At 32.0% G+C, this 72,089-nt stretch overlaps 1 protein-coding gene across 1 annotated transcript; it reads right to left on the bottom strand.

Moving 5' to 3' along the window:
- Positions 1-25,106: 25,106 nt before the first annotated feature.
- LOC143228354 (orexin receptor type 2-like) lies at positions 25,107-54,017 on the bottom strand. Its single transcript, XM_076459623.1, has 5 exons — positions 53,607-54,017; positions 30,835-31,234; positions 26,846-26,993; positions 26,485-26,597; positions 25,107-25,270 (listed from the first exon to the last, which is right to left on the bottom strand). The coding sequence occupies exons 1-5, from the start codon at positions 54,015-54,017 to the stop codon at positions 25,107-25,109; spliced, it is 1,236 nt and encodes a 411-aa protein (XP_076315738.1).
- Between the last annotated feature and the right edge of the window lie 18,072 nt (positions 54,018-72,089).

Below are 72,089 nucleotides of genomic sequence, written 5' to 3'. Positions count from 1 at the left end.
CGTACAGCTCACAATCATAGAATCCACCATGAATACTACTGTGTATCAGAGGGTGCTTGAGGATCATGTGAGACCATCAGTAAGAAAATTAAAGCTGAAGCGAAACCGGACCCTGCAACACGACAATGACCCAAAACATACCAAAATTCTTGGTAAATCCACCAAGAACTGGCTGAAAATTAAGAAATAAAGATTCCTGGGATGGCAGAGTCAAAGCCAAGATCTTAATCCCATTGAGATGATGTGGGGTGACTTGAAACGGACTGTACATGCAAGAAACCCCTCAAACATCTCACAGCTGAAAGAATTCTGCATTGAGGAGTGGGGCAAACTTTCTTCATACCGATGTCAGAGACTGGTAGATGGCTTCAAGAAGCGTCTCACTGCAATTATTTCAGCCAAAGGGGGTAACATTAGCTATTAGGGGGTAAGGTGTCCTAACTTTTTCCTGGGTTAGAATATGCATTTGTGTAGAATTACATTTACAGAAGATCTTGAAAAGTCTTTTCTTCAGTTTTAATTGTTTAGTTATATTTCTATAATCTCTCAGTGTTGTTGAAATTGATATTAAATATCTATATATCCAAACATGTTACAAAAATACTCATGTTTTCATAGGGTGTCCAAACTTATTCACATGACTGTAACTTACTATTAAACTATGAAACAATTTACAAAATCAAAGCGTGATAGAACGCAATAATTTAAGAGGCACAAGTATTATCATGTTATCATGGACGTTTAGTATCGTAAGTAAATTAGGTGTAAAGACACCAGATACCTGTTGTTTATTTGTTATGTAAAATACGCGTTATGCATACAAAATTTAATATTATGAGCAAATTATCGGTAAATACTCCACAAAACCGTTCTTTGTTTATGTAAAAGATACGTTATTAACGAAAAGTTTAATATTGTAAGTAAATTAAGGGTAATGGACATGTTTCGTACTTTTAATTATGAGCATGTTATAAAAATACAGTTAACGCTGTAATTCTACTTATATCAATTGTATCGGGAATGTGTATAATTTACTGTTTGTCTTTCTCACTTTTCGGCAGTATTTCTTTGAAGTCATAAATGAATGAAGGATAAAGACTACAAATACCCTGTGATAAAAGTCAAGTAGGGTAAACTTTTCAGGCATCTATATATTATATAAATTAGAAATAAAGGCTTCAAGCCATTGTTAGGGTATTCAAACAAGTTTTAGATTGAAATTATCGACGGGATGAGTAAACTAGTGGGTAAAAGTTTCAGATTATCGATACGATGTGCAGTCTAGGATAAACACTTTTTTTTCTACGTCCTTTACTGAAATATTAACCCTGATATTTATCTTATAATGTTATTTGATGTCAGTAACAAATCCTGGGCAGGCACGTATTTATAAACACTTTAGGAGACATAAATTTTGTACTATAATAGACTGAAATTTTTAATTTTTGACTTACATGGGTGTTAAACTTTGATAAATTTCTGTATTTCAACCCTGGTTGTAAAGGCTATTTATTTGTGGTTAAATGAACATGTGCTGCCCTCGTGTGATAACATCGTTTTTTAATGTGTAAAAAATATCGGTTGAATACAAAGAACTTTAAAAATCCGTACAAACAGAATTGTAAAACAACAATGCAAAACATATGTATATATAGATATCAACATGTGAAAAACACCATATTAGTTTGTCATGTCATAGTTGTTAGTTATTAGTTAAGTTATTTATTATTCTTAGTTCACAATGTTTAGACACTTGGTGTGGTAAAAAGCTAGCATGTCCTGACTGTAAAGCTAAATTGACAAGTAAAAGATCATTCTTTGAGAAAGAAACGTTCTGCACTTTTTCTAATCTATACAATTTATGTGTTTTTTTCTTATAGCAAAGTCATGTGTGGTTATTTGTGTGTGTCTACCGAGGGGAATCGAACGCCCGATTTTAGAATTGTAAATCCGAAGATTTTCGCTGTCCCACCGAGGGACTTTTGGATTTGTTACTCTTTTATTTATTTGTTGATATTACGTATTTCTGTATTATGTATGTTTGGATTGTCTTGGTTATTTTGACGCTTTAGAAATATATCATAAGAATGCTTAAACCTTAGCTTTTCTCTGTTATATTTCGTTGTTTAAATTAAATCATTATTATCTAAGAAAAACGTTTACTACAGTGCATTATCATGAACAAACGAAATACAATATTCCTAACTCACAGAATTATCTCATAGTCTGTGATAACCATAACTGTGAAATGTATTAACGAAGTTTTTTAAACATTTGATTACAAATGTAATGCAGTTTTCTTACAGTTGCATAGTTCCAACCTGTACTAGTTCGCTAACTTTGGACAATCGTACTGCATTATTATTTCACTTGTATTAGTTTTATACGTTGAAATACTTTCGCGGAAATGTTGAAAGGTGAATAATAACTTTTGGGATAAGTTACTGAAGTACGTTATTATGTGCTTCAACACACTGAACTCTTTGCTGAAGAGAAAGCAATAAACATATTCTTTATTCAAATGCGATAAATATCCTCACACCTTAATCTGAAGCATCTGGGACCGACTTGCTGGGTGACAAGCACTTTATCAATTTGTATGGCCTACTTTACAGCAGCGATGCTTTTTGGTTATACAACAACACAATATTTACATGCTGTTGTCAATATTGTACGAAAATTTCCACTACACGGTTTTTAATCTCTAGTTATATATGTGTAGTTATATATATTAAAAGGTATTAAAAAGTTCCTTTTAACAAGTTTTAGTACCAAAATTGGGAATTTCGGTGAGAAAGAAACGCGAGGCCCAATCTTATTATTAAGCTAGTATAAATTGGGGCAATTTAATCTCTTAGTAGTAAACCCAGATAAGATCAAATGTAGTAAAAATATATATAATTTTAAATTACTTGTAGTAATTAAAATACAACACAAATATTACGCAATAGTACTAAACTAATAAAGCTTTGCTAAAGTGTGACAATATAACAAATAGACAAATCCTTTTTTAAAATGTGAGAATGTATAAACAGACAAATGTATTTTCTAAAGATACACGAGCGTTGCAGTATACATAATAAATGCAAACAATAACCATAATAATGTTTGTTTGTTGTTTTAACGTCAAGAAATCAGCTCTCTATTCACAGCGAGGAATTGGACTTTGAAATTCAGCATTGTAAGTCTATTAACTTATTACCCCGAGTGGCACCGCTGTATATCTGCAGACTTACAATGTTAGAATCTAAGTTTTGAGCGCAGCCGAACTCAAAATGTACACATGTAAAAGCAATATTCTTATTAAAGGTAAGTTTGTATCTAGTCAGTGCAGTTGAATTTAAAGTATATAAATAGAAAGGTAACACAAGGGGCTATATGTGTTCTGTTCACTATGGGTATCGAAATCAGGTTTTGGCGGTGTGAGTTCAGACATACCGCTGCTCCAATGAGGAAGGGCAGTACTGTTGAAGTCAAGGTATATAAATGTAAAGGTAATTTTGTTATTAAAGGTCTTGTTGAAACTAGTAGAACAGTTCAAATAAAGACAAATACAGTAAATGACTGAATGTGCTAAAAGGCAGAAGCTGATCTGAATATTTTCTCCTGAATCTTCTCGACTTATTTTCAAATAACTTCTATAAATTGAATAACCTAAACACAGAATAAGCTTTACTTTTTTTGTTTTTACTATTTTTAAATATCAGTATCTAATACAAGACAGAGGAAAATGATTTTCGTTCTTTTAGGAGGTGGAAGGTAAGGCTGTTCTAAATTAAAATTATTTATATATTTTTCTATTTGATAACAATAATTTTTATCTTTTCTATAATTTCAAGTTTTTTATTAGATAATGTACAGATCTAATTGTTGTAATAAACATCAATGTACTTTCAATAAAGCATTTTATTCCATAATTTTATCAAAGCGCTTTGTACTACGTCTATCATAAGGAATCAAACCAAGGATGTTAGCATTATTAACCTCAAACTTTCCAACAAGACATCGTAAAACGAGTGAGCAATTTTGCTGTTTTTTCTTTACATGTCTACCACACCCTCTCTTGTTCAGAAACATATTGGGTATTTTTCTATCGGAAAAGTAATCCAACAAAACATTTAGCTGGTTTGAGATCTATTAAATCAGTATTGTATACAAACATATACAGATGCACCTCGAGTCCGATTGTTTCTACTGAAGAACTACAGTATACAGTATTTTATAACCTGATTTATACAAGTTATATAATTCGTGTTTGAATGAGAAGCCTTTGTAACTATTTGTATTTTAAAATAAATCCATGACAACGCACGACCGCATATTTTTATTTCTGAATTATCTTCGTCATGCGTAAGAATGCAGAAACTGGAGATGAAAAGGCTGCGGTATCATATTCTAACTTTATTAACATGTTTAAGAATAATAATAACAACTGAAAACACCATATACAGAATTTACCATTTTGTTCAATGGTTTTCAATACAACTGCTATAAAAAAATTACCAACTCCTCTGGACATGGGTATAAGTTAATATCGTCCAGCCTATAAAATTATATTTATCAAAAGTTTTATACATTTAAAACACCCATCAAAACAGCCCCAAATTGGAAAACAGACATCGTATAATAATCATTACCATGCTATGCACGTGTTACCTTATGCACTATAATAAAAATAATTTCATTTATAAGAAAATGGTACTTATAAATGGATAAAGCATTTTGGCATAAATGCTTACTTGTTAGTACAACGGTTGAATAAATCATGTTTAACGGTTTTGGAGCCATACCACGTCACTATGATGGCCGGCTTTCTTGCCAATAGCCCTCAAGTGTAGACTTAACCATAGAAGATTCTGTCATCTGCAAATCGCATCCCTTCTTTTCCACAAGCCTCTTAGGTTGCGAAAATGACGGTTCTAATCGTCTGTTTCGTAACTAACAGTTTAGAAATTCACATTTGGAGGAAAGTGCTGAATTCTTAAGTGGTGTCGGGATTATTTTCGGCAACTTGACTGTATACACTATATATATGAAAATAAAACATTTTTTTCTACTGCATACCGTGGCTTATGATTGATAACTTTAATAGTAAATTAGCCATTAAATCAAATTACTGAATTATTTATTTAATGTTGACTACCATTAGTGTGGTTCACAAAATAAAAATAAAAATATTTGATTGATTTATATTGCACCTTTGTCATAAAACGTCGAAAAAACTGCTGTATATAATTTAATACAAATATCCTATAGTCTGCGCTATATACTTCAGAAAGAGACAAAAATGAATACTTCAACATCCTGCCGTAAGTTGTTAACTTCAAAGTGCGTTGCAACCAAAGGTGCGCTGTGGCATTGACAACTAAGTTCCATAATTCGGTCAGAGAAGAGTTGATGTGGGTGACTTTGAGTAGCTGCTTTCACTCTATCCTGTCATTTTGAAATTAGGGATAATTATGTGCAGCTAATTCACAAAATGAGGTTTGAAAGGTTTGGTTTGAATTTCCCGCAAAGCTACTCGAGGGTTATCTGTGCTAGCCGTCCCTAATTTAGCAGTGTAAGACAAGGGTGAAGGCAGCTAGTCATCACTACTCACCGCCAACTCTTGGGATACTATTTTACCAACAGTCACATTATCTCACGGCTGAAAGGGCTTGAATCAAAGATTAACCCAAGTAAGTCGAGCTATAACAACCTGGTGTCCAAAGTGAGAGAGTAAGAAAAAAATCAGTGCTTTATTAACTTTGCACAGATTATTGAAAATCACACGTAAAATAGTTCATTTATTTATATATGTCATTTATAGTTTATTTTAGATCTAACAAAACCATATGAGACTATTTCTTGTGTAATCCGGGGAGAACTGAACCGCGTAGAATTAGTAGTTCGTAGAATTACCGCTGTCCCACCGGAGTTATAGATCAATGTAGTGATGTAAGTGAAAATGTTTCCATTTTATTTTCAGATCATTTAATTTTGTAATTCCTTCTTAACAGCTGATATCCATGCACAGTGATAAGTATGTATAAGTTGTGAAATATTATTAACGAAAGCTACATTATATGCTTAATATAACTTTTTATTTTAGTGATTTGTTGTTTAACAACTTAATACTTGTGGTTTAGTTTATTTCGAATTTTGTGCAAAGTCATATGAGGGTATCTACGCTGGAAGTCCATAATTTAGCAATACAAAACTAGAGGGAAGGCAGCTAGTTATCACCACCCACAACCAGCTCGTGAGATACTCGTTTATCAGAGAATAACGAGATTGACCGTCACAATATAACGCCTCCATGGTCTAAGGGGCAAGTATGTTTAGTGATACGTGGATTTGATCTCGCATCTTCTCAGATTGAGAGTCAAGCACCATAACCACCAAGTCCTGCCGGCCGTATCAATATTCTTAATATATCAATATTATCTATACTGATTGAAAATGTTTTTATCCTTCTCTAACAATTCATCCTATTGGGCTCTAACTAATCATATTTTCTTATGTTATTCCAAGTAAATATATTACAATCGTTATAAATCAGTCTCATTTGTATCTCGTAGCAGTTATACTGATTGAAAACGTTTATATCCTTCTCTAATATTTCTTCATTGGGCTCTAACCAAGCATATTTTCTTGTTTATATACATGTGCATGTAACGAAAGTTGGTTTGTTTTACAAAATAGGCGAGCCACGTCAACGTAAACAGACTGTATGACAAAATTATTCCTGACCTTACGTAACGGTGAGACGGATCAAACGAACCGTCATACAAATGGACAATTTCCGATGTTTTTCTTAAGTGATCGATCAGTCTTACATATCTGGAGCTTTTAAGAATGTTTAAACTTTGCAACCCCTTAAACGGTTTCTGAAATATAATTCAGTTTTTGATTTATCCAAATAAACACATAATTTTCACAAATAGTTGTAAATATAGACTCAGTTTGTTTTCACTTTCAAGTAGAATATATACAGTGAACTAAGGACGTTCCATTTTCTTTGCAGTAGAACCTAGTAGAAAATCAGGTTATTTCTTAATATTTTTAAATGGTTTCATTTTTACATGCAAGCATAATAAAAATGAAAGATGTTTTCACAACTTTTAATCACGTACAGATATTCACATGAAAATAACATTACAGGAGTAGCTAATGGCAGGAAAATCACTTTTTGGTAACAGCTAAAAAAGATACCATAGTAGCAGGTAAATAAACAAAAATAATTGTGTAGTATCAATCAGTGAAATAAAATGACATTATAATCGCATATAATGAAGCGAAAATGATGGTACATTAGGAGACAGTATCACAAAAACCGTTTAACACTAATAAACTACTGGCATGAAAAATATCTGATATGTAGTAGCTAGTGAATTGAAAAATGGCTAGTATGCAGCAGCTAGTGACTCAAAAAGTGGCAGATACGTACCAATTAGTTAGATTAAAATGGTTCTGTAGTAGCAAATATAGCGATATAGAAAATAGCTGCTTATAGATTTGGGTTTCTCATACAACTCGAAAAACTATCCAGTTCTGTAATATGAGGACATTGACGATGAATACATAGCTTCCGACAAGTCAGTGCAATATCTTAAATATTGTATTTCATTTAGAAAGCAGATAAAATACAAACTACTGTCTCGTAATGTTAATCATCTGCATTAACTTTCTAAAAAGTCATTCAAACATTTCCTATACCTTTGGAGGGGTATAAAACGCTGCCATTAAAACAGATTTTCCTGAATGATTATAATAATGATAAAGCAAACAAACAGAAACTCCTAAGCCAACATTTCTCTGATAACTGCATGACTTTGAAGTCTATGTATTATATAAATCCGTAAAAATATGTTCGTAACCTTTAACTGAGTAAAATCATCAACTAAAATTTATGTTGTTTGTCAAAATAAACAAAAACTACCGACATCATTCGAAATACACTTTACATATGGTTATTAATATGCAGTGCTAAACAAATAACATATATATATGTGTACCGTGGCTTATGATTGATACTTTAATAGTAAATTAGCCATTAAGTCAAATTACTGAATTATTTATTTAATGTTGACTACCATTAGTGTGGTTCACATATTGCATCATAAAACGTAAAAACTGTGTATAATTTAATACAAATATTCTGTTCTTTCACAAAACACAAATAATGTTCTTTCAGATCCAGACTTGTTTAAAAAGTAACAGCTTATGTGTCCTAAAAATATAATTTCCAATTGAAAATCACACGCATTTGCGTTGTGAGGTCACATTTTTATTATGTGTATTTTAAGATTAATACAATGAGAAGACAGACAGCATTCGCTCGTTTCAATGCAATATTATCAAATACAAAAAAATTACATAATTTTGTACCTAATTTTCTTATATTGATTTAAGCTGAAGAAAGCATGTTAAGTAAAAAAAAAGTAGGATATGGAACTCTTGAGTCCTTTTAACTTTTTAGAATAGTTTAAAAGGTTAATTAGGATTGTTGTTGTTTGTTGTTTTCGAATGGAGCACAAAGCTACACAATGGGCTATCTGTGTTCTGCCCACCACGGGTATCGAAACCCAGTTTTTTAGCGTTGTAAGTCCGCAGACATACTGCTGAGCTACTGGAGGGCAATTAATTAGGAAACTGTGCACAATGTAAAGCTATTTTACTTAAACTACAATCGTTTTCCTTTCTTTTTTTTATCTATTTGGCTTCACAAGTTCTCACGGAAACAGTGTTTCATTTCTCAGTACATATTAAGTAAATCTGAGTATCTTGTTTATGAAATATCCTAGGGACAGAGTATTAATAGTGAAAAGTAAAATCAAATAATAAAAAGGACCACGTTAAAAACAGCAAATCAAAATCTCTGATTAGTGTTAGTTAGTTATGAACAAAAACAAGCATAAACAAAAATAAAAAACGATGCACCAATTGAGAAAAAATACCCAAATACAGGTTAGAATATGAGATGCAAAATGAATCCTAGGTTTTGGAGGTGACTGCGGAAGTAGGACTCACATTGCGGTTGGAACACATGGTCTATTAGTCTTTACCTCCGTTCGCTAGTCTCACATAAATAAATAAAATAAAGGAATAGCAATTAATTAAAATGATAGAAATAAAAATTATGAGAGCGAGATGTGGGTGCCCAAGCCTACAACATTCTTTATTGCCTACAGACAGTTGTGAAAGATGACTGCTCTTCAAACTAAAGAACAAAAAATAAATAAAAAGACTGGACTATTTGGGGATAAGTAAGTTAAATAAACTTATCTCCTGAAATTAGGTCGTTATATTTTATGAAATACTAACCTCAGGAGGTAAATTCATTGAACTTACTTACCTCAAATGGTATTACCTTATTGTTATTACGAATAAAGTATTATTCGTATTAAAGAAAATTTTAATCTGAGTTTTCTCTTTTAGATTTTTTAATTTATTTTTATATATTATTTTAAAGACCCATGTGCAATTTAGTACAATAAAAAGCGAGTTTATATTCTGCAGTAAATTTACAGTCTTTTATTTGATGATAAATTTTCATGATGATGAAATATTGTTCACTTTTACACGTTTTCTAAAAGTAGAGTTATACAGTAATATCATTTTATAAAGTAACTGGTAACTTACACAAATAATGACGATTGTTAAAATACTATTTGTATTTATTATGTTTCATAGAAATATAAGTAAAAAACATTTGAGCATTTAAATCAAAACATTATTGAAGGATTCAATTTATCGGTAAGCTAAAAGTATTGTATTTAAAAACAATAATAGGAAAAATAAGAAAATCTATCCGCAGTGTAAGTCTTACCAAATTCACTGTTTGTATTTAAGCATAAATAGCCTCGTGTGTGGCTTTGTTTTTTTAATTTCGCGCAAAGCTACACGAGGGCCATCTGCGCTAGCCGTCCCTAATTTCGCAGTGCAAGGCTAGAGGGAAGGCAGCTAGTCATCACCACCCACCTTCAACTCTTGGGCTATTTTTTTACCAACGAATAGTAGGATTAACCGTCACATTATAACGCCCCTTCGGCTGAAACGAAGTTTCTAGAGTTGCAAATCCGCAGACGTACCGTTGTGCTACTGAGGAACTGAAGCTATGTATTGAAGTATAGCTTGAATTAGAAATATTTTAATGTTAAGATATGAATAACTAACTATCATAACCTTTTTTATATATAATGTCACCTAGTAATATGTATGAAAATTTATCATGATTAAATTGGATTGATTCATTTAGTGTATAGCAATATTTTGTAGCATAATTTTAACAGTTATTATCTCATTTGGTTATTTTAAGTAGTTATTAGAATTTATTGCACAGCATGGCCAGGTGGTTAAGGCGTTTTACTCGTAATCTAAGAGTCACGGGTTCGAATCCCTGTCACACCAAACATCCTCGCCCTTTTAGCCGTGGAAGCGTTATAATGTGACGGTCAATCCTACTATTCGTTGGTAAAATGGTAGCCCAAGAGTTGAAAATGGGTCGTTATGACTAGCTGCCTTCCCTCTAGCCTTGCACTGCTAAATTAGAGACGGCTAGCGCAGATAGCCAAAGCAGGTAGCTTTGAGCAAAGTAAAAAAAAACAAAAACAATTTATTGCCAAACAATTTTCAAAATTAAATGTTACTGTGTTTCTTCTTTGCAGGTGGTAGAGCTAATAGGTTATGCAAAACACTTAGATTCAAATGATCTGAAACAGAAAAGTGCTATTGAAAAAAAGAAAACAGCCAAAGTAATATTAACCATTTGTCAAAATTTCAGGTTTTCATAAATTGTTACATTTCTTAGTTGTGCTATCTATTATTGCTTAGCTTCTGCATTGCTAATGAAATAGCTATATATTATCTTTTACACTGTTATTAACTGAAGTCAATAATGTAGATAGTAGTAAATCTCTTTGTTCAAGATGCGAGAAATGTATGTGTTTACACTTCAACATATTACATTCTAATTTAGTTCTTTTATATCAACATAATTATTTTTACCATGCCAAGATTCATTAGGAGTTACTTAACATCTTTAGATTCTTGTGCTGAATAGATAGCAGGGTAAGAAACTTTACTCTGCATGTATGTGTCACTCATTAAAATTAACAGATCTTACTTGTTACCTTAGGATTTAATCTAACTCATTTTTACTTCAGAACCTAGGATCTATTCTATTGGTTTTACTCTTACTATCATTTATAATAAAATAATAATAATTGGTTTACTTACTTAGTTAAATAATTCTTAAAAAACACACGTTATTTTTGTTTGGTTTTTCTGTCATCTCATAACATATTTAAGCTGAAAACATCCACCAATCATATTAATAGTTTATAAATAAAGAAAGTGAAAATTCTGTCATTTTTTTTAATTAAGCATGAAGTTACACAATGGGCTATCTGTGTTCTGCCCACCACGAGTATCGAACCCAGGTTTTTAGCATTGTAAGTCCGCACACATACCGCTGAACCACTGAAGGCGTCATGCCATTAAAATATTTACTTAAAAGAAGCATTGTTTACTGTGTTACATTATAGTTTTATATATTTTTCTTTGTTTTGAATTTCGCGCAAAGCTACTTGGGGACTATCTGCGCTAGCCGTCCCTAATTTAGCAGTGGAAGATTAGAGGGAAGGCAGCTAGTCATCACCACCCACCGCCAACTCTTGAGCTACTCTTTTACCGACGAATAGTGGAATTAACTATCACATTATAATGCCCCTAAGGCTGAAAGGATGAGCATGTTTTGTGCGACCAGGATTCGAACCCGCGACTCTCGGATTACAAGTCGAACGCCTTAACATGCTTGGTCATGCCGGGCCATTTTTCTTTCTTTGTGCTGTATTATTAACGTAAGTTAAAACTGCTTGTTTTTCAATGTGAATACAACAAGGATTTGTCGAGAGAACTGCTTTGTTTTCAACACATGAAATATGACACCATGTTTACAATAAAGATACGTTGTGCGATCTCCTCAGAAAAATTGTTTTTAAACTGAGCTGACAACTCGAGTAAAATGTACTCATGTTGGACAACAAAATGTAGTACACTTAACTGTGATAATATTCATGGAATGATGACACTTATAAATATTTAACACATTCAAGGACGAAACAAAGATTATTCACTGCGGATAGGAAAATTCAAAACATAGGTTAACAAATACATGGCTGAACAGATAATCAGTCATGTTACGGAAAATAAATGATTTGCCTGGACAAAAAAATCAAAACAAACGGTAAGAATGTTTTGCATTCGATACATAGATCAAAGTGTGTCTGTGTACAAGGGAATACATTATGCAAGCTCTCAAAGGAGAATGTTTTACCTATTAACAAAGGACTTGTACAACTTTAGTAAAAGAATGACTCTTTCATTAGCTTTAAATATTTAGTTTACGTCAAAACGTAAATTTATTTTTCTAGTCAAAAAGAGAAGATAAAACACAAATTCCCATTTTTTAAAAATTTCTCAAATGTTAATTTCTCTGGTATGCAATCATGATGACGCATTCAATACATTGTTTGTTTGTTGAACAAAAAGGTACAGTGAGCTATCAGAGCTGTGCCATCCAGTGGTTTCGAAACTCAGTTTATGGTTTTACAAGCTTTTAGACATACTGATGAGCCATTAGAAGAGTGGAAACCTGTATTCATCAGAAACCTCTATATTTAATGTACTTGTTTGTTTTCAGATATTCAAGTAAAACTACATAAGAGTTATATGCGTTAGCCGTCCTTAACTTTGAACTGGTATACTAGATGGAACGTAGTTAGCCAATAACATCTACCATCAACTCTGGCTAATGTAATAAGACAATGAAATTTAACGCTCCCACCAGCACAAAGTACGAGGCAGCGTGTTACAGTCATTTATATGCTTATTTTGCAACACTGCATGTAATACGAACTTTTAGTCAGTTCTAAGCTTTTCCTCACTTTACTATCTTTAATTTTTTTCTTGATACATTTAAAAATGTCGCTAACTAGTTAGTTAGTGTAATTTTTTAGATCTTTTTTTGTAACACAATGTTCTCTCTATTTTACCATGGTATAAAAATGGTACACCATGAAAAGTTGTGATTTATTTCATTTATTCAATGAATATTTGCCAACAACAAGTAAGGCTTTATTCTCCTAGTTCTGAGTCTAATTATAGAAAAGGGTATGAAACATCATTATCTTCCTTAGTATATTGCTGCATCAAATATTTTCCTTCTCTACTATCACATGGGGAACCACTGAAATATATTTTTAACATTACAGCTTATAGTTTATACTTTATTAAAATAATTACATCATGAAAGAAGATACTTCCTTTTCTATCTTGAGATTGTGGCAATTTGGTGGATATTTTCTCATTATTTTGCAAGATAATCTCCAATTGTAAAAACTCGAGATTTACAAGATTAATCTAATATCAATAAGATACGTAATGCTTTTTCATTAACAAATAAACTGTTATGTACATGAAAAGCTAAAAGTTGATACTGTAATGATAAGATATATCAAAAAACTTCTGTTTTTCTTAAAATAATATAACGTTAAACAATGTGATAGAGTGTTTGTAGGCTGTTTCTAAAGATGTTATATCTGTAATCAGTTGAACTATTAAGAGGCGAAACATATGCAAGTACCTTCAACATGACTAAAGTTATGTAACATCCGAAAGAATCTCTGATTCATTATATTACATATTACGGTTTCAACTAATAAGATTTTTTAATTTTAATTTAGAAGTTAAATGAATGTCGATATGTACTAAATTTATGATAGTTGCCAAAAAATTAATACATACAATTTTCTATTTTATATTTTTATATACAAACAACTATACAATTTATAACAACGGTTGTTATAAATAATTATTACAAATAATGATTTTTTTACAAAAGTATTTAAACTTACTAACAATATTCAGTCTTCTAACTAGTATGGAACTAAATATTTTATCAACATTTCACGGCGAGCGAATTAATTCTAAGTTGATATTGTTACACTTCGCTTAGAAGCTAGCTAGTTTTCTGCTCTTGGCTGGCCTTACGCCGTTTACAAACTGACTTTTTTCGACTAAGATATCTTATGTTCTCATAGAAATATTAACTTTCGAAGTTAATTCGCTGAAGTTAAAGAATTTGTAATGTTTGAAATGTATAAACGATCCTGGTAAAATACACTGCTGGCCGAAATCTTAAGGTCAATGACCATGAAGAAAAAATATGCATTTTGCGTTGTTAGACTCAACCACTTATTTGAGTGGAGCTTCGAAAGATGAAAATAGAAAAAGGGAAAATAAAAATAAAAAACTTTTTTAGCATTTAATAGGGAAAATGTAAACACTATGAAATTAGCCTAAATTCTAGCTGGTCAAAAGTTTAAGACTATACTGAAACAAAGCGTCAATCGGTAAACATGTAACGAAATTTAGTCATTTGTGTTCAAGCATTAGCGTTGTCAACATCTCCCACTGACATCTCCTGTGATACATTGGGTAAAAACATGGCAAAGGCTAAAAAGTTGACAGAGTTTGAACGTGGCAGAATTGTCGAGCGGGAAAAGCAAGGTCTCTCTCAACGTGCCATCGCTGGTGAGATTGGGCGTTGTAAAACTGCTTTTGCAAATTTCGTAAAAGACCCTGAGGGATACAGAACGAAAATTGCAAGTAATCAGCCCAAGAAAATTTTGTCGGCGTTGAGCAGGAGAATTCGACGGAGACACCAGCCGATCGTCGAACCAGATTAAGGCCCTTACAGACGCAGAATGCAGCTCAAGAACAATAAGACGGCATCTACGAGAGAAAGGCTTCACAAAACGTAAATGTCTTCAAAGGGCACGCCTCCTCATTCACACCACGAAAAAGCTTGGTTAAACTTTGCTGAGAAGCACCAAACATGGAACATAGAAAAGTGGACGAAGGTTTTGTTCTTTGATGAGAAACAAAATTCACCTGGATGGTCCAGATGGCTTCCAACGTTACTGGCACGATAAGGATATCCCAACGGAAACATTTTCTACACGACACAGTGGAGGAGGTTCCATCATGATCTGGGGTGCTTTCTCCTTCCATGCAACAATGGAACTTCAGGTTATATAGGAGCGTCAAACAGCAGCTGGCTACATTGGCATGTTGGAGAGAGCATCCTTGTTGACTGAAGGCCCTTGCTTGTGTGGAAATGACTGGATCTTTCAGTAGGACAACGCTGCAATCCACAATGCTCGCAGAACAAAGGACTTTTTCATGGTGAATAATGTGATTCTTTTGGACCCCGCGTGTTCGCCCGAAATGTTTGGGGGAGGATGGCAAGGGAAGTCTATAGAAATGAACGTCAACTCCAAACAGTATATGATCTTCGTGAAGCCATCTTCACCACTTGGAATATTATTTCAGCCAGCCTTCTGGAAACGCTTATATCGACCATGCCAAAGCGAATATTTGCAATTATTCGCAATGACGGCCGTGCAACTCACTACTGAGACCTCTTGTTGGGCATTTCCTACCCAAAACGCAAACGCAAACTAACGTGGCAGGGGTTTAGTTTAGAGAGAGAGAAATCAGAAGAATTCTCTCTCCAACTGGGGTGTTCAGGAACGTTATGGTTCCTCTTCGTCCCCTTTCGTGGAAGGTTATTGAATTTAGCTGGGTTTTTTAAACTCTTTTTTGGGTGAAGGAGTGAAGTTGGTCATAATTAATATTATTCATGAACGAAGCAAAGGTAGCACCGGAGAAAACAGCCAGAACTCGTCCCGAAAGGCAGATGTCATAGTAAATGTGAACATAAACGACCCGATTCAGGGCATGGCAATAACGTTGCCTGGGCTGGGATCTAAAGATCCAATGCCTAAGTTTTTGCTGTGGGGGGAAACGGGAGCGCCTCGAGAAAAATTCACTTTCACAGGACAGGCGCCGAAAGTGTTACCTGTCCTGTGCCCGAGACCTGAAAAAGAAAATACATAATATTTACGTAAGTTTTGCCCTTTAAGTACTTTGTTGTGTGGTTTGTGATTCCTGAAATATGTTGTATGGTGAAATAAATTTGGTTGGTGCACTAGTTAATTTATAGAGTGATGCCGTTAGTTTGTTTTGTGTTCTGCTTTTAAATAATATTTGTGTGATATTTCTGTTGGTCTGTTTCTTAGTGTTGGTAAGTTGCTGATTTGATGTATATAATTTACTGGAGTGTATGATAGTAGACTGAATGCAGATCTTAGTATTTTATTTTGTTGAACTTGGATTTTCTGGAGTGTGTTATTTGACATATTATATGTGACTTAACATCCATACTCTATACTAGTGGACGGATGTAAGCCTTGTATATTTGGATAATGGTTTTTGGTGAGCATTTTGAGTGTTTGCTGGGTTGTGTCATTAAGTGTGAAATGCGTTTTCTAATTGATGAGTGTATGCTGTTAACATGTTTTTTCCATGTTAGTTTTGTGTCAAAAGTGATACCAAGGAATGTGATGTGTTTGCTCATGTTAATGGGCGTATTTTCGAGTGATAATTTTACTTTTTCTAGAGTTTTTCTTTGTCTTTTTAGTTTCCTGTAGAAGGTTATTGCTTGTGTTTTGGTTGGATTTAAAACTACTCTTCACTTGTTACTCCAGGTCGAGACGTTGTTAAGTGATTCTTGCACGCAAGACATGGCCATTACTGGGTTTCTGGAGGTGCTCCAGATAGCGATGTCGTCTGCGTATTGTGAATTATGCGTGTATGTTAAATTGGGGAAAGGTATATTTCCTACCCTGTTTAGGACTTCTCTTTTATACGGTCTTAAACTTTTGGCCAGCTAGTATTTAGGGTTATTTCATAGTGTTCACATTTTCCCTATTAAATGCTGAAAAAGTTTTTTTTTTTTATTTTTCATTTTCTAATTTTCATCTTTCGAAGCTCTACTCAAATAAGTGATTGAGTCTAACTACGCAAAATGCATATTTTTCTTTATGTTTATTGGCCTTAGGATTTTGGCCAGCAGTGTATCTGTAGTTTTCCGTCTAGTAAGCATTAATCACAGTTATAGCTTTCAAGCAAATCAACAAGATTAAACTGTCTCATGGGGCATAGATTTATAAACTTTTAGGGTGAAGTCCTCGAATGTTCAGTTGGCAACAATATTCGTAGATTACAATAGTGCTTTCATAAAACATACATTGATTTTTACACTCAAGAATCTTTTACAAATTTAGAGATTAGACGTTCGATAATTTTTAACTAAAATATTATATAAAATAGATACACATATTGATAATATTACCTTAAATATAATATACAGTCAAAGAATGATAAAACTTCATTAATCACAAAGGTGTAGAACACAATCAATAAAGATAACCAACTGATAATAATTTTACATGGCACGTGTTAGTGCATAAACACAAATGTTATCTTTTTGGCTTAAAACAGTCAATAATCATACGACTGAGGTATTCTTTGAATGCTGGGGTAAGTTTCAAAGAAGCAACTGAATTTTCTGTTCAGGTTTTTTGACCAACTGAGAGGCATAACAAGTTTTACAAAATTTAGAAACATTTTGCTTAATCTTTGGCCAAAAATTGTCTCATAATTTTGTTAGGTGTCTTGTTGATATCTAAGTAATCTTCCTTGAGAAGTTCATGGACAGCGTTTAATATTTCAGAGTGACAGTCTTTGGGAACAATGATTTGATAAACTACAGCCCAGTCGTCTCCAATTGGCACACAAGTTTCGAAAAATAACCATTTGGAGCCTTTATCCAGTTTATCTTTCGGAAGTGCGTCTTTAAATAGAGATCTGCTGATCCTTTTCTTCAAGCAAACTGAACTTTACGAGGTGAACCAGAACCCTCAAGTCCATCATGTTCATTTATCGAGAAATCGTAATTAGGACAATTATCTCCAAGATCCTTGTCATCCATTATTGTCATTCCTTGAAGAACTGTCAAAAAGACAATTATTTAAAAGATTTTCGTCAGATTAAAAAATGTCTGAGACAATTTGTAATGTCGTCCTCTGAACACCTTTTATTTTTATTCAGCTTGATTTCTTAGCCTCAGCTCGAGTAACAGAACACGAGGGATACATATCTGGATTCTCATCAACAACAACACCATCCTTAGATAAAACAGTGATTGGATCGTTAACCATTTTGAATTCGGCAAGAACTTTCCCTCAGCCAGTTTTATACCAAGAATATTGATACAACTGATTCATACTTTGACGCATTTCTAAATATATATTTAAGTGAAACAAACATCGATATTAAAATTAATATATAATGGTAAATCTGTTACAAGTGAAGTTTGTAATTCTTTCCAAAAGACTTCATCAACATCTGCAATCAACTGAATTTGTATTTTCTACTCTAAGCATTCTTATAATATTTAAATAATTAAGGTGTTTTGTTATTTTCTTATGACACTAAGACATTCATATCGAAATTATATGTTGCAACTTATGATGTTTAATATCCGTGTACATCCTACTGCTTTTCTAGTATTACTTACTAGACATAGAATAAGAAAAAAAAAAAAAAACGTTGTTGTACTCGAAGCGTTTACTGTGATTTTCATCTATGTAATTAAAAAAGAACAAAAAATGTGTGCTACTCAGTTCATGCATGTATATATATATATATATATATATATATATATGCACACAAACCCAATATTATCTTTATGTATTGTACAGAGATACTTTTACTTTTATATGAGTGCAATATTGAATGATGTTTAACGTGTATTGTTTTATGTCAGTGCAGAACTACAACGTTCATAGCATTAACATCATAGACAATACGAAGCAACACGCATGGAAATATATTAAATTAACTCTTTATCTTTCTCTGGCTTATAAATATTCCAATACCATTATATCTCAGGAAAATTCCAACTGATATTTAAAAATTGACAATTAAGCCTGAAGTTTAAATATTGGAATAGGAATATATTGCTCAAGCAAAATACTAGTTTACCACTTAGGGAAATGAAATATTACGCCATTTTCGTTATTAGTGGAAGTGGATCCGACACTGTGTAAAAAAAAAATAAAAATAGGAAGGAAAAAAAAATAAAAATAGGAAGGAAAAAAAAAAGACTTGAAACAGAAAGAAACAAATACGTCAATTTTTACACTTTTCATACCACAATTTTAAAAATGTACTATTTTATAACTCTTATATTTCAATTAGCTCCATGCAAACGTTTAAGAAACGACAAATATGCCTAAAGTTATTGATAATAGTTAACTTGACACTTTTCTAATGATTTAGAAGGGACTAAAAAGGAGTTGATACCATCGTAGCAGAAAAAGAAGAATAACTAAAACAGCCACAAAAAAGACAATAAACTTTTATCATAATTTAATTATTTCTCTATTTTATAACGTTCCTTTAACTAAAGCTTCTTGAAAGAAAAAAATCTCAAGACCTCAGTCAAAGATGTCAATTATCTAGGCAGAGAAGATGTTCATATAAAAACTTTGTGTTCAGAGACATATTCAAGTCGAGGTTATTTCACTCCTTTACTTTAAATTTAAACACAAAAACATTTTAACACTCCTTTACTTTAAATTTAAACATAAAAAACTTTGTATTCTACTTAGTATTCCACTTTATTTAATAATGCTTTATATGTGAAAAAATCTTTGCTCCGTATGCAAAATGTCCAGGAATCATTTTCGTTTATATAAGTTTATTTTATTTTCCTAAACAATAATTTAGTAGTCAAATGAATTTAGTACACTGTTTGTTTGTTTGAAGCAAAGTTCACATTGGTTTATCTGATGTGTTCACCACTAGAAATCGAACCTCGAATTTTAGCATTGTTAGTTTGTAAACGTTTACCCCCTGTGGCATAGTGATGCGTCTGCGGATTTTTACTGTTAGAAATTGGGTTTCGATACTCGTAATGGGCAGAGCACACATAGCGCTTTGTTAAACTTTGTGCTTAATAAGAACCAACAACAACAAACAGTAAGTCTGTAAATTTATTGCTGTCCGAACATGAAACACTTTAGTACATTTTTTGTACGTTAAACGTGAGATTTTACCTCATTGGTTAAAAATCAAAACTCGTACTATTTTAGTAAATGTGTCATGTGGTTATGAAGACTCTGGTTTAGAATGTGTACAAGTGTGGCTTATGTTACTTTTAAAAGATTCTTAAAAATGCTTTTTGAGCCTAAAATATATATTCTGACTTTATCTATGCGAAATATTAAGTCATACTCTACTGTTTTTTGCAAGAAGAATATTTTAATGACAGCATATTGTTTCGTGCGCCAATTCCAGTGTTAAATCTTACGTCTGTTGAGATAATACTGCTAAACGTTTATGTATAATGCCTACAATCTTAGTTGATTTACGAGAATACAATAATCAATAAATTCCTTACGTGTTACAACTTAATAACTTGTTTACGGGATCGGTCCATTAGCCTGACCACGTATTGGATAATAAATAATTACTATAATTCTGACTTTACTACGTGTATCTATAGGAAATATGGAAAGGTTTTAGCAAAATGTACACATTTGTTAAACATAAAAAATCAAATGTGTTTTGTTTGTGACTTGAGAACGTCAACATGACTCACACTCTGTCAAGTCGGTTGCAAGGTGATGTTCATGTAAAGAATAAAGATACTTTTCTTCACTTTATAGTTTGGCTATTGTATCAGGTAATCCCTTAAGTAATGTCCGATTTTATGTTCAGAAAAAGAGAAAATATTTCAAACATGTTTAATGCTATTTAATCAATAATGTATGTTCCATTATTATTAATTACTTCCTGCCAACGATTCACAAATTTCCGAATGCCACTTCTATGAAATTCTTGGGGTTTGAAGGAAAAAAATGTAGAAAGGATAATTTTGACATCTTCATGTGTTTCAAACTCTTTTTCATCAAGATAGTTCTGCAAACTTCGGAAAACAGGATGTAGAAGTTTTTCCCAATCTAGCTCTTCAATCATTGCAAATGTGATCCTCGCTGTACGGGGCCGTGCATTATCCTGATGTAACACAACACCTTGATAATTGATCAAAGCAGGCCTTTTTACTTTCAATCCAACATTCAAGCACTCTAACTGTTGACAATAGAAGTCGGATATAATTGTTATATTGAGTGGCAACAACTCAAAGTGGATCACACCAACAATATCCCAGCAAATGCTTAACAAACTTTCCTAGGGTAGAGGCCCTTTTAATGGTGTGATTTAGCCAGTTTACCTGCACTAAGTCATTGTCTGCGGCGCTTAACATTTTTATAAAATATCTATTTTTCATCTCCAGTCACTAACCTGTCCAAAAAAGGTGAGTTACGTTCACGAGAGTGCAGATAAGTGCAAATATCCATTCTTGTTCTAAGGTTGGCTTCCTTCAAACCATAAGAGACCCATTTTCCAAATTGTAACATCTTTCCAAGCTGTTGCAGATGACGGTGAACTGTTGAATGGATGTAATTAAGCTTCTGTGCCAGTTCTTCAAATGTTACAACACAATTTTCATCAAGTGCATATAGCAGCAAGTCATCATTAAACTCAACAGGACGACTTGAACGTGGCGCATCACTTTAGCTATAGTCACCTGATATAAACTTCTGAAACCACCTTCAACATTTTCTTTCATTGAAAGACTCCGCACCTTAAACACCTTGAATGTTTCATGTAGTTTCTGCAGCATTATTACCCTTTTCAAAGCCCCCCGCTAGTACAGCGGTATGTCTCCGGATTTACAACGCTAAAATCAGGGGTTCGATTCCCCTCGGTGGGCTGAGCAGATAGCCTTTTGTGGCTTTGCTATACGAAAACACACACACACACACAAAATAGTTGTTGAACATAACACATTTATTTTTTAAAGGCCCGGCATGGTCAAGCGCGCAAGGCGTGCGACTCGTAATCCAAGGATCGCGGGTTCGCGCCCGCGTCGCGCCAAACATGCTCGCCTTCCCAGCCGTGGGGGTGTTATAATGTGACGCTCAATCCCACTATTCGTTGGTAAAAGAGTAGCCCAAGAGTTGGCGGTGGGTGGTGATGACTAGCTGCCTTCCCTCTAGTCTTACACCGCTAAATTAGGGACGGCAAGCGCAGATAGCCCTCGAGTAGCTTTGTGCGAATTTCAAAAAACAAACAAACAAATAAACCCTTCTTAAACTCATAAAGCATTATATGCCCAATGTGCTCCTCAAACACATCCATCTTCATAAGGGTTTATTTGATTATTGATCTAAAAAGGTGAAGTTCAGTTAGTTTTTTTTATTTGTCAGAACATTTTTATACACGTCCTACTACATATTTTAGTCATTAAAGCCAGAAAGACAAAGACAGAAATTATGATGCACTTTCTGTATTAAATTTTCGGACATTACTTATGGGATGACGGTTATTTACCTAACCTCCAAAACACATAACACAGTTTTTCAGCATTTCTATACACTACATACGGTATATACTCTCCTCTTCCATGAACTTTCGCTAAATGAATGGTTGATAACGTTGACATCAATTCTGACATTATTTTGAGTGATATCTGTAAAAGATCGTGGATCGTGCAAATTGATCTGTGTCTATGAAATTGTTTAGATTTTGCCGTAAATAACTCCATACGTTAAAACACCATCTTCATGTTCTATATAATAATTGATCGAGACAGAAACAGTAAGTTGTAGGCCAAGAAAACATTCAACTTTTTTGTAATTGTAAAAAATACACTTGACTCAAAAAGACTTATTAACTTTTAATTCTTCTTTTGCAATACAACAAAGGTTTACATGACAATAAAGAAAACCTACATAAATGTACACATCGTACACCAAGATAAAGAATGTAATAATCAGTTAAATAAACATCTAACACTGAGAAATGCGTTATATTCTTAACAATATGGGCTAAGCACGAGTTCACAAGCTAATTTACAAGAACTCATTCTGTTAAACGTGCTAAAATAGCATATGCTCAAAAATACAAAAGATTATTAATAAATCAGGTACAGAACTTAAATGCAAGTTTCACAAAATCTCTCACTCTGTTAAGTTTATGCAACAACACCAAATAATGATGTTGTTAGCAATATGGATACAACAGAGAAACCTTATTTATTTTTTTACAGATCTTCTAGTCCCATTCATAGGCAGCGATTTAGAATAACTGCATAACGTTCTTAACAATACTAACATAACACAGAAGCTTAATATTGTATTAAAGATCTATTTCTCTCAAACTTATTAATTAACAGACAGTGAATAACGAAACATATATAGAGTTGTTAACAATACTGACACACTCCATTTATAGTTTTGTAAATGAACAACCAAATAAAAACATTTTGAATAATGTTGACTTCGTAAATATCTTCTTCATTAAAACCATTTCTGGTAGAATAACGATACATCGTATGACACTTCGTAGACATTAATTAACTACGTATGAATTAAAATTATACATTATTCATCATAATCTACCGTTTTTACATAATAAATATTCTATTAAGTAATTAAATAAAATTTTTTACTGATATGAGTGAATAATATGAATAAATGTTATATGTTATAATACAGCTTTTATAACTAAATATGAACAAAATTCAGAAGAACAAAAGCGTGACAGCACCTGAATTCAATTAAAATGCACAGTTTAACATTCTGTTGTGTTTTACTGTTATTGTTCTTTCTGTTTTTAATTCTTCTGGAATGATCAAAGTGTTTTCAATGAAGTTTCAATTTATTTATATGTTGATGATTTATTGAAACAAACAAATAGTATACGAAAGAGATAATTAGTGATATGTCAGCAGTTTTTCAATTGATAGACTAGATGATTCTTTTTAATTTTCATTGTTAACTGACGTTCGTGAAAAAACAAATAATTTACGAAATTCTAAGTTATGGAACACCACATATATATATGTGTATATACAAGAAATCATAGAAGTGATTAACAAAATCAGACAAAATTAAAGTCCTTAAAATATTTTTAAAATTTTGCTGTAATTGATTTAAAAGAAATGAGTAAAAACAAATATACATTAAATCATACATACTAATTTCGTATCTTAAACGGTAGTCTTCAATTTCTTATGTAAGGCACTTTTTGATAAGACTTACTTAAAAATGAAAAAAAATTACAGCGTATTTTTTACTTTATTTTTTATAAAAAATCCTCAGAAATGGACATCAAAACGAAAATATAAAAAAGTTCTCTTAAACCACGATATTTTCCCATAATACATCTGTTAATGTGCATGTATTGCTAATGAATAGTTATGTGCTGTTTGATATGTACAATTTCTTTAAATTTAAAGTTTCTCTTACTTTAATATATATTCTTACAGCCAATACCAGATAATACATAAGTAACACTACATGGATTAGTTACAACTAAATCTAGAGTTTAAAAGAAATATGTTTTCTCTACTAGAGCCTGTAATGTATTTACTTTATGTAATATAACCTTTTCAAAATGTACAAACATTTTATTTGTTACAGGAAAGAATATTTTTATTTTCCCCTTTATTTCTCTGATTAAATACAGAATATAGGTTTTGATAGTATGGTTTGTTCATTTTCAAACGTAGTTTTTAAAGCTGTTTCCAAATTTTTTTGCAATTCCTTTTGAATGTCATTAATGTTAATTTTAACTAGATTGTTTTCAATTTTAATATTCTTGTGAAAATAATAATAATTATCAATAACTCTAGAACTGCATTAATTGCTACAAAGATAAACGTGAAGAAAAACTTTAAAACGTAGATGATGCTCTAAGGTAGATAAAAGAACGTGGAAAGTTTTTATTGCTAAGTATGTCTTATCAAAAAGTGTATTGCTTAATAACCTGAATAATATCCTGTCTATTCGTTTATGAATGTGCATTTTTATTTATTTACTTTAAATTAATAATGGTAAAGAGTTTCTGAAATATATTCAAACATTGTTATTTATATATAAATACATATATTTATGACATTTGGTTGCGTGAACTCGAGTTCACATTTACATTTTACACATTTGCCACTAAATTTATGGAAGAAAGGTACCGATTCAGCCACACTCTAAGTAACTGCAACATAAACAACACACTTAAGCCTAATCGAGCAGTTAAACTTCAAAATATATTTTAAATCATTCATTTTCTTGTTGTTTTTATTTTTAGGAATAATGTATAAATGAGTTGAGGTTGATGTTTTCGAAATGTGTTGTTGAACTTGCAAAGCGGGATTTATAGATGTTGGTGGTTTTCCTAGAGCGACCTCTGTGCGTTCGTCGAAAACACAAACAAGCAAAAGAATTCTTAAATTCTTTGCGGAACTTTCCTGAAAAAAAAAAATTCATGCAATTAGTTGTTAAATGGCGTTTACTTGAAAGGTATACAGCTTTTATAGGAAGATCTAAATAATTTTAATATGGACTTTACTTATTTCTATAAGATAAATAACAAACAAAACAATTTTAAATGTCATACAGTCTAAATAATGCACACGAAATTAATTAGTTTAAGCGACTTAACCTGTGTGTTTCAGAATTGATTTTATTTATCAAAACAAAATAACATTTGATAAGTTTTGTAATTTAAAACCAACAAGTATTGTTACGATCATTTCTAGCTATCTTAAAGTTTCAAGAGACTTTCAAAGAGTGAAAAAGTTATTTTTAGAAATGATATTTTTTGAATTGTAGGTAGCAAAGGTGATCCAATATTTCTTGTGTCAACTAATCTGTACTCTCCATTCAAATGTGACACGTTGGCTTTTATAGTTATAGCAATGATTTTTTGCTACTGAAATATTATCTACACAAGCAAGTGTTAATGAAGACAGATTGAAAACAATTTTCGATATGAAGAGAGCATTAACAGATCATGATAATCTAACCTTGTAAATTCCCCCCTTGAATACGATTCTTTATTAACTACTAATATTTATTGTTGAAAAACAAACATTATAAACTTATTAGCTAGAATTAATCAAGTTAAGCCTAGGATTAGCTTAAAAGCAAATGTTTAAATTGTGCACAACATATTATATATGAAAACAGTGTAATTAATAAAAAGGTATTGAATTATTACGTCAATTAGTTTATGAATAAAATGTCTCAAATGCAGATATGCTTACAGGCTGGATTCCGTCATGTGTTCAGCGATTATGTTAACATAAATACAATCATTTTGTACAAGGCTAACAAAATCCTCCTTTCAAGACTATCTAGTATCAGTATTTGTTTTAATTCTTCCATACTGATGTGCAATGTTGCTGTAATTTTGGTGGATATATTTCAAAAGTTGTTTAACAAAAGCTTTGAAACTAATGCTTGCCTAGAAAAATTACTAATTAATCAAGTAGTAATTGAAATTGACATCATATATTTCTCAGAAGTATCAAACTATTTCAAGTCACATATCTCATACGCTGATTCTCATGGATTACGAAAACTAGTATATTGCAAAATAAAGCACAGTTGATGGTATATTTACTCGTAACAACAACTACACCACTCTTTTCTGAAGAGGAACACTAAGCCAAACTCTTACCACTCATGAAATTGTAGACAATTGGGTTTGCAGCGCTATTGGCGTAGCATAACCAATGAGACAGAAGTGAAGCAACAGAAGTAGCGTCTGACTGAGGAATTCCAACTGTGTATCTGCAGAAATTAAGGAAATAATCATTTTCAAAAACAGTGTCCTTAAGAATAAAGAGTCGTAGTATATACTAAATATAATAGTTGATGAAAAACTATAATATGTAACATTTACAAGTGACACTTTTACTAATTAGACAGTCATTCATGTCCAAAGTATAACATATACATGTATAACATTTGATTTGCAGCACCAAACACTTTTGCCTTTTTTTATCAGTCTTTGTATCATTTGCATGAGATATCCTTACCTGAGCGTGTTAATTAGATGGACAGGGAGGTAACACAAGCCAAATAGTATAACTACAGAAATTAGCATTTTCGCAGCTTTACGTCTAGATCGTATTTGGCCTTCGCAGTTAGGGTTAACCACGTCTGTTTCAAGCTCCCCAGTTCTTCCTGTTGAATTTAAGAACCCTAAAATCAATAACTTACATTTCAAATTCATTCTTCATTATCTTAATGACGACAAATATAACTAAATAAACTTAATCCTCAAAACAAATACGTATTCATAAATGTACATATACCAAATAAATAAAATTAAACCATGTTAATTAGGTATAAAAGCAAATTTCTTCATACGTTATTTACTACAGTAGCGTGCTTTCTACCATTACATTAGGATAAAGATGCAAGAATAACAAATTTAAACGAAAACAACCATACTTGTAAACTTTTGGAGTTTCTCAAACTAATAAAACTTCGTTCAATATTGATTGTTAGCAATAATTAATTGTTTCTGAAAAGACACATATATCGACTATTAAGGCTATTTAATTTTAAGATATGAATATTGTTTGTTTGTTTGTTTGTTATTAACACCAAAAAATATCTATGCTCTGCTCACAACGGGTATCGAAAACCGGTTTGTAGCAGTATAAGTATGCAGAGATACAACTGTGCTACTGGGGGGCGATATAAATATAATTTGACTAAAATGAACATACTTTATTGAAAAAAAAACAGACATGAATTTTTCTTATTTTGAGTGGCAAACATCTTTTGTAAAGCAAATACACAACGTATGACATAGAGAACAAAGGCTGTTTAATCTGATTTACATGAAAGGCCTGGCATGGCCAGGTGGTTAGGGCGCTCGATTTGTAACCTGAGGATCATGGGTTCGAATTCCGTCACACTAAAATTCTTGCCCTTTCAGTCGCGCGATAGTTTCAATTGTAACAATCTTTAGTAAAAACGTAGCTCAATAGTTGGCAGTCGGTGGTGATGACTCGTTGGTTTCCTTCTCGTATTACACAGCTGGATTAGAGACCCAGATAGTCTTCACGTAGCTTTGCCCGAAATTCAAAATACAAACGTAAAACACAATGTACAGTAGAAAGGCAATTGAAATATGTTAAATTTATTTGCATAGAAATAAAAACAACATGCATCATAAACAAGAAAAGGTTTGTTAAATTACGTCTAAGAAATAAATAAACTTTAGTTGTTCGTGATGACAAGAAACCTACATGAAGTAAAAATTTATCTCAGGACGGCTGATATGATTATTAAGACTTTTACAGAAATAAAGCATAGAACAACGTTTCGACCTACTTAGGTCATCTTAGGTACCTGACTTATTTTGGTAAAAGTGTTAATACCCATACCAGCCTTTTGAGACACAAACTTCTGTTGTAATTATCGAATTTAAAATTCACTATTTTATATAGTCTGACGTTTCATTTATTTTGATGATTTTCATAATTAGCTTATATCAACACACTTCCATACATAAAGTTGAAACGAGTTGAATGCAAAGTGATTTGTGGTTTGAAATATTAAGATGTGCTTAAAATGTTAATTTTCCGTTAGTGTTGTGATAAGCAATAAACGTTAAGGATAATAAATGTTTCAGTATATTTTATGAGCAGAACATTTTCTTTGTAATAATATTTTCTAGGTGAGATGGTAATAATTATCAGAATGAATAGATAATTTCTCTGTATGCATTGAAAGTAATTCGTGTTACGTATATATCATCTTTCCTGGTAAGTTAATGAAAGGTACTTTGTATTAATGACTGAAGGATTTTTCAATCTGTTTATGGTTAATCGGCAGTGTGTGTGTATGTGTCAACTTATTTATCTACAGATTTTATGAAAAATATTAATGTAATGGAAAAATGGGGAAATCATGCACTCGGTAAAAAGTATACAGTGAGTGAGCCAAATATATGTTGTTGGCGTGGTATGAAAATAAAGTTGTTTTGTTGCAAGAAAAGTTCAAAGTCATTTTCTGGCTCAAGAAAAGGAAGATATTCTGAAATTGATGCCGCTGTTTTAACGTATTTCTGAGAGTTACGAAATAAAGGATTGCCTGTAACGGGAAAAGTCTTAATGTTAAAAGCAAAAGAATGTGTAGGAAATAGTAGTATTTCGTTCAAGGCTAGTCGTGGCTGGTGTGAGAAATTTATGAAAAGAGAAATTTTGTCATTACGGCGAAGGACAATAACACTATGTAACAAAAGTTCTACTTTTTCTTGTTCCTGGACAGAAAGTGTTATTTCCCGGTAGCTTATGCCTAAAGTAAATGGAAAAGACTTATTTTTCTCTTCAAACTTTGCTTTTGTGACCTGGAAGCATATTACGAAAACATGATGGGAGACTATATTTGGGGGCTGATACCTGAAAGTGATTTACATTACAGTCGCAAATCTCAAAGAACTACTCACTTCTAAACATTTTTGTTTTTTGTATAACTTTAGTATAAATAAATGTAAATCTTGATTCGTATGTTGTTTTATTCAAACTTTATGTAAATGAAAATGTGCAATTTGGCCGTTTTTACATAGAGAGTATGTTAATTTCTAAATTTCATTATCCGGGTCACAAAAGCAAAGTTTGAAGGGAATAACGGCCATTTTTTGTACTTTTACAACATAAGCAGTTAAGAAATAACACATACTCTCTAGAAAAAAATTCGTGTTATATAGCGTAATTAGTCAAAAATTGCCTTCAAATTTTGAAACAAAACTTATTAAATATCAACGTTATGTTATTGATGTATGTCAAAAAGGAATCAATTTTCACTAAACCAAATTGGTAACGCAGATGAAACGGCAATTTTTTCGACATGTCGCGCAACTATACTGCAAATGCCAAGGGAGAAAAATAGGTGGCGATCAAAACCATTGATTATGAAAAGTTAAGAGTTATTGTCATGCTATGTATAATTGCAAATGGAAATAAATTACCATTTTATGTTATATTAAACTGATAAGCATTGCCAAAAGAAAACTTTTGCAAAGGTGTGACAGTTCGTGCAAAAAAACAAATCATAGATGACATCAGCATTAATGGAAAAGTGGTTGGGATGTGTATGGGAACGTCGGCCTGGTATATTATTAAAGCAACGAAGCATGATCGTTATGGATGCATTTCGTGGGCATCTTCGATAACATCAAGTGTAGATTAAGGAACAAAACTAGTGATCTGGTGATAATTCCTGGGAGAATAACGGGTCAGTTACAACCTCCTAATGTGTCCATTAATAAGTCATTCAAAGATTCTATCTGTAAGGATTATGATGCTTAGCTGAATAAAGAAAATCATGCTTTGGCACCGAGTGGCAAAATAAAATGGGTATCAGCATCAAGAATAACAGAGTTAAAATCGGTGGAAAGAAGTGTCAAACAATATTATTAGAAACTCGTTTTTAAAATGTTGTTTATCCAATGTGTAAGATGGAACGAAAGATGACATTGTTTGGGACAATAGTGAATCAAGAATCAAGCGATGAAGATACTTCAACATCAGAATATAATGGTGGGTCAGAAGAAACATTGGAGTAACATTCAGGTTGAAATAAAGAAAGCAGGAAGAAACATTACAGTAATGAAAATTTTTAATTTTCTGTGTATTTTATATACACATTTTTATCCTATTTCATTTTTGATTCCTTAATAAACTCTTAAAACGCATTTGCTCCTTTCTAATTATTATCCAATATATTTTCCCTAAAATATCCCTTTTCAAAAGTAGAGTACGTTTTAAATTCGAAGTAATACGGTATTTTTATGAATGCAGAATTTTTCAGTGTGTTTTAAAGTTAATTCTCAGTGTATTTGTATGAACTTTTCTGCTGAGTTAGTGACGAGTAACTAGCTAGCAGTGATTATGCACACTTTACGTGTAATTTACGTTTCGCTTTTTTTCTGTGAACTGATCCCTTCTAGTGAGTTGGTGAATTGCTATGAAGAGTGAGTTTCTATGTTTTGTGGTTTTAGTGAACTTACCTCTTCTAGCATGGTGATGGAGAGTTGTCTCTGATGATCCTGGAATATCTCTGTTCCACAGTACTCTCGCGATCTGGCAGTAGACGACAGACATTAATATAAAAGGAAGAATATAGAGAGCAATAAAAATGTACATCTGGTAAATACGGGTATATCGACCATCCCAGGTGTAGCTGCAGTCTGTTAGATAGTAAGTCTCAACCTTGATGTTCGGATGCTTCTGGATATCCAGTACAATAGCTTCCGGGAGAACCAGAAGAAACGAGATGGTCCAAATAAAGATTATAATAACTTTAGTGTTTGTAGTAGAGCTTTTGAATTCTAGAGGATAACAGATAGCGTACCAGCGGTCCACAGATATAAAGGTTAAGGTGAGAACAGAAACGGACACCGAGACACTCTGAAAAATAAATTTTCATTGGATAGAAATAGATTTTATTAGACAATTTAAATAATAGAGAACGAACCAAAAATTATCAACAATCTTTTCAAAAAATCTTCACGTCGTTAGTTCTCATTTCCATGTGTGATGACTTTTGTCTTATTAATGACCCAGCCACTCATGGAAATTATTATATACAACATAGCATTCTGCAACCAATCAAAAAGCATCTAGCAATTTTTCACGTGATCTTTATGCGCGTGCACACTACACACAGAAAGAAGGCTTAGCGAGAGTGTAAAGCATTTATTCTGAAAAAAACCGAATCTACATAAAGCACATATCTGTTCTAGCGGGTGATGTCAATCAAACAAAATGCTATATATCCTGCTTAAACATTTCTATATATGATACTAAAACATCATTTAGTATACTTGCATATGAGATAATCTTTATTAACATATTCAATTCAATAAAAAATACGGGTGAATTACGGTTCAACAATAAATATGTTTATAATGATTTATATCTATCTCATTCTTAAATGAACCCTAACCGTTTTTCAGCAGACATAGCGAGAAATAGTTTCAAAATTTATTTTGTATGAACCTATTTTGATTATTAAATGAAAGCTATTTGAAGCTTAAAGTAATTTGCAAATTGTTTTTTTTTTTTTACTTCTATAAAACGATAGTTATTGTGTGGCACAGTCATATGTGCAAATTAGAAAGAGGGACGAAATAATGGTTTAGCGATGTTTTACTGTATGAAAACTCGGAGAGTGTTATCATCACTTTTAAAGATGCCTAGCGTATTATCTATATAATGAAGCCGTTATTCATTAAACACATTTAATACTAAAGTTCTGTGTTGATGCACACACACATATACCTTTTGATTTATAAAATGCTACAGTATGATAAGAAATTGTTAAAGCTTTCAGTTGTAAATATAAGTAAATCAATCAAAATGTTTTACAGAAGCTATGTCTCCGGGTGGGTATCGCTATGATTGCGGACCTAGAATGCGAAAGTCCAGGGTTCATTTCTCTGTTGTGGACACAGCAGACAGTCCAATGCAGTTTTACACTAGAAGAAAACAATAAACAAATACAAAATCTACAATTTCAAGTGTTTATTTGGTCCTCTTGTGGCTCAACAATATGTCTGAAGGATTATAATGCAGAAAATCGGGTTTCAATATCAGCTGTTCTCTTAACAATAAACTAATTAAGTTTAAATTACTTCTAACGTACGACACTGCATGCAAACCTACGTTTATAATTATTAAAATACAAGAGTTTAATAATAGACTTGATGAATACCAATAACAATGGTAAATGATCTTTTGGTAAAATGATTATTCATTCGTAATATTGAATAAACTTTATTTCATCCCGTTTTACTATAATTTGTGGTAGCATACTTAAAACAATATCATATATATTAATGAGTTTAAAGCAGTCATTCTTTTTTACGTCCAACAATACTGATAACAAGAAAAATATCTAAACAATTATTTAAATCAGTATTTTCGTTATGGGTTTTAATTTTTATTGTAGTAATCTACATGTTAAATATATATACAATTAATGTATTATACATGATTGCTTTAATTAAGTTACATTTTCTGTTTAAACTATTTTTTAAAAGTTACTTTTTATCAGAATTTATAAATAATGTAATATGGGGTTTTGTTTTTCAAAAGTTTAGTTTAATAGTGAATCATAGTTTCTAGCTGATTTCCTCCTGCTAAGATTAACATAATAAAATATTGTCTTCAAACATTATTCTACTATCTACTTTTAAATACGTACAGATGTAAATTCAAGAAAGTGTCCTGTACAGCAGAGATAACACTTGCGTAAGGAAATCTATTTAATATAATCCCGAGAAACTGGTGTCTCATGTGTGTAACCATGCCGATCGCTCGAGATCTTATTATGTTCGGCATTATCACGATCAGAGATTATAAGCGCTTAACTAGTAAAAATTTAAGTACTACTCTCTCGATTATCGCTAACCTGACAATTTCGCTACTTTCTCTTTTAGTTTAGCATAAGAAACTAAAGAGTTGCTTTTTCAATGTTTCATGGTTACAACCAAAGCGTAAACAATGTATTATTTGTTACGCATTACAATTTCAATTAAAACTGAGTTAAATTGTAATTTATGTTTTGAAGTTAAATGAATGTCGATATGTATCCAATTTATAACCCTTGCCAACAAGACTGATACATTCAGTTTGTTTTGTAATACAAATGTATTTTAACGTATACACAATACTACAATTTACAATAACTTTTATTAAAAATAATGATTTATACACAAAAGTTTTGCGAACTTACATACAATATCGAGACTTTTCTTTAGTCTGGAACTGAATCTTTTATTGAGGTTCACAGAGAGCAAATTAACTCCTTGTTGATATATCTTTCTTTGATATATTATCCAGGGTTCACGATGAACGAGTTAATTTCGAGCTCATATGGATACATTTCACTTAACAAAGAGCTAGCCAGCTCTGTATTTTTCTTTCTTCACCAGCAACACGTTGAGTTTTTTACCGCCGAAGTTATATAATGTTTCAATAAAAGTATTAATGTCCGATGTGATAGCGCTGAAGTTAAATGGTTTGTAATGTTCGATGTCTATAAGCCTTGCTGGCCAAATGTCTGAAGTCCCCATTATAGCAATCGCAGTTGTAGATTTCGAGGTTAATAGCATCCCAACTATAGCAAACCAATAATATATACTGTTTCTTGGCGCGTCACATTGGTTACATTTAGAAGTGTGAGGAGAAAAATTTCAAACTGCACAACAATACTGACGATATACTAATATTTACGAATACACATATTTTGTTGATTCTTACACTCGAGAATCTTCTACAATGTTATTTAATAAACCGGAATTTCACAATACAGACTTAACAGCATAAGTTTTGTATATTACTGAATATAAATTTAATTAAAAGAAGAATATGATATTAAATCCGTCACACCTCCCTCCAAAGAGAATTACAAGTTGTCATTAGACAATTTTAAACTGAGATATTATATATAAAGTTAAAGAACAATAAATTAAATATATTAATTTTTTCAAAGAATTATACAACTTCAATAATCATGACAGTATATAACACAATCAATACAAATAATGTTATGATCATAAAATTGCATAGCACGTGAAAGTGCTTCAGCCTTTACGTTATTAACTCCTTTGACATGGATTGTTTTTAAATCATACTCTGCTAATGATAAACTCCAATTTAACAGTCCTCTGTTTTGCCTTTCATTTGACTTAAACTCATCAACGTCTTATGATCAGTGTAAATGATGATAGGTTATTGTGATATAGATATATACACATTGAAATATTCTAAAGCTAACACTAAAGCCAATGTTTCTTCTTCCACAGTATAATAATTCGTTGGGTGAAAATTGAACTTTTTTATAAAAATAACAAACGGTTTGATTATAATAGAACTGTATCAGCACCAAAATTGCTAGTTTTAACAGTTAATACGAAAGGCTTATCAAAGGTATGAGTCATTAATACAAGGTAAGTGCGCAAGAAAAATTAGATTTTTTCAAAAGCAGATTGACAAGTTTCAGACCACTTGAACTTTTGATTTTTCTGCAGTGGGTACGTTAATGGTAGAGCGATGTCAGCAAATGTTTCACAGAACTTCCTGTAATAACCAGCCATTCCTAAAAAAAATCTCTTCAAACTATTTTTATTGGTATGAGTTAAATAATTTCCAATAAAATAAGTTTTAACACGACTAAGTGAGTTCTTTGGAAGCTTTAGGTTTCAAAGGAGCAACAGAAACTTTCTGGTTAGGTTTCGGACCAACTGAAGAGTATATAAAGTTATATAAAACTGTGAAACATATCGCCTAATTTTTGGCCAAAATGTTTGTCACATGTCTTATTGACCTCTAAATGACCTTTCTTGGGTTTTCATGGGCGACTTTAAATATTTCATAAAGATAGACTTAGGGAACAACGATTTGATAAACTTCAGTTCCGTTCTCTGAAATTAGCACATTTGGTGGTCTCCATTTCCTTATAAGCTCACAAGTTTTGAAAAATTACCATTTAGAGCTTTTATTCAGAATATCTTTTGAGAGTGCATATTTAAATAATGAAGAAATCTGTGAATCCTTTACTTCCTGAACGATCAGTGTACTTTTAGCAAACATTACTTTACCAGGTAAACCAGATCGCTCACGTCCTTGATTTTCACTCATCGAGAAATTGTAAGTGGACCCTCATCCCTAAAATCCATGTAGTATCCAAGATATTTTTAGACAAATCTATAATATTGTCCTCTGAGTACATGTACATCATTTGTTTTTGGCTTAATTTATTAGCCTAGCTTGAGTCACAGCACAAGATTAAACACATTGGGATTTTCCTCAACGACAACATCATTCGTAAATCAAACAGAAATCGGCTTGGTGCTCATTTTGGATTCGGCAAAAATTATTTTCCCAGATAAATCGTTTTCCAACAATAATAATACACTCTTAATTGGAATAGATCTTACTTCAATCATAACATTTGTTTGGTATCACACCTAGTTTCGGAAGCAATAACAGAAACACCAGTGGCCGAACTCGAATCCAAAGGCAATATACTTTATAACAGCGATGTTTGAGTTTATCCAGTATTATGTAGTATACTTATGGGTATGGGATTGGCAATGTCATTTTCAAAGACACAGAACCAACAGACACCAAAGGTCTAAATTTCTCCCTAACTACGACAGCCTTTATTAAAGAGGCCAAATAAACATCATCAGGATGATTTGGTGAAACTACGTGTATATGTGAACACGAACGGACTTGTTGATGCCTTTTTTACTTTTTCTATTTCAAACACCAGCAATCGGCCATAACAAGACCAAAATTTTACAGAAATGGCACACAGGCCTTGAAGGTTTTCATGAAGTTTTACCCTAACTGATTTTGAACTAGAGGAGTTGAATTTTTAGAGAATTCTCAACAGGTTTTTTGCAGAGACGATCGGAATTTCTTTCATGAAAAGTAATTTTATGTGTTAAAATATAAGCATCAGAAAAAGCAACCGCTTCCTGCAGTGTTTCAAATTTCTTTTCATCTAAATAAGTTTGAAAGTCGTCATGTGCACGGTTTTTAAATTTCTCAATTAGACATAATTGTTTTAGTTTGTCGAAACTGTTGCCAGTATGCATAGAATTACACCATCAATCAAAATAAACCTCTTTTTCGTGAGTGAATTTCATGTAAGTTTGATCATCTTGCTTGTGATAATCTTGAAACGTTTCACGAAACGCTTCTGATACTAACTCGTACGATCTTGTATGGAGTGAGTGGCATAAGCTTCTTGTGTTTTAACAGGTAAAACACTTTGTAATATTGTAATAATAACTACCATTTTTCGGTGAGCCATTCATGGGTTGGGCAACCTTTTCAAATGTTGGAAACATTTATGAACTTCATTTCCATTGAGTGTCGCTACTTTAACATATCGATTAAGTTCAAAATTGTCATTTTTTCCTTGCTCAATCAAAAATGAATTTAATTTCCTTTTTTTCCAACTTGGGTAAGAGCTTGTTCATTCCGGCTTCGATACGAGATTGTTTTTTCTAGTCGGATTTTATACGAGCATGTTCTTTGTTGGCTTCTGTGTAAGTTTCTTAAAGCTCGATTTGTTGCAATTTTAGCTGGATCTCTAACTTTCTTTATCATAACAAATTGTCATCAACTTGTATTTTGGTAGTGTGTTTTTAGTTCATTGATTTCTTAACTTCTACTTCTAAGCTTTAGTTATTTCGAACAATTCATTTTTATTATACATTTCCAGTTTGAGAGAAAGTTATTCAACAAAATCTTAATAATCAGACACGATCAAACCTTGTTGACACTGATAAATATAAATTTAATTATGATTTGAATTTAGACTGAATGCTTCCCTCATTCAGATCTCGGACACTGATAAATATAAATTTAATTATGATTTGAATTTAGACTGAATGCTTCCCTCATTCAGATCTCGGACGCGAGCCCTCAATTTATTATATTACGCATTATAATTTCAAATAGTATAAAATTGAGTTACATATTAATTTGCATTTACATGTTAAAGAAATGTCGATAAGTATCCAATTTAAGATACTTTCCAAAAATTGATACACACAGTTTTTTATTAATAGGGTTATATTTTAATATACAACAATAATACATTTTACAATAACGGTTATTTCAAATAATGATCTATGTATAAAAGTTTTACAAACTTACAAACAAGCTGTAGTATTTTTTCTGGTGTGGAATTTTCTTGATGTCTTATTGAGAGCTCGTGATAAGCGCATCAGTTTTCGAGTTGATGTTGGTACAATTCACTTAACAGGGCACCGAGTTTTCTACCGCTGAAGTTATGTAATTTCTTTTGTAAAAATACTATTGTGAATGAAATGAAGTGAAATGGTTTGTATTATTCGAAATCTATAAACGTTCTTGGTCAAATATCTGAAGTTTCCGATTGAGAAGCATTAATCACAGTTATAGCCTCCGAGGTTTATATATATAGTACACCAATTATAACAAATTAATAACATATGCTGTCTGTTGACGCGTTGCATTGGTTGTACTTATAGGTATGAGCAGAGTTTCTAGAAAGTTTAACCTGCACAATAATAGTTACGATACTCTAGTATTTACATACACACATATATTTTTTATTCTTATACGCGATAATCGATAATTTAGTGAACAGGCGGATATTTCGCAATACAAATTGAATAGTATAATTTATGTACATTTCTAAATATAAATTTAATTTAAACAACCATCGATGTTAAATATATATATATGTATATTAGTAAATATCTCACATATTGGAGATATTAAGCACAGATTATCATTTATTTGTTTATAGATTATAGGTTTATATGTAAAACATATCGGTATATGATAAAATATTTGAAGTATTTAAAAAAAATTATGTGTAGCAATCGGTCGGCCTCAAACTCTTAACAAAATGTCTTATAGGTAAGATAACGATAGATTTAGTTACGATGTTGTTGATCGTAAAGTGGTGATTATTGTTCATTTAAAGATTTAAGAATCGATAACAGATGCAGTAATCCGGCAGTAACTCTGAGGGCTAATAAAGCTAAAATTGGTTTTTAATACCCACGGTGGAGAAGGTATAGATAGCTGTAACGAGTAGCTTTAACAGTTAAAATAAACAAGCATTATTAATACAGTACAGAAATACGAGAATAACACAGACTACAGAAATAGATGAGAGTAAACAAACTACTCATCTTCAGGAAAAAGGACAGTTAAAACCGTAGAGAGAGATCGAGAGTGTTTAAAATAAAACTCAACTGAGCTGTTGTCTTAAAGAATAAGTATAGCCATAAATATTCAAGATTTCATTAGCAAACAATCAAATATCATGTTGGTTGTAATGCAGATGAAGCCTAACCAACAAGTTTATTTGTAGTTCAGAGGGAAATTCTCAAAAGAGCTTGCCTTAGAAATTTAGTTTAGCTCCAAATGAAGAAAAGGCCTGACTTGATTAACTATTAACTATTTAAATATATCTATACAAGTACATACAAGGTCAATAAAGTTTATGTACTTTCAAAACATTGTGGATGTTTTGTGCTGAAATATATATTTACGTAATACGTAGCTTCTGACTGGATATCATTGAACAGATCTCTTATATGAGTAAGTATTGCCATAAATATTCAAGATTTCATTAGCAAACAATCAAATATCATGTTGATTAACTATTAACTATTTAAATATGTCTATACAAGTACATACAAGGTCAATAAAGGTTATGTACTTTCAAAACATTGTGGATGTTTTGTGTTGAAATATATATTTACGTAATACGCAGCTTCTGACTGGATATCATTGAACAGATCTCTTATATTACAAAACGAAAATTAATGTACATTTTTTTGGCTATTCGTGGAACTCAATGACTCAAAAAACGTCTACTAATTGTGTTTTTATAACATACACACACACATTAAAACTAAAGAAGTGTCTTTTCTAGAAAATAAAGTTTTAAGCAAAGTCTAAGGAGTTAATTCACTCCTATTAGACTATTAAAATTAAAATATTTTGTCAGTTAGAGTTAAGCCAATAAACGTGGTTGAGGTATAGTGACACCTTTCACTATTAGAGTTCAACCAATTATATACATATTCATTACTGTTTTTCACTTATCATTTGTTTACTATTTGAAAATGTTATCTAGCCTATAAACCTTTAATTAATGGAACGTCTTCACAAAGGGGAATAACAGTTGACATGTTTAATTCCGAGCGCTTATCATACTTTATAAGAGTAATTTGCACACGTTAATGCAATAGCGTTTACCACATGGTTAGCGTATCAACATGATTTTTCGAACAATCCACAGATGAGAGACTCATTACACTATGGTTAAATTTATAAGAGCAGAATACATATCACATTTCTTTTTGATGAAGGACCTTCCCATAGCGAAACAACAAAGATGTGCTGGGTTTACACCAAATTCCCCAAAAAAAAAAAAAAACAAAAACAAACAAACAAACTCTACAATATAGTGAATAGTATCGGAAATGGAATATCAACATTCTCAACGAGAACATAAAAATCACTTTGACATCATTCTTCTTCACTAAGGACAAGTAACGTACAGAAGACATTAGAGGGGAAGGGATTCGTTAATAACAAAAAATTTAAAAACAACCTCAGTCCTTTATGAACGTTTCACGTCATAAAAAAATCATTTACACCACTGACAATATTTCTCCACTTAAATCACTACCAGGTGTGTTGTTGACGAAATAGCGGCACTTTTCAAATATCACAAGGCAAAACATTTCTTAGAAGAGTGAAAGTGTTATAAGAAATTTTGGAGACTGTGTGTTTACTTTAGTAGACGTAGAGTAATCAGGTAGTCTTGATAGTTGTGGAAAAGGGCACTTTTGAAATATAAAAGCAGAAAGTCAAGTGTTTGAACCATTCCTTACGTATACAACTCAAGAAAGTATGACTATAAAAGTTTGAAAAACCTGGTAACACTTGCAAGTTTCCAGTAATGTTTCTTTAAATTATGGAGAATAAAAACAATTATAATCTTTTCCTACTTCTCCGAAATGCTGAGGAAATCAGAATGATACTAAACTATAATGGATGAACTGTGGTAAACTTGTCAACAAGGGAGACCTGAAGTTGACCACTGCATCCTTAAGATGCTCCTTATAGTGAAAATGCAAATTCGGGTAACAGTACTAGTACCTTACAATGATTACCATACTGAGTACGATCGAAAAGGAACTAAGTTCTGCTAAGAAAGACAGGGATCCAGCAACACTTTTCTCATGAAATACGAATAATCCTTGAAATTAGATACCATAAATGAAAATGCTATTCATTTGAATACTATAACAAAATAGAAAAAAGAAAACAAAGTTTACATTGATATCGCATTCATTATGTGAACATTTTGATTATTTGTGTTGGCGAATGATTAGATAACGGGTTTATCAAAACAAATGATCAACATCCACTCTTGTTACAACGTAAAGCCAAAAATACCAGTCTGTAGTTAAAAACACATCTACTTTTGATACTGATGTAGTTATTCTGTTTTTATAATGTCTTAAGAGAAGATTTGAAATGAAATTTAATGTTAAGTATATTAAAAGTTCAATGTTTAAATGAGGAAAACTATACTGATATATATTGCGTAGACATTTATTTTAAAACAATACTTAATTATACAAAAAATAATAACAGCCATTGCGAGGTCCGGGATGGCCAGGTGGGTTAAGACGTTCGGCTCGTAATCTGAGAGTCGTGGGTTCGAATCTCCGTCGTACTATACATGTTCACCATTTCAGCCGTGGGAGCGTTATAATGTTACGGTCAATCCCATTATTCGTTGGTAAAAGAGTAGCCCAAGAGTTGGCGGTGGGTGGAGATATCAGACTAGCTGCCTTCCCATAGTCTTACACTACTAAATTAGGGACGGCTAGCGCAGATAGCCCTCGTGTAGCTTTTCGCGAAATTGAAAAAAACAACAACAACCATTGTAAAATATATTTTAAAGAAATTTTTATAGATCACAGAAACTACTGAAAGAAGGATCTTGGAAAAAATCATTCATCAACTGCTAAGGTAAGAATAATAAACAAAAACCACAATTAATCCTTCTGAGCAATGAAACACTGTAAATAAGATATATTTGGTGTGAGACTAAAAACTAATATCGTTAGTGTATAAAATAAAACTCTTGAATCAAACTTCACTATCAAACTTACTGTCTTGATTATAGCTAAAAACATCTTAAAGCTACATCTGACGCTCAACAATGACTTTCAAAGCAAATAACCATTTGAATGTCTCAAAGGTGCAAGAAGTCATGTACGTTTTATGAATGGCAAAATATATTTATATTGTTAATTTAACTTTTAACTATTTAACTTTTTAAAAATCCAAATAATGATTCAAATATTTCTTAAAATATGTTAAAACATCAAAACTTAGAAATTAAACAAAAAATCAAAAATTGAAATAAACATCTTTCCAATTTGATGTTGATTTAGTCGAATTGAGTTCCTGTTTTAATAAGACCAGATTGCTCCAACTTCTGTCATTATTCGTATTATTTTGCTTTTTAACCATGGTTAATCTTATTAAACTATTAGCTCACATCGCATTAATAACCAAATCCCATAAAAACAGTTTTAATCGTATTTCGAATAATTCTTTTGTGAAGGATGTATTATTCACCCTGTGGAGATACTGAAAAGACAAGATCTATATATATATAACCATAGGATTTTGACAAATTATCATTAGTGAAGGCATGCCTATGAACACATGAATATTTCAGTTACTTTTGCGTTGAGCCATCTTATATTACAGTCCATGCTTCCCCCAGTGGCACAGCGGTATGTTTGCGGACCGAGTTTCTATAGCCGTTGTGGGCAAAGCATAGATAGCCCATTGTGTAGCTTCGTTCTTAATTCCAAACAATCGATTTATCAATTAACGTCCATTGAGAAATACGTGTATTTTATAAGTATTACACACAAACAATATGAACGATGTTAAACTTTAAATTTTAAGAGGTTCTGAATGACCTCTGCTATTTTGTTTGGTAAATCAAGTTCGAAACATGTTCACGATACCTTGGTTCAGAGAATTAGCTGAAAACACAGTTTTTGTTTTGTCACTTTATAATTATATTAAGATTTTACACATATTTTGAGAACTATTATATTCGACTTTATATTACGGTTACAAATATGTGTTTTGCCAGAAACTTTCAAAAACTTTTGATAGATGACTTGTTGACATTACAACTGTGTTTGTAACATCCGTGTAAAGAAAAAAAAAACGACTTCATTCTTTAGCCCTCAAATTAACTCCTTTTTCCATACATGCTCAGTATGTGCAAATTTAAGCCTAAATTATTCTTTTAAGGCAATACCACAGTATTACTTAGTTTAAAACAACGACAATTAGCATCGATGAAAAACTAATTCAAATGGAAATAGAAAATACATGCCAGGTCAAATAATAGCAATTTAAAAGAACAGACCAGTAAAGAATTCCCGTTATTTACATTTTATCTATACATCTTTCAAATTGTCAGTTATAAACGTAGAAAATTACACATACATATATTATGAGGCTGTTTCAAACTCCACAAATGCAGTAATAAGTTAAACTCTTTTTATTTAACTCAAGAGCACTTAGTATTCCGATACTTTGACCTTATTGTGAAATAAACGCCAACATTATTTATATAATCATTACTTTACAAGAGAATATGATCACTCCAGTATGCTTCATTCTTTTAATTGATGTCATATTAGATTGTTTAATTTATTTGAAGAGATAATTATAATAATTCACATTTGTTTCAGATATACATTTACAGTACATTGTATAAAACGATATTATCATACTTAGGTGTCATAATCAATCACACGAAGTCTAATATTATCATTTCTGACACTTTCCATACTATTATCACATTGCATTATGTGAAACATAGACTGTCTGACGAAAGCAAAGTCTCCTAGTGGCACACCGCTAGAAAATGAATTTCGATACCCGTGGTGGGCAGAGCATAGATAGCCAATTCTGTAGCATTCTGCTTAATTCACAACAAACAAACAAAATTTAAGGCGACTGTTGATTTAAAGAGATGGAAATATAATAAAAAATTAATGAAAATATATTTTATATAAAACTAAATAAATTAATTATCTAACACTACACATTAGAATACTGTCCGACGTAAATAATAATTTATTTAAGATTTTACAGATTTCTTGTCAAAATACCACGCAAAACTCTAATACCTGCCAATAATATGTGTTAGCAAAATGATAAATGGGTTTAAATTTCCTAACAATTGTGAAACGTTGTTGCATTATCAGATATTTTGTTAAACATGCCAGATATCTGTAAATCAGTCTAAATGCTCAACATCTTTTTAACAACTCATTTATTCCTTGTCTAGGCATAATACAGAATCATCGGCTCATGCGCGCCTATCTTTCTTGCTGAGCACGAACTTTTCATTTCCCGTTTTATCATACCATTTAAAAGCTTCTACTTTTATACTCAAATTATCAATGAAATTATCATCTGAAAAAAATAAAAAAATAGTGTATTTAGTCGATAAGCAGTTTGCATTCATTATTTTAACTGTTTCTAACTTCAGGCGTCATACAAATAAATTTGCATTTGGTTTTATTGAAACCATTCTCAAGAAAACCTTTGTTGGTATATAATATGGAAATAATTTACTATACTACTGAAATTTCGAGATTGATGTCTATTTGTAAGAGCGGCACAAAAGTACTTGTCTGCTTAAGATTACGGCCGAAAATATTGCTAATAGCTAGATTTTATTTGTTTGTTCTTGAATTTCGCGCAAAGATTCACGAGGGCTATCTGAACTAGCCGTTTCTAATTTAGCAGTGTAAAACAAAAGATATGGCAGCTAGCCATCACTACCCACCACCAACTCTTTTAACAACAAATAGTTGGATTGGTCATCACATTATAACGCTCCCACAGCTGAAAGGACGAGCATGTTCGATGCGACGGGGATTCGAACCTGTGTCTCAAATTACAAATAAAGTGCTTTAACGCCCTGGCCATGCCAGATCAATAGCTAGTTTATCCTACTGTTTGTCTGTTTGTTTTGAATTTCACGCAAAGCTACTCAAGGGCTATCTGCGTTAGCCGCCCCTAATTTAGTAGTGTAACACTAGAGGGAAAGCAGCTAGTCATCACCACCCACCACCAACTCTTGAGCTACTTTTTTCCAAAAATAGTGGGATTGACCGTTACATTAAAACGCCTCCACGGCTGAAAGGGAGAACATGTTTGGTGCGACGAAGATTCGAACCCGCGACTCTCAGATTTGGAGTCGAACGCCTTAACTAACCTGGCCATGCCGAGCCCTTATCCTACTGCTGGAAAAGTGTATTCTAATTGTTATTATTGACAACGTAAGCAAAACGTGTAAATACTTTAATTTTCACAGCATTGGATAACTTATTATATATTTATATAGCTTGATTAGATGATAAATCATTATTAATTAAGGTACATACTGAGATTCCAGTAAATTATATTTTTATGACATTTTTCGAAGAAACTTTTTTTTTGTCTTTTAAGTGATATCGGAGCACCCCGCTAGTACAGCAGTATGTCTCAGCTATAAATTTAGCATAGTAGTCAACATAACTTGCATACCTTCTTGAAAATATTCATCTAGTTGATTCAGGATCAAAATCAGGGTAGAAGATGCAGTCGGGTGGATAGCGGAACAGACTAGTGTCTAGTTACCTATATATATAAAATTATTAATTAATAATTAGACTTATTTGAGGGCCTAATATCAGATTGCCACAGTCTTATCGTAAGTGCAATTGGAAAAGTATGTTGAAACGAAAACAATTTTGGAAGAGCAAACCTAGCAAACGTTTTTAATATGAATTTTAAATACAAAAGTAAATGAAACAAAAAACCCAGCACTTATGGTCGCTAGAAAATCAAGCCATTCTTGGTCAATTACTCGATCCACAGTGTCTTTGAAACCGCTATTGTAACAACATTTTATTTTGCTTATTTGGGTTCTTTGGAACTATTGTATTCTACGAATACTCTACTCTTAACTTTTAAAGCGTTAACTGGAATATATTACTAGAATAACCATAAACATAGGTTTCAAATAGTTATGTTTTCCATCAACATACGTTTATATATTGATTGTCTAGCATTTCTTATATTTAGGAGTATTTTTGTAACAATTAAATATTTTCTGTACCTCCTTGGCATTTATAATAAAAAAAATGTTTCATTTGATGTCAGTTTTGTCAATTTCTTAATTTTTTGGATTATATTATAATTAAAAGTCTTATTCTTTACATTTTACCTACGTCTATTTCTTTTTCATACATATTTCCGATTAGTCAGATATATATATAAAGGTAACTATGATTGTTAATTTTACAAAAATTTAATTTTGTATCAGATAATAAAAAGAGAATAGGCTCAACACGTTAACGTTGATGAGGTTGATTTCCATGTATATTTATATTCTAATTCTGAATAGGACCAGTGTAGCCCTAAACAAAGCACTGTATTGATGCTCGTTACGACATCAACTACTTAAATGGAACGCTTTTACTTAAAATTATTAACAAACATCTCCTAACACGTTCATACACACAATATCAAATGCACAGTGAGAACGAAGAAATCGTTGTTTTATCTATTCTAATAAGTACTATACGTTGCTTTTAAAACCATCTTAACTGACTTTATTGTGTTTGGAAATTGTGCGATAGGTAAATGATCTGTACTTAATTAGAAGCAAAATATAAACATTCACTTATGCTAAAGGACTGATAACGTAAAGTAAGATTAAAACTAGATGTTTAAAATAATTAGTTAATTTAATGTTTCTATTTTTCATTCTTATGAAACAAAGATAACGAATATGCACTAAAAATGCTTTTTGGACAGCAACAAAATATTAAAACTACTTAAAGAGTAAGACAATCTTGAGATACGATATATTTTTAGCGGAATTCATTGTAAGAAAACTACATCAAATTAATGTGCTTCTAATTAAAAGATTAAACTTTAGGGCAAATAAAGCTCAAAATTATAAAATTCCATTAATTTAAGATTATTAAAACACGTTTTCCATCGAATACATAATTTCATTTTATAATTGTTTCAACAAAAATGTGAAAGGTATGAAAGTATTGCTTTCCTACAAACATTTTAGAGACTTTACTGAAGAGGAAAGACAATACAACTAACTAATACGTGGATTTTTAACAAGTAGCTTGTAATATTTAGAGAATATTTTTAACAATAGTCGGATTTTACAGACAATATACATATGGACAAAAATACATATTGATTACAATATAATATAATAGTTATTAATACTATCTTAAGAGCACTATTTTTAAAGTTAGCTTTAAAATAATGTTATTTATTTTTCATAATTACAAAGTTTGGCATTCATTTCTGTCACGCTTAAAACAGGCTTCAGGATACTTCTTTATCAGGTAGTAAAAAAATATTCCTTTATGTGAAAGTGGAAAATTATTTCTATATTTGAGGGTAGAAAATGTAGTATTCCTTTATGTGAAAGTAGAAAATTCATTATTAGAAATTAAGGTATTGATTGGTGCTACGTTATTTTTTTATAAAGAGGAATGAATTTCGGCTTATAAATATGACATTTTTTTGTTGATAAACGTGAACTTATTTCATGTAAAAAAACCTTCAGTCCAGAAAAGATACATAAAACTTTATATTTAGTTTCCGTCTTCGAAATTGGCCCTGCATGGCGAAGTGGTTAAGGCACTCGAATCGCAATCCGAGGGTCGTGGATTCGAATTCTGTCACACCAAACATTCTTGCCCTTTCAGCCGTGGGGGCGTTATAATGTGACAGTCAATCCCACTATTCCTTGGTAAAAGAGTAGCCCAAGAGTTGGCGGTGGGTGATGATGACTAGTTGCCTTCCCTCTAGTCTTACACTGCTAAATTAGGGACGGCTAGCACAGATAGCCCTCGAGTAGCTTTGTGCGAAATTCCAAAACAAACAAACAGACAAACAAAATTTAATAACTTAGCGGGGCCCGACGGTGAACATAGTCTCTAATATATACTCTTCAAAACAAGAAACGCAAAAGAAATATTTTTGTTATTTTAAAGAGAAATATATGCAATAACGTTACAAGCTCAGAGTATGTGACGTTACACGTGTTAAGGCACTGATTGTCAGACCAAAATGACAATAAAAGTTGTGCACTTTGAAAACGGAGGAAAACATCGGATTTTTCGCCAAAACGCATGCGTGTCCAATACATTTGTTTGAGAGATCTGCATGTTCTGCAAGTGCCACATGTGCAAAATCCCCTATAAAAATGACGGGTTCTCGGTTTCCATAGCTCAGTGTTAAGCCACCGACACGCAATACAGTTACGCCAAGACTGACTGAAGCACAACGCCATTGGTCGCTTGGAAGCAGGCGAATCTCGATCAGATGTTGCCAGAGCTGTGAATGTCCACCCAAGCACCATCACAAGGCTATGGAATCGTCACAAACAACATGGATCAACTCGTGACCGTCCACGATCTGGCAGACCTCGTGTAACCACGCCAGCACAAGATCGCAACATCCGGTTACGTCACCTTCGGGATAGGACCACCACTGCGACGTCTACTGCCTCGACCATACGAGGGCTGCCTAGGATTTCCGATCAGACCGTACGCAACCGTCTACGAGATGCAGGAATCCGACCTCGATGTTTAGTCAGAGGTGTCATCCTCACCCAGCAACATCGTCAAGCACGGCTGCGGTGGACTCGGGCACATCGGGTATGGCCTCATCGACGATGGAGGCATGTTTGGTTTAGCGATTAATCACGTTTTATGCTTCGTAGACAGGATGGAAGGACCCGTGTTTACCGTCGCCGAGGTGAACGTTTTGCATCAAATTGTGTGCAGGATTTTGACAGATTTGGTGGTGGCAGCGTCATGATGTGGGCTGCCATCACCTACAGTGCCAAAACAGACGTTTTGCACATTCGAGGGAATCTTACGGCTCAACGATACGTCGACGAGATTCTTAGGCCCCATGTGCAACCCATCATGGTAAACGTCAACGACGTTTTTCAACATGACAACGCCCGTCCTCACACAGCCCGACTCACCACTGTCTTCTTGAGACACCACAACATCAACGTTCTTCCCTGGCCCTCCAGATCACCAGATTTAAACCCCATCGAACATCTTTGGGACGAGTTGGACCGACGTCTGCGACGGCGACAACCTCAACCGCAGACCCTACCTTAGCTTGCAGCAGCTTTGCAGGCTGAGTGGACAGCCATTCCACAGGATGTGATTCGTCATCTCATCGCTTCCATGGGCAGGAGATGTCAAGCAGTTATTGATGCTCACGGGGGGCATACTCGTTATTGAAGTTGAGTGACGTTAAACTTCACCTAGTGAGCGTGGACTTCGCCTTTGCAGACTTTGGATGTTCAGCAGTGAATGTGCAAAGTTTCACACGTGTCATACAGAACTACCCGGAATAAACTTGTTACCAATGTGTCTCATATTTCACCTTTTGCGCTTCTTTTTTTGAAGAGTATATTTACCCCCCGAATGAAGACACAACTTAATAGATGTATTCATTGAACTACGTAATTTATAAAATATGCAAGTTGTTTAGGTTCACTCATTCTAAATGGTAGATTCGTCTCGACACCTCAACTAAGAGAATCCTTCTGATCTGTAATTCTTCTTCTTGGGAACATTCTTCTTATTTGACCAACAAATAAAACAAAAGGCAACTTGCAATTTTAACATTGACATAGATGAAAAACAACTAGTTTTCTTTAGTCTCTCTCGAAATTTAATAAATACACAACTTGAAGCCATTAATAAGTTACGTGATCCTCGTTTTGACTTTGTCAGATGTGAATAATGGTGAGAAAACTCTTAACATCTCTCGGACAAAAAATAGCTATTAAACTTAAATGATTAATTAAACTCTGTATGCAAAATGTAAAACAAAGATTACGCATTCTCTTGTGGTAAGCGTTTTCAGAAATCAGAACGACGTTTACATTTTTACTTTGACTTTAATAACGAAAATCCAGAAAACTGTATTTGTACGTGACTGAACATTAAAGAACACAATTTCCATAAATCGTGACTGTATATCTGTTCATATATCTCCTATTATTACAGCACTATAGTTTACCGAACTGTGTTGATGGAAAAAAAGGATTATGCATTTCGAGTAGCGTCTACATTTATTATATGTATTTAGTTTTCTGAAAAAAAATTGTTCATGAAATAATTTATTAAGAGTAAATTAATTCAGATGCTTTATAAGGAAAAACAATGTGTATAGGAATCATTCTGACCTTCTTTAAAGAATAGCTCTACCGTATCAACATGTACTCAGTCGTTTCTATCAGATTAATTCATATTTTGTTTTATGAAGTTCATTGTAACGCAATCATTAAAATCGTGTAATTACTTCCTGTTAGCAAGAAATTATGTTTCGACAAAGATTTATTGTCTTGAAAATCAATTTATATCATGCGTATTTTTTCCTCATAGAGAGACAAGTTTACCAATGCAAACAGTATTATAATTGGTGCACGTCCCACCGATCTGAATGTGAGCTTCATCAATGACAGGTTATCAAAGCCATAACATGGACCATGTAATTTCTGAAAGGAAATTGTCTTTATACGTTATGTCTGAGTCATGAAATTCGATACTTATTTTTTCTTACATGGTAAAGTGATCAAGCAAAAATAGTTAGGTGTAGCTTTATACTTAGGTTCAAAACCACTGTAAATATTATAGAAATAAAAATGTTTGTACCAGCATCCACATGAGCTACTAAATATAATTAAATAAAAATTAAAATGGATATATTTGACATTTTGTTAAGTTATAAACCAGTCAATGTTTACAAAATTGGACAGCATAATCCTATCGCGAGTACGAATTTTTTGGTGTTTAGAAGATAATATGCCATTATCACACATGCTCTCCATATGTTTTTCAGAACATATTTTAATTTTATCATGAATAATATGGTCACGAGCATTGTGTTGTTTAGAAATATGGTGTATTAGTGCTAAAAGCATGTAGTTGTTTCAAAACTTAAACCGGTAGTAAATTTATTTATATTTAGAAAACACAAATATCTTGGTTACTTATATCATCAATGCTTCACATAATAACTATCACTCTTTGAGGGTACAATAGTTCCTCTCCTTCTTTATCTAACATATCCACATGGGACACAAATAAATATTTAGTGGGTAAGGGTTATTTCCATTAAAGTAAGTCAAATATTCCTCCCCACGTTCAATAAATTAACTTTCTGCCTCAAGTTCTGCATTACATATTAACCCTGAAAGTATATGAATGCTTGTTATAAACTCGTTGAGTAGTTACCACTTAATAGCATCAAAAATTATTTCGTAATGTAATTTTATGTGTAAAAGTAAAGATACAAGATTCATGTACAACGGTTAAGTTAATACACACACACACACACACAGATATATATATGCAGAAAAATAAACATAAGCAGTTATGTCAGTTCAAAGTGAGACAGAAAATATGTGAGATAGAAAGAATTTCATTTAGATAGTTATTTTTGGTTAAAAATACAACTATTACAATATTTTCAAACAAAATGGAATGACAGAAAATTACTTTATTGTTAGCATTAACTTACCTAACATAAAAGTCTAATACTATTCGCTTATTATCTGTTTTTGAATCTAGCTGTGACGGAAAATTTCTGAAATGGTACATTTTCCAGTTTTCTAAATATTTAACAACTATTAACTGATAAAAATGAACTGCATTATTTCCTTAGACTGAAGTATTTGAAAAGGGTTCTTGTAACTGTAATAAGAAGAAAATTAGTTACAAAAATATAAATATATATTTAAGTCATTCTCTGTGCGTATCGATACATTTACTGACAAGGCTTAAATTCCCTCAGCGATTAGTGGAAGTTTCGCGTTCAAATCCTTGGCCAATGGTAATTTTTATAACTTGTTAACCAATATGTTTAGAGTAAAAACATACAATAGGAGGAAAAACCAGAATAATATTTTAAATCAGAGACTCATTTATTTGTTAATATTCGACTATAATGGTTATATATCATAGCGATTATGTTTCCAAAGTATCATGTAAAAGCTCTGCGCTCAAATTCCAATCGAGTCGGAATTTTATGTAAATTTTTACCTTTATTTTTAAATTATTTCTTACCATATTTGAAGAAAGCTCTTTGAATATTCGGGAAAAATGAAAGTTATTATAGATTTTTACATGTAACAATTTATACTAGACAATTCCCCAATTTATTGCATAATGTATTATCATTTAGAATAGCTGAAACTGAGTTAAAAGATAATTTAGATTTAGAAGTTAATTTAATCTCGATATGCATCTAATTTGTGATATTTCTCAACAAACTTTATACATACAGCTTTTTAATTAAAGTATAATTTAATTTACAAACAGTAATACAATTTAAAATAACAGTTATTACAAATAATGATCTGTGTACAAATATTTTACAAACTTACAAAAATATTGATTATTATAACTGCTTTAGAATTTTCTTCATATCTCTTCGAGGATTCACGATGAGCGAATTAATTCTGAGTTGAGGAAAATACAATTCACCTAAAAGGGAACTAGCAAGCTCAGTGTTTTTCTTTCTAGGCCAGCCACACACCAAGTTATTTCAGCGCTAACGTTATGTAACATTTTCGTAAAAAGAATAAAACCAAAACAACAGCTAATATCCAATGAGAATTAGCTGAAGTTAAATGTTTTTAATATTCGAAATTTATAAAGAGTTCCTTGTCAAATACCCCATGTTTCCCATTAATAATCGGTACATCGATTATACTTAAAGCCTCTAAAGTTTATAGAACCAGAGTTTTAGCGAACCAATAATATATACTGTCTTTTGGCGCGTCGCGTTGATTATATTTATAGGCGTGAGGAAAATTTCTAGAAATTTCAGCCCGCTCAACAATACTGATGATTCACTAGTGTTTACGTACAAAAACATAGTGTTGATTCTTACACTCAAGAATCTTCTACTATTTCAGTAGATAGGATGAAATTTCACAAGAGAGATTTAACAGTTAACGTTATGTACATTTCTGAATATATATTTAAAAAACTAACTTAAACAGATATCGATATTAAAATAATTATATGATAATAAATCCTTTAAATAAAGACCATATTATATTAGATATAAACATAATTGTCTGCCTAGGTAAAACACAACTTAAATATCTTTTCAATCCAATAAATGCCAATATAGTACATTATTATTATTGATGTGTTCTAACTTAGGTAACATATTCTTAAAAATTTAGCCAAAACGATTATAAGAACTTTTTTATCGAAAGTTACACCTTAGTGTATTTGCTCTTTACCCTCAAATTATTTACCTTTCCCGTCATAATTAATAAATTGCAGAATCAGACATTCGATCATGTAGTTAGTTATATTTCTTCGAGAATCAGTCTTTTGCATGATCTAATCTGTAAGTTCGTTTCTTTGTAATTAAGCACAAAGCTACACAGTGAGCTATCTGTGTTTTGCCCACCCAAGATATTAAACCCTGTTTCTAGGATTGTAAGTCCGCAGACATGCCTCTGTGCCACTGGAGATCCAATTCATATGATTTTATCAAGAATCAAATTCAAGGATAGCATAAAATATACATAAGTCATAATTCTAATCAAGGACACATTACAAGATAACACTATAATCAAAATAGCATTCACCAATAGAAATTCTTTATGATTCAATCACATTTTGTAAATTATTTCAGTAAGTGAATCTATTTTTCATTAGGTTTAAGCCTTGCATAACCTAGTGGCTAGCGTAGTCGGACTCTGTATCAGAAGGTTTGTGGTTCGGGTGTCGCAAAAATACGCTCCGATCTTAGGAATCATTGCTGTGCTATAAGGTTCATTGTCAAATCTATATATTTAGTCCACATGCTGGAAGCGACTGTTGACTGCATGTCTTCCCTATATCAACCTAAAATAATAAATTCTTCCGATATAAAAATAGTAAAGTAATAAATTTATTTCTTGTTTCTCTTTCATCCATTGAATCTGTACAATAAGGTATTTTTGTAGTACAAAATCCTGAAAATATTCCTCTATAAAAGAAATTTTTGTTGGAAAAGAAAACTTAAAGGTATTTATATCGTTCAATATTATTCTTATTAAAAATATGATTCCTACCTGAAGGTACAATACCAGCTTACACATGATAGCTCCGAAGAACCAAGTTTCAGTGACATCCCATAGAACAGACGGTGGCAGACAGATCAGAATCACCAGAAAATCAGCTACTGCAAGGTTCACAATGAAGTAATTGGTTACGGTTTGCATGGTGTTATTCCGGTAGACAGATATACAAACTAGAGCATTTCCCATCAACCCCACCACGAATACGCAGAAATGGAAGAAAATCAGGGTCCACTCATAACGAGTAGGGAAAATGTATTCTTCAATAAGTTCAATGTAATCTTCGTCCGGTATACAGTAAGAATTTGTGCAAAGCTCAGTGGTATTTGTTTCATTGTTGTTGTTAGTAACATTTGAATCGTAAAGTTCTGGCCATGTTATGATTTCCACTTCATTTTTGTCCATCTTGAACGAAAAGTAGGTACTGAATAAAACAACAAACACATTTTTCAAACTTGGTTTTTAAGTTCAGTGTCATTTAATATTAGAAACAAGTAATAAAAATATGTCACAATCATAGCATCTCCACCTTAAATATGAATTAAAATTGACATAGCCTTAAGAAAATGTGAAATAATTTGATCCTTAACAGTAAAATTTTGTAGGAAATTCTATTTAAGCATGAGAAATACAGCCACTGAAATAAAGCAATTTTAATGATTCATTACAGTCGCGGTATTTTTGTCTAAGCTCTAAAATCTACAAATAATAATAGTTGATAATTTGGTTTGTTTGTTTAACATTATAAAGCAAAGTTGTGAAACTTTCAAGCACAAAATTTCCCAATGTTTAAGAAAGAAACAATCTCCAAGAAATGTAATATCGTTATATTAAGCGATTAGCGTTCCCTATCTCGATGACTAAGCGACAAACTTAAGGGTTTACAAAATTGAAAATCGGGGCTTATTTCTTATGGTTGAAGCAGTGCTGATAGGCCGTTGTTCAGCTTTTCACTCGTCATTGGACAAACAGTAAATTACTATTTAACACAAAATAAAATAATGATGACAAATATATAAATAGACAAAACAGTCAGAGTCTTTGTTTTGTTCAATGTGTTATTTAATAGAGATTGACTTAAGTTTGAAATAAATTAAGCTTAACTTCATTTTATATCCTTTTACTTAAGACGAAGGCAAGTATACATTTCAGACTTCTCTCAACCATTAACTACCAAAGTAGAAATTAAGTTATTTAAAAATAATATTTTATAACAAACACAATCCTTATTTAGGATCGTGATTATTATATCTGCCGTATTTAGCTTTAGCACCTTATGTAAGAACAGAGAAATATAGCCTCATACAGGAAGGCAACGGGTTTACTCTATGCGTCTAGTAATAATTTTAATTTCATGCATAATGTTTGGTGGAATAAACTGGTAGCAAAGAAAATGTTATTATATAAATTCGATACAAAGTAAAGTACAAACAAAATTAAAAGTTAGTAACTGAATCATATATTATGAAAACTGTATGACATAATTTAATTTCTTTAACTGATAGAAGATTGTATTTAACACCTTATGAACATTTATTCTAATTTATCTTGTTTTTCTTTGATATCACAGTATTTTGATGTAGAACCAAGCATTAAGCGTAAAACTAGGATCTCAATAAATTTTGAATCACAAAAAGCAATGTTTATAAGATACTTGAAATTATTAATAAGATTTTTTTACAATTCTAGTAGCCGTCGGGTTTGTAAAATATCATAAATAAAGCACGACTTATAAAATTATTACTTTGGTCTCATAAATATTTGCTTATTATAATTAATTAATAATAGTATTCTGTACATATTTTGCAGTTTCGAACCATTCTGACAACATCTCAAAAATTCATACTAAACTAATTCAGAATAACAGAACAAATGAGAAATTAACAAAGGTTTGTTTCACAAATGTTGTGATAAGCTACTACAAGGCTATCTGCACTAGCCGTTCCTAATTTTGAAGTGATAACTGTCAGGTCATCCCTTAAGTAATGTCCAATCTTAGGTTCAGAAAAAGAGAAAATATTTCAAACGATTTTATTGATATTTAGTCAATAATGTATGTTCCATTATTATTAATTACGATTCACAAGCTTTTGAATGCCATTTTAATAAAATTCGCGGGGTCTGGAGGAAAAGAATGTAGAGAGGGTAGTTTTGACATCTTCATGTGTTCAAAGCTCTTTCTATCAAGATAGTTCTTCAAATTTCGGAATAGGTGATAATTAGATGGGGCAAGATTTGTAGAATAAGGAGGATGTGGAAGTTTTTCCCAGTCTAGCTCTTCAATCTTTGCAGATGTGATCCTTGCTGTATGGGGCCTGCATTATCCTGGTGTAACACAACATCTTTACGAATGATCAAAGCAGGCTTCTTTTTTTTCAGTGCAACATACAAGCGCTCTAACTGTTGACAATAGAAGTCTGATGTAATCATTACATTGAGTGGTAGCAACACAAAGTGGATCACGCTTATAATATCCCACCAAACGCTTAACAAGATTTTCCTAGGATGGAGATCAATTTTGGGCTGTGCTTTAACCAGTTTACCTGCACTGAGTCATTGTGTGCGACTCTTAACACTTTTGTGAAATATCCAGTTTTCATCTCTAGTCACTAACTTGTCTAATAAAGGTGAGTTATGTTCACGAGAGTGCAGAGAAGTTGCTCTGAGGATGGCTACTGTAAAATCATGGGGGCCTCATCTTCCAAGCTTAGACACCTCTCCAAGCTGTTGTAGATGATGGCGAACTGTTAAATGTGTTAAATTAAGCTTCTGTGCTAGTTCTTTAACTGTCACAGCACAAGCTTCATCAGCTGCAGCAGCAAGTCATCATTAAACTCAACAGGACGACCTGAACGTGGCGCATCATTTATGCTGTAGTCACCTGATTGAACTTCTTAAACTACCTTCGACATTTTCTTTCATTGAAAGACTCCGCACCATAAACACCTTGAATGTTTCGTGTTATTTCTGCTGCACTATTGCCATTTTTTAAAACTCATAAAGCATTATATTCCAAATGTGCTCCTCAGACACATCCATCTTCATAAAGGTTTATTTGATTCATGATATGAAAAGTGGAGTTGGGTTAGTTTATTTTATTTGTCTGAACATTTTTATACATGTCCCACTTCATATTTCAGTCATTAAAGCCTTCTACAAAGACAGAAATGATGATGCACTTTCTGTATGAAATTTTCGGACATTGGTTATGGGATGACATGACAATTGTAAGACAGATAACATCAGCCACAGCCAACTTTTAGATTACTCTTTACAAACGAATAATGGAATTGGATGTCACTTTATAACTCCTAATAGCTGAAAGAGCGAGAACGTGAGTTGACATATTTTGATTCCACAACTGGCAGATAGCAAGCCAACGGTTATTGTTAACATTAGACGCATTAGATAATGAAAAACAGTCCCTTTTATTAAGAAATTATATTTTAAAAAAATGTAAATGTTGAAACGGATATAACTGTTGAACCGAATAGTAGCTGTAACATTCCTTATCTGATTTAAGTAAATGCACATTACTGATTTCACATGTACTTGTTAATTCATTTTTAATTTATTTTTCATCTCACAACAAGATATTTTCTGTTTTCTGGTTGATGGATTTGTAAGTGGCATAGTAATCTTATTTTATTACTTTTCGGAAAAGTCTTTGTCGTGTGGAACACCAAAAGCAATAAGTGAAAAGATGCTGTGGTGCATCAAAAAAGGATGCTATGCTAAGTCAATACTTCGAAAGAATGTTGTGCTGTGCTAATATGTGCGCTGGAATAAAAAGAAATGCAAAACGTGCCAACCTTCACCAAACTAACCCCCTTTTAGTGTGCCACTTTACGTCAACATCATATAAAAATTTTCCGTTTTATCACAACCTTTTAGCATTTGCGACGGACAAATAGAATTTCAAACTTTGTTTTCTAGAATTATAGAACATTTGTTTCATGTGATCTGTAGAAGGGAATTTGCAAAGCATTTGTTTACTGATTAAAGTTCACCATAAAAATAGAAAGGAAAATATATGAAAAGTTGAAGGTTGTAACATGTAGTGAGAGAGGAGTAGTCTCAGAGGATCGACGTATTTAAGTAAACATGGGTATGAAGAAAGACAGACAGCTAGGTGACTTAAAATTCAAGACAGTTCAATGGAAAAATGGAAAAATAATTAACGTAAGAAAAAATATAGGTTGATAAAATTAGACAAATAGTTCAATAACCAGTTGAGCAAAATGTAAAACATCTAAATAAATAGAAATGCAGCGACGTAGACATTCAGATAAAAAGAGACAATAATTAACTGAATAGTTTGTTTGTAGTTATACACAAAGCTACACAGGAGGCCATCTGTGCTCTGCCCTCCGTGGGTTTTAGTGTTGTAAGTTTACTGACATACTGATGTGCCAGTGAGGCGCTAAATAAATATACAGATACGTAGCTAGTTGAAAATACAGAGAGCTAGCAAGGTGAAATATAAAACAATTTAATAAATATAATAAATACAGAGTATGAGAGAAGTATAGTAAAATAATTTGGAAAATAAACACTGAGAAGCAGAAACAAGACTACTATATAAAACACCTGACAGGCTTCGTAAAAAAAGAAGACATACAAAATAGTTATACTTATGACAGCTAGGTTTGTTTGGTTTGGTTTGTTTTGAATTTTGCGCAAAGCTACACAAGTCCCTAACTTAGCTGTGTAAGACTAGAAGGAAAGCAGCTAGTCATCACTACCCACAGCCAACTCTTGGGTTACTTTTTTACTAACAAATAGTTGGATTGAGTGTCACATTAATACGCCCCCACGACTGAGAGGGCGAGCATGTTTGGTGTGATGGGAATTCGAACCCGTGAAACTCAGATCAGGAGTCGAGTGTCTTAACCACCTGGCTACGCCGAGTCGGACCGTTAGGTAAATACAGAATTGTCAGCGAATTGAAAGCGCACCCCGCTAGTACAACGGATTTACAACGCTAAAATCAGCGATTCAATTCCTCTCGGAGGGCTCAGCAGATAGCTCGATGTAGCTTTGCTACAAGAAAAACACATAAACACATATATGCGAATTGAAAGTAAATTAGTTAAACAAATTTTAAAGTAAACAGAAACAGAGAAAGGTAGATCAATGAACTAATTGTTGAGGAATAACTAAATGAATGAAAAGAGATATTATCGTTTATATTTATGGAAGGAAATTACTTTTAACACAAAATGAAACATAAAAACACAAAATGATCCTTAAACACTAAGACGTGTAAAATCATTTTTATGCAAATATTTAATGTTGTTAAATTAACAAAATAAATGAATTGTAATTATTCAAAAATTCAAAACATTTTTGACCAAGGTTAAAATATATTGTGGAAAGTTAGAGCACCTTTCGGAATGATCGTTTACTTTTAACTTCCGAGTCGCATAAAGTATGTAATTTTCGTTTGTTTAGAATTAAGCACAAAGATATATAATTAATTATCGGTGCTCTGCTCACGACGGGTATCAAAATCAGGTTTCTAGCACTGGGAGTTCACAGACATACCGCTGTGCCACTAACATAATATTTTCAATTGCCTCGTGGTATACAGTGAGAAAAATTCAAACTGATTGGTCTCCTGGTGGATGGCAGAATATATAGAAAGTGGATGTTACAACAATCATCTGGACATATGTATTAGGCCAATAAGTGGATAACAAGCTTGTAATAAAAGTTCCTATATTAAATCCTGTACAATTCTACTAATAACGATATTTTTGGCACCATTACAGTTTAAACATCAAACACGCAAGGTCTTTTAGAAAATGAAGTAGCACATGTTGTTGCCAGAAAAGACAAAATACGTGAAATCAACAGGTAACATCAAAATAAGAAATATCTTCTACTTCTTTCGAGGCAGATGTCATGCGCATGAGAGGTCAACATTCCTCGGTTCAAACCATGGAATGTTTAACCAAATATTTAGTTCAACTCAGACTTAAAAATAAAACGAACCACCAGTTTCACTTTAATTTCAATTATTTTCAATAATACTGTAAGGAACAATTAGAAACGTTTACCATACCTTGTTTATTAATAATCAAGTTAAGAGCCAAAGTAATTAGCATATTATTGTAAGAGTATTAAGATGTTACTCTTGGGTTCAATAAAGCTTAATGAAGCAACGAAAGTAGACTAAAGTGTAAAACGAAGCGAAGTGTCAAAAGGACACGCCTGGTTGTATTACTTGTTGAATTTTACTCAAAACTACGCGACGGATATCTGAACTCACTGCCCATAACTGTTGCTCTCCCGAATAGTGGAATTTCATCATTACTCTTATAACAAACCCATAACCAAAAACAAAGTACAGACCGAGACTGTTTTTCTCAGTACGGAAATGTGAATCACAGAACCTCGGTTCTACAGTCCGCTATGTTTAATAATAATGGCTGTCGAAGTTAACCAGAACAAGGAAATATATGATAAACAAGACGTAATTGAATTTTCATGTAAAATACATAAATTATGACAGATTTTTTTCTTCTTTAATTTAGAAAATATATTATTTACTGAAGTTGCTTTTTTTTTTCATGAAAATTGCTCATGCATTTACGTGAGGTGTCATTCAATAAAAGACGATGAAATATAACAACAAATCATCAAATTCTCGTCAACAACCTTTATGTATAAGATCAGTACACAAATGTGTTAATCAAAGACATCTTTTTTTGCGTTAACAGCTTATTCAACGAAAGTAAATAACGTGAAGGGCATTTGTGACAGCCACATAATACTGCTGTTTCTGTTTAACTAGCGGAAAGAAAAAAACGTGAAGGGTGTTTCAATTTGTTCAGCAGGAAGAAAAATGATAATAACAAGTGTAACATTTATACGATATTTGATGTAGGTTCAATGAAAGTAGATAATACCAAGGATATTTTGTAACAATCTTATGATACTATAGTTCCTGTTTTGTTCAGCGAATGTAACAATTGTATAACATTATGGTATGATTTTTAATCTGCGTAAGTGAACAACGTGATGGGTAATTTTAACTGTATTGCATTACCAAAACTTGTTTGTATGACGGAAATAAATAATACGAATGATGTTTGTAGCAGTCGTATTATTTTATGATTTTGTCTCCTTAACAAAAGTAAATAAAATGAAGTTTATATATCGAAGTTGTATGTTATCAGAGTTTTAGTTTACATGGTGGAAAAGATAAGTAAAACGGAAATTTTTGTAAATGTTTTAGGTTATTGTGATTTTAAATTGTTCAATGAAACTAAATAAGTGGATAATATTTAATACTGATATATGGTTCTACAAGTTTCACTTTGTTCAGATTAATTAGGTGATGTGGAGGGGGTTTCTTATGGATTGATAACAATATTGTTTCAGTTTATTTAAGGAAGTAAAAAATATAATGCGCTGTTCATTTGTAGTATTGGTGTGGTATTGTTATTTCACATTTGTCAATGAAAGTATTGTTTGTTTGCTGTTAACCACAAATCTGTTCAATGGGCTATCTGTGCTCTGCGATCGCGAATATCAAATTCCAATTTTTGTCTTGAATATCTATCAGATTTGCTCCTGGACCACTGAGAGCCAATTATAGTAAAGAATGTTTAAAGTTTTGTTTGGATTTTGAATTTCGCACAAAGCTACACGAGGGCTATGTGCGTTAGCTGTTTCTATTTTAGCAGTGTAAGACTAGATAGAATGCAGCTAGTTATCACCACCCACCGCCAACTCTTGGGCTACTCTTTTACCAACGAAAAATGGGAATGGCCATGACATTATAACGCCCCCACGGCTGAAAGGGCGAGCATAAATATACAATATGAGCTTTCTGTTACGTACCAACCACGAGTTTCAAATTTTGGTTGTTAGCGTTAGAAGTATTCAGACTTTTCGCTGAGCCACTAGTGTGCTATTATAATTAAAATTTTAATAACTGTTAAACCAATGCTAAGTAGTTACAAACTAAAAAAAAACTTAAGAAAGTGTTGCTTTGTAGGGCTTAAAAAAGTTGAGGCAACATCTAAGCAAAATTTAAAATTTTCTGAGCGATAGATAAAATTAAAACACCACATTATCATTACAAAATGAAATGAAAATTGAATCTTTTAAAACCTCATTAATGCATGAACATTATTCGAAATAATGTTTTAGTTCGCTCCTGTTTTGTTTTGTTTTATTGACGGTAGCAAGAGTGGAACACCTTAAAGTATTCTAATAATGGAAAGCAGTCCCTAATAATTTCATGTATTCGGTAAACTTCCCACTCAGTTCAAACGTCTTTACCGTACAACATTAAAACAGTAATATAGGTAAGCTATTCGAAATCCTAAAGAAAGACCAGCTAAGATTTCTGCTCTGGTTAAGCTGTATATATTAAATTTAAATTCTGTTTTTTTATTATCAGCATGTGCATATATATCAAATGATATGGAGCCTAAAACTTTGATTTTTAACTACATTTACTGAGTAAAAAAAACTAATCTGCAAGAATAGAGAAAAGGCTTAAGTGAAACGCCTAATCACTTTGTCTAGTGTAGGGTTATAATTGTACGAATAAACTAACCAGCATCATAAGTCTTTAATGATGAATGTGAATAATGTACAGTGCCCAATGAATACACTAAGATAAAATAAAGTATATGATTGTATAAAACTTTTAAAAGAAGTATTTAATTTAAGACAGACATTATCGAGATGTCATTTCGTCATGCAAATTTAAAATCAACTTTGTAATTACTCAAATTTTACTGAAGTTTAACTCGCTTTCAACCGATTTGTCCGTTTCTTTTTGTTGTTATTTTATATTCACACAGAGCTGTGAAAAGGCTTGCTAGCTTTTTATATTTGTGAGAATAGTTGACCCAATTTTTATTAAGAACGCAAAACAAAGTCAGTTTAAAATGTGTTTTTGATAACATCAGAGGCCCATAATTTATCCTATAGTATTAATGTTTACGATTAAACTTTTTATTTTAGAATTACATATTCAATAAGAAAACTGACTTCACAAACAAGTAACGAAGAAAGGCATAATTTGCTTGATAATACACATTTATTTTTAAATGTTTTACTTCAAACCAACAGAAAAAGAAGCCACCAGATTATGATAATCTTTATATCAATAATTATGATCGTAAAATTAACATCTGATGGCGGGGTCTGTTTTTAATATTAATGTTTCAAACTTATGAGGACCGTTTATTGACAGGATTTTCTGTGATCTCTCTTTCTAAATGTTACTTTAATGTTAATTATTGGTAACTTCACGTACAAGAGTGTTACAATATTATATCATAGATTTCACTGAAATTGTCTCCTAAATTATTATACATTTCTCTCGTTGTATCAACGCATATCTGGTTCTACAAAAAAGAAACTTATACAATTACGTTTATAAAGATTAAACGGTGTCCTAAAGACTGAATCCGTGTGTAACTTTGAGGAATATAACATTGCTTTTCTTGTTTCCTTTGCAGATTTTTTTAGATAATAACATTAAGTTTCAGTGAAAGTGTAGAGATGATTTCGATTGAACTTTTCCAGTACTGTATAGATTTTAAATGCGAACATTTAGTGAAAATTACATAAACGTGTATAAGCCTTTAGCTTATGGTAATTAACCTTTGGAACATTTGTTAAAACACCTAAAGTTTCTATTGAAACTCATTAGCAATTTTTTTTCACGCAATAAAATCTTGTAAAAGGTTTTGCATACTATCAAATATCAAAAATCATTTACTTTACTGATCATTGATGACTAGCAAACAGCTAGATTAACTAAACTCATAAAGGTGTTAAGTGGGTTTTGTGTGAATATAAATAACCACTCTAATTTTATGCACCTGAGATTAATAAAGATAACAAGGGACTTCATTGTTTTGCCTTCTTAGAGTATTTTTATAACATAACAATCTGAGAAAAAATTTTTTTTTCTGAGCATAGGTATTTAAAATAATAATGAAAATAATCGCCATTAATTAACAGAATAAACACTGACTTTATTGTCTTGTCATATTAAAAATAATTTCAATTTAAAGCTTACCGAACAATAAGGAATTTGAGATTTATTCTTCAGTCTGCCAAATGACTTTTCTTTTCTCTTAGGATTTTATAACAGGTCTGTGAGCCAGTTAGAAAACCACCGGTGTTGAAGTGTAGAACTCTCGGTCTGCACACCTTGGTCACGGTTCTGTTCCTCCGCTGTAGCACCCAGTGATGTCATTTAAGAAACTGAGAATGCGCTGTTTCTCTTGACGTCAAATATATCCATAGGCTGCCTTGAAGACTAAGTAGTATAAAAACTCTAAATGAATTGTATCTTAAAATCTCTATTTCTTTCCATGATAATTACTTTACTTAAATAACTCGAAAAAATGACTAAAGATAATTTATAGTTTGTAATTAAAAGTTTTGTTTGGATTTTGAATTTCGCACAGAGCTACACCAGGGCTATCTGCGCTTGTCGTCCCTAATTTAGCAGTGTAAGACTAGAGTGAAGGCAGCTAGTCATCACTATCCACCGCCAATTCTTGGGTTACTTTTTTACCAACGAATAGTGGGATTGCCCGTCACATTATAACACCCTTTCAGCCGTGGACTACTAGTGTCTTAATCACCTAGCCATGCTGGACTCCTGTAATTAAAAGTAAACTTTCTCAAAGTTCAAGCTAAGATTATTTGCCAAGATTATCTTTACATAAAAGCAAATAAAAAAGATAGAATAAAACAATCCGTCCTATAATGATAAACAGATCAACATAAAGTGATTTGGACTGTTTCCGAAATTTTCGTATAGCTAGAGAAAGTTTATTTACATCAGACTTCCTTATTTTGATTTCATACACTAGAGGAAAGGCAAAAATACCACAACTAACTCTTTGGATACCTTAATGTAATAATGAGATTTGACCACTAATATTACGACTTACCCATGGCATTAATTTGTTGAGCATAATTTTCCGATGAAAGAACGGCTCGGCATGGCCAGATGGTTAAGACGCTCTACTCTTAATCTAAGGATTGCGGATTCGAATCCCAGTTTCATAAAACATGCTCGGCCTTTTATCTGTGGGCGTTATAATGTGACGGTCAATCCCGCTATTCATTGGTAAAAAAGTAACCCAAGTGTTTACTGTAGGTTAGTGATGAATAGCTGTCTTCTCTCTAATCTTACACTGCCTACATTAGTGAGAGCTAACGCAAATAGCCCACGTGTAGCTTTGCGTGAAATTCAAACCAAACCGATAAAAGGACGGGAACCATGTACTTTTAGATTCATTGAGGGCCAAGCTAACCACTAGCTTTATGCCTGACCATCTGACTGTAATTTTCTTGCAACTTTACCACGGTATGTCTACATTTCTGGATTTAAATAGGTCTGAGGATCATTTTATATATTACATGATCAGTTTAGTCTGTAGAAGCAAATAACAGCGTGTTCTAGAATCGAGAGTATCGTAATGATGCCAGCAAAGGGTTCCGTAGCAAAGCAGTAGAAAGAAATAATCCAATTTCTATATAATGTCATTAAAACAAGGATAAAACATAATAATAATTATATTATGGCAGGGCTAAATGACTTAATGTTGGAAGAATATTGACCATAAAATAATAAAAACTAACAACGTATTTTCTTCTATTGAATTTTATTCCAATTCGTTTTATAATTTTGGAGATATAAGAAATGAAAAGAAGAACGACAAACATGTCGTTTCTTCACAGAAGCATAAAACGAAGTTACAATATATAACACAGAAAGGAATGACAACTTTCTACAGCTAATTCTGAATAACGGGAAAGCTAAAAAAATGCTCAAATTAATGAAGTGATATATAAAAAATGTTACTTTTTAGTCTAAATATGGCCAGTTTAATCTATTCCAGTAGGTATGAATTATTGAGGTTAAATGATTACTTTCCCCATTTCTGTATTGCACTTGCAAACAGAATGAACTGGGATGAAATATCCAAACTTATTACTAACATTTTATGCAAAGAGTGTAACACACATCAGAGGTATTTAACAGGAACTCAGTAACTGTAAAGTAGAATAAGAAACAGATTTGCATCGCCGAAATTTAAAACGTACACATGCGATAAAGTTAACCGAAATATTCCTAGCCATGTTTCTCAAATCACATTTCATGAACTTAAGATAACTAAAACACAAGCAAAGTATTAAATCTGATTTTCAAAACAATGCTATAATATCAAAATTGTTGTTATATGATACTACGCAACCTAAGGTAATAAAATAAAATTCTTTAATGTGTGTATTTTTTTATAGTAAAGCCACATGAGGCTATCTGCTGAGTCCACTGAGGGGATCAAACCGCTGATTTTAGCGTTGTAAATCCGTAGACCTACCGCTGTACTAGTGGAGGACAAATTATTTAATAAAACTTTCTAAACTTTTAAACAAGTTTTCTGTTAAGAACTAATTGTAGGTGTGTGACAGAATTATCGACACACTATGTCTGGGTAGTTCTCAAGCACCTCTGAAAGAAAGATTTGTTTGCTTGTCGTTAAGCACAAAGTGTCACAATGGGTAACCTGGACTGTGTCCATCAGAGGAATAGAGCCAGAGATTTAACGTTATAAGTCTTCAAACCCTCCGCTGATAGACAGTAAAGTGTTAAATATTGACGGAAATAATAATGCTATAAATTTCAGTAGCACAGTAAAAAAATACAAACCATTGGATATCAGAAATTATAATTTTATTTTGAAAAACAAATAAGTGAATAAAATGTCAAAAAGGCATTGGTCGTTCTTGTCGATTTGGTTATAATTTAGGATAATTTAACAGTTTTGTTAACTTCACAATGAATTGTGTTCTGACAACACACTTAATTACTAAACGGTTTATGTTAGAAATAATGACTAAACTTGTGTCTCAGGTGTTAATCACAATTGCTCAATATGATCGTAATATTGGTCACAAGATACGGTTATAATCTTGCTAATTTACTAGATAACGTATATTTAAAAAGACATACGTATTTTAACAGGTAAACTCGGTATATCCGCTCATTTTTTGAGTTATTCAAAATATTCTTATGAACATTCAGTCAGCTAATTATAGTTCTTAAATGAGTCGTAATTAGCGCTATATTAGCCACGAAAAATAAGAAGTCGTTTGGAATTTAAACAATATATCATCTTTCTGCAACTCCTTGTGTGCTTAAACACGAAGCGTACAATTAATACTTCTTGTGAAGATTGAAGTTTCAGATAGATAAAACTACATACTACCATAGATAATAAGTAGTCTGGATAAACCTCCCTGGTTATCCAACTTCTTTCTTCTGCGATGTAACAGTTTAAAGTAAAAACGGATATAAAATTATATAATGTTGTGAAACATTTCAACAACTTTTCGAAGAGATTTCTTTACTTTAATGCATTGAGATCTTTTACGTATATTTAATTTATAGAGCATTATGAACAATAGTACACGTTTTAACGTAATGTTAAATCATGTGTAAAGAAAGTGAGAACCTCGTTTATCTAAGCGTTCTTAGAAATAATAAATTTTACCTCTTGGGTACCTTTTCAAATTAAATTATGCCTTTAATCTGATCGTCTTATTTTGTTGTTTATTGTTACATTTTCGATAACGAGTTGTTTTAATATAAAATATTTTAACTGTTGTTGATTGCACATCTTGATAACTTACTCAACACCTTGAAAAGACAAAGTATTTCTCTTTCTATAAAGTTAACTGTAATATGAAATCCAAATGAATCACAAGTCAAAATATCATATGTCCAATACAAAAACATCATCACCTCCAGTCAGGTTTATGGTATAAGATCCTTGAAAATGAACAACCAATTGTTATTGGTACACTTAGGTTGCTATTATTCCAATACTAGAAATTTCCAGAAAATATCTTCATATAGTTAAATCCCTTTTATTCTTCAAGCTAAGCATTTTAAAAAATAGTATTGCATTGATAATCATGAGCTTATTATACTGTATATTATTTTCCTAATAATCAGTTAAACTGATAAAGTTTTCCCAGCTTGAGAACGAACTATATTTTGCTAATAGTTTTAGATGTAATATAAAGCTGAAATATCTGAAATGCCTTCTTAATTTTTAAATTTACTTTTATAATGTTTATTTTGGACATTAGAATTTTTATTCGTGGACATAACATTTCTTCGTTTATTTCTGAACACTTCTTAAACATTCAGTGTATAATGTTTTGTGTAATTTTACAACCAGAGCAAACGTTTTGTAACACAAAATTGTTTAAATTGCTTTCGTATTATAAAACAAAACATCATTTTCTGTTACAAATAATTAATTGTGTATGTTATTTAAAATAGGATCTTTTTTTTTCTGTTGAACTTGAAGATAATTTGATATAACAAACATCTTCAAGTGAACCAAAATATTTAATCTGAAGTCAAAATCTTTAAATCATTTTCAACATCAATATCTGTTTAGACTATTAATCTATACTGAGAAATTACATCTAATTATGTTATTGTATTAAAAAGAAACCAGTAAAATCCATCTAAAAGACAACACAACTTAAATGAAGCATGAGATGTTTCGTCAGGTTATAAAAGAAAACACAACAATAGACAAACACTTCTGAATATATTATTTTAATGTTAACTTTAGTTTGTAGAAACTCAAAAAATCATTAGCTGAAATTGCTCCTTACTTTCTCTTATGGGCATGTTATAAAGGCTAAAGTCAATCCAGTTATTCAATTAAAAGTATCTATGTATGTGCTGCTGATTGGCTGTTCTAAATCTACTCAGCATTTATAGATTCTTGCTGTTTCTGACTTGGCCATTTATTCTTATGCAAAGAGAAAATATACAGATTAGTTTTGTAACAAGTAATAAATGAGCCAACCTACCATTAAGATTATATTTCTACAGCAGAAATAACGTATGGTATAAGAATACGGTTTTTGTTCTTGGTTGTTTCTCTTATTGAATTCGTTTGTAAAACTAATTGAAACGTGAGACTGAAAATTAAGTCAATAAATAAACCACGTTAGTTGGTTGCTTATAAAATACAAATGCATTATACATAATAAAGCATTTCAAAATATGGATCAGTTTTCGAAAGAAACCACCTTGATTTATCTACATAATTTTGATATACGTGTGGCTCAGATGGTTGTCTTACACTCCTGTGCTAATATTTTCTAGGTAGCGAAATTTGTTGCGAAGCGCATCATTAGTTCTTATGTTATAATTTAGGATCGAATTACCAGAGGTGTTGAATAATTTGAGCCCCTGCATAAAAAGCACAACAATCCCTAGCTGTTAAGTTGTTTTGCAACTGGGGGATCGAGTTTCTTCACAACTCTTCTGAATATAAACTTGGAAACAAAACATATTAAGTTTTGACTAAAAATAGTTAATTGGAGTCCTGGTTATACGTAGAAATGTTTTGCTGGTTTAACTGCAATTTCATTAAGTATAAAACAACAACACTTATTTCTATTTTTTCACTTAAATACTTTTTGAAATAAAACTGTAAAGCATTTAGATTCCCTTACAAAGTTATAGTTCTATAACACATTAATTTTAAACATAAATGTTTTTATTTCTACCTCATAATTTTTCATAATAAAAGCAAGTTACATAAACGATCTAATTTAATATACATAATTATTTTAGGAAATTATTTTTGTTGCAGTACTATCTAAAATCTATAGATGTTCCTTCAGTTATTGTAAAAGATTTTAATTATTTTAAAAATCACTTATTTCTCTCACTTTATTACACACTTAAAAATGTTTATTCAATTAAAACCCACAACCTTTATTGATGGTTGATATTTTTATTCACAAAATTAATCCCCTCTGAAAACAAATAAACACAATTTTGTGTATTTCAGATAATAGTATAAAACTATACTAGCTTAACAAAGAACGTATTTCTTAGAAGAGAACATCTGGAGATAAGCGATAAATAAACAATATCGAGAGAGTTTAGCGTTTAATGTGTGAAATAGATCTGAAAGTTTGCACATATAATTTATTCCGGTGGAGGGTTCATTACCTGGACGTCTAAAATAAAGATGAAGTAACTAATTACTTTTTATCTATCACCTCAGTGTAGGAGACGGATTTAAACTCGATCATGAGTTGTGTATGAAGAGAAGACTTCGACGTTTCAATAAATTAAATAACTTTATTAACAAGAAGATATAAACAATTGTGGCAAAGAGTAGCAAAAGTCTATCACACGATCAATGGTCCATTTATGTCTTAGGCTAGGCATGCAGTTAGGTCGTTATTAGGAGAGAGTACCGGGTTATTATTATTTCTTTGCAATAGATAGAAGGCTAATTTTAAGGGAATGTCATAGGTTTTAGACTATCGTTATACATGGTTTGTCATCCAATCGATGATATTTCTTGTTTATTAATTTACCTTCTTTTATTTCTAAAAATTTACTACTATGCAATACATTATTCGGTATACTGAGGTATTGTCATATCTTCTTACACTGTTGAAATAAATAAAATGTTAGCGTTAGTTTCCAGGTTTAGATTATATTGTTATTATTTATTAGTTAAGTCCAACCAGTGAATCTAAAAGCACGCACTATGAATAAGTTATGATTAAGAGACACTAACGTTTACTTTTTGGAAAAGTTTGTCTGGTTCATTCACAGCCAAAATAATAAATACCGATATAGTTATCACCAGGTAGCGCATTGATGGATCCTTCGATATGTTATCTTGATTCATCTTTGGGCTGATCGCGGCTTAATACAGTTATGTGGTTATGGTCTCTTTATAACCTAAACCATTATGCTCCGTACTGCAAGGCAGCAGATGAGTTAAGATAGTAACAGTCAAACCCCACTATCGGGTCCGCCAAGCGTAGCCCGAAAGATGGCGTGGGTGATGTTGATTAGCTACTTTCTCTTTAGTGTTTTCTCTTCAAAATTAAGTAGTAGTTGTTTTTGTTTTTTTTCAAATACTTGAACAGTACTCATCCTTACAAAGAACTGTGTATTGTTTTCACTGCATAAGATTCATTTAACTTGGACAAAAATTATTTCTACGAGTAGGCATATCTGCCTACCCCATTATATAAAAAAAATAATGTATGAAAATAACATTTGATAAAATGTTATTGCAAATACTGTGAACACCTGTTTCTAATGCATGGGTGTACAATGGGTTACCTTCGCTTTGTTCATAATAACAACTGAAACGTAAATTTATTACTATAAATCCTCACGCTTGCCACTAAACTATGATTTGACAATGTGAACAAACAATTGAAAACAAACCGCAAAAGGGCAGCTTTTAGCTTTAACGGATTTGCTCAAAATAATTAAAATAACATCAGAATTTGTGATATTATAACCATGACATGGTAAAACCACTCTCTTTATTAAGTTTCGTATATATCAGGTAACTGAGAGACAGTCATGTGATCTGAAACATAAATGATTGGTCAGTCAACTTAGTTTTGTAAATGCACTTTTCATAGATGTGGTTTTACATTTCTACAGCTAATTTTTCTTCAGTATGAAGTATTCACCATAAACAGCAAGGATAGCTCTGCACTTATGTTCTACGTTTAAAGTCAAAGTGCTCACAAAGATATGAGTTATCCTCGTCCATTCCTCAGACCAAGTTAAAGCGCTGTAGTTGAAATTGTCACCTATCAGGATGAACTCTGAACCGATTACACCAACATAAAATAATGGTATGTGAGTCCTATCATTTGTGGTATTGAAGGTATCATTCCTTGGGATGTAGAAATCAATATGTTTAACGATGTTTATTTCATACCACTTCACTATTCGCCACATGATATTCATGGTACAATTCCTCGGAATGTAGGAATTAGTATGGTACCGAAACTTATTCCATGCCACTTTACTATTCGCCACGTTACTCTGAGCAAACAGGGTGTGATATGGTTCCAAATTCTCCTCAAATAATTATAAGCTTGCTATGTGGAACTGGAGGGAAGAGCAATACAAATTTTAAAAGATTATTACCATGCATTTGTTGGCACCATTTCAAACCTTCTGTTTCGTTAGCTGTAATGATTGCTATACAGACCATTGAACGTCTGACATATAGGTCGCTACTGTAAAGATTGTTACTAACTGTCTCTGTGTTAACCAAACAGATTTATTACAGTTAATATAGTCAACATATATTTAAATGCTAATGTGTTTTAAGGATATTTCAATGTAGCTGTTTTAAGTCAGGAAAATTACAACTTCTCAAAATTAATCTAAAACTTTTTTTTTGTAATTGACACTACGAAATGTAACATATAAAAATGTTTTAAACAAAAATGTTGCTTATAGTAAATGTCTTCAACTTAAAAAAGGAAATTTGTTTGTTTTGATTTCGCACAACTCTACTCAATGGCTACCTGCGCTAGCCGTCCCTAATTTATCACTGTAAGACTAGGGAGAAAGTTGCTAGTCATCACCACCCACCGTCAACTCTT

Source organism: Tachypleus tridentatus, chromosome 10 (genome assembly GCF_004210375.1).
Source record: "Tachypleus tridentatus isolate NWPU-2018 chromosome 10, ASM421037v1, whole genome shotgun sequence".
In the NCBI taxonomy this organism is placed as follows: Eukaryota; Metazoa; Arthropoda; class Merostomata; order Xiphosura; family Limulidae; genus Tachypleus; species Tachypleus tridentatus.
The sequence above is the reverse complement of the archived record's forward strand: the minus strand, read 5'-3'. Positions and strand labels throughout refer to the sequence as shown.

Coding starts and splice junctions, on each gene's coding strand:
- LOC143228354 (XM_076459623.1), bottom strand. CDS start 54,017: ATGGACAAAAATGAAGTGGAAATCATAACATGGCCAGAACTTTACGAT. Junction 31,235..53,606: donor AGCTGGTATTGTACCTTCAG/GTAGGAATCATA, acceptor TTTATTTTTCAG/AGTGTCTCGGTGTCCGTTTC. Junction 26,598..26,845: donor CATCTAATTAACACGCTCAG/GTAAGGATATCT, acceptor TAATTTCTGCAG/ATACACAGTTGGAATTCCTC.